General features: G+C 45.2%; 2 protein-coding genes across 2 annotated transcripts; both read left to right on the top strand.

Annotated features, from left to right (window-relative positions):
* Positions 1–12,625: 12,625 nt before the first annotated feature.
* On the top strand, positions 12,626–40,648 carry CD96 (CD96 molecule). Its single transcript, XM_059826793.1, has 14 exons — positions 12,626–12,683; positions 15,493–15,918; positions 19,611–19,720; positions 21,164–21,386; positions 25,579–25,634; positions 27,909–27,999; positions 28,367–28,543; positions 29,778–29,831; positions 31,704–31,748; positions 32,670–32,744; positions 37,412–37,492; positions 38,134–38,223; positions 39,357–39,480; positions 40,540–40,648. Exons 1-14 carry the CDS (start codon positions 12,626–12,628, stop codon positions 40,646–40,648), a joined length of 1,719 nt encoding a protein of 572 aa, XP_059682776.1.
* Positions 40,649–49,854: 9,206 nt separating this feature from the next.
* PLCXD2 (phosphatidylinositol specific phospholipase C X domain containing 2) lies at positions 49,855–68,520 on the top strand. The gene is made up of 4 exons (XM_059822859.1): positions 49,855–49,990; positions 62,845–63,305; positions 64,505–64,746; positions 67,487–68,520. The coding sequence occupies exons 1-4, from the start codon at positions 49,855–49,857 to the stop codon at positions 67,647–67,649; spliced, it is 1,002 nt and encodes a 333-aa protein (XP_059678842.1). The 3' UTR covers positions 67,650–68,520.
* The last annotated feature ends 2,363 nt before the right edge of the window (positions 68,521–70,883 follow it).

The following is a 70,883-nucleotide window of genomic DNA, read 5'->3' as shown; positions in this document are numbered from 1 at the left end:
AGGTGTCCCAGGAGCAGCCCTGTAAGTATAACTGAGTGCATGGGGAGCAGGGGGGAGGTATTTTGCTTTCAGCCTGAGCAGCTCAAGAGCTGTACTCTGTTTTTCTGTAGCACTAGAGCTCTTGTGATAAAAGGTATATACCTGGAAAAAAAAAAAATTTAAAAATTCCATTTTCCTAGATTACTTTTTATATTAGGAAAAAATTGGGTGACCCTGACTACATTTTTTTGAAAGCCACAATGGAAACATGGATAAAATCTCCATGACTGTGCTGCTTCTCTAATTATGAATGCTTCAAACCTTGTTTGTCAGAGAGCTGTGCTGGACTTTCCAAGCACTGATATGCACCCATGGCTGCTGCTTTCTCCCCAGGAGCCACCTCTCCCACCAGTCACCACCAGCACAGCGGCGGTTCGATGAGCTCTGCCAAGGCTGGCCGCTTTAAATCACCAGCTAGTGATAATGAGTGCTCAGCAGGCTGTCCTTGCCCCTTCTGCCTCCTCCTATTCCCCAGCCAGGAATCCTAATTTACTCAACTGTCTTTAAGCATAGATCTGATTCAGTATTGTATTTGTCATCCCCAACTTTCTTTATTTGACTAGAATGGCTGAAAAGTAGTAGACACAACACTGCACCTGGTGGGGTCCAGCACTGTAGAAATCCCCTTCTGAAGGCTGGAGTTGGGCTTTCCTTTTGTATAAATTAATTAAGTTCTTTACAGGGGGAAGTGTGCATTTCCTTGTCAATCACTGCCTTCTGCCAAGTTCTCAGCTTTCAATCTGGACTTGTTCACCATCAGCCCTGTCTTCAATTTATTCCATATAAATTGAGATACTGCAATTGGACTTCTCCAAGTCTGCATAGTCTTGTCTTAAAGTACCCCAAGTGTCTCATCCAGGCTTTGATTACTCCTCTGACGGACTACAGGCATTCTGCTTGTTTCTCTAGTAGGCAGCTTCTTATCTCGGTTGTAGTCTTAAGAAAGTCCACCATTTCAGTTGCACGGCTCCAGTAATTAGGCTTCCTGCTTTTCTGGTCTGGCTGGTGCTACCTTAGCCTTTATAAAGATAGCAGAAGAAAGAGGTGTACGAAAGAAAACGGTACCGCTGGTAGCAGTCAACAGTGTAAGGTAAGAACCCTGGTCATACATGTTGGATGCTGAATCCTGTAAAGCTGGGGTGTTGAGCAGACCACGCAGGTGCTAACACAGGGCCAGAGACTGAAAAGATGAATAAGATAAGATAGATTACCTTTTCACAAAAACTGCTTATTTCCTTCTTCCATTGTCAACCTGTACCAATTACATATTCACTGGAAGATGAGCTTGACTTGGGGTTGCAGATACACATTTGAATCTTCATCAAGTGGCAACATGTGCCTAGCAGGCTGCTAAAGTACAAATGTTCTGATTTTTCACCCGCAATAATACCTGAAGTTAGAAAAAGATTGAGTATTTATAAATGCCATTTATCCCCTGGGGAAGGGAGCCTGACTTGAATGCATTTGAAGGCGCTGCAAATTGGAAATGTTTTAATCATGTATTCCCACTGGTGAGCACACATAACAGCAACAAATATTTATCCAGATGGATGAACGCAGGAATCGGTTTCGGCCTTAAGCTGTCACCGCTCCTAGCCAGTCACATATTTCACCAGTGGGTCTTGCTGACACGCCGTCTTCCTTGCTGAGAGCATCGGGGTGTCTCCAGCGGCTTGCCATCCCCTCCCTCTCTTCACTGGGTTGCTCCCAGCCACTCGTCAGGCTGTGCCAAGTACATCAGCCACCGGAGCTGGTCCATCTGCTAGCCTTTCACAGGGGAACGACTTGGAGCTCTTTTTTCTGGAGGTCAGCAGTACTGCCAGGATCTTGTACGACGTGATGCACTACGGGCGCTACAGGAGCCTGACAAAAGGTTAAATCAGACGCTTGCCTGGCACTGCTTTAATTACTCAGTAGGACAGTGCAGGGTTCTGCCTGCCAGTGCTGCTGCTCATTTAGCCGCCCTTAAATGTCGTTCAGACAGGAAGGAGTTTTAACAAATTATTGCTGAGCAAGGAGCGTGGTTATAGTGCTGTGTCATAGAACAGGATGTTTTTAAACTAATTTCAGTCTTTCTGAGTCACAGTTCAGCTTCTTCACTTTGAACTCCTGTAGGGGAATTCTCTCTATGCTCCGTGTTAAGGTTTGGGGTTTTTCTTCCCCTTTGGCAGAGCCTTGAATGCCTTCATTTTTCAAATAGAGAGGCTGATCCCCTAACTCGCATGAGGAAGCTGCCTCATAGGCATAACATGGATCAGCAGGGGAAAGCGGCCTTTATGTGCAGGGTCTGAGATCCAAAAAGTGGGACTTGCACACATAGCTTCCGTCCTCTTGACAAGTAACTGGTTTCTGTAGTAAGATGAACTCTAGCCAATATCATTTTAAGGCTAAATCCTGAAAAAGTCTGGAAGAAGGCAGACGAAGTTCAGTTGTTAAAAATGCAATAGGGTACTATGGAAGGGCTTTTTCTGAGGGTGATGATCGTATTGGCAGCAAAACTGCATCAGGGCTGAGTTGTCAGAGCAATTTCAGCGCAAGTTTTTGGTTCCTGCTTTCCAGCTGCAAAAAATGCACGTGGGCTAGCAAGCTTTTTCAGGCCCAGAAAACTGGGCACTTAAAATTGACTGAGAGTTAAGGATTAAACTATACAGGCACAAAACGTTTCCTTCAACTGAGTCTTCATGCCAAGAGTAGGAACCGTGGGTGCCTGTTGAGCTTTCTCGCTTGAGAGCCGCGGGAGACTTTGTGAAAGGCGATGCTAGAGGTGCCCTACCCAGCCTTGCTCCCTGCTCCAAAGCGAGAGCGCTAGCTTTGGCGTGCAAACCACTAGCTTTAAAAAAAACCCAAAACCCAACGTCAGCTGCACAATTCAGAGCCCTCTCCATTACTGACGCCTCTATAGTGTATCTCAGGAAGGACTGGCAGGGTCTGAAACGCCTGAGAGCCAAGGGGACTGGGAAAAGCCCTGGCGCTGCTGGCCGGAGGGGACGGCTGTTTGCACGTGGCAGCAGGACCTGCGCCAAACGGCGCCTGCAGCAGCAGCAGCTCGTCCTCGGTGCCCCAGCGGGCAGGGCAGCAGCCCTGCTTCTCAGCCTTTCTCCGGGTTTACTGCTTCGCACATGAAATTAATGAGATTTGTCATAAAAAATATGCACATTGACCATCTGTGTTAATAATTGACTTAACAAGGATCTAACTGCCTCCAGCCCATCCCAGAGAAGTTAACTGAGGGGATTGTGTTTATAATCTGCCTTGAGAGTCCTAATCTTCCGTTCTGGCGCTGCCAAGCCACAGATTGATTGATTGATTTTGGTCTCTTGGAGCAAAATAACAACCTCCTGAGACAGACTTTGGCAGTTTCCCAAAGAGAAAGTACACGGCATGGGGAACCAGGAAAAAAATATAGGCTCTTTTGTGGTCCTTGAATGCAGGCTGCTAAATCCTGCTTCCTAGAAAATGCGAACCAGTAATTGTTGAGCACTTAGGTATGCTCCCGGTCCTTTGAAAAAGTTGTTGTTAGCAGAGGACTTGTGTCATTTTGTATAGATGACTTGTGTCTTTTTGTACAGACAATGGATGGCGAAGCTTTTTCTGAGAATTGGTGTGAGGCGTTCAAATGACAAAATAAAACGGGAGGTCATCCCTGCTTTTTGAGAGGTGGCTGGAGACGTCTTTCTTACAGAGGTAACTCTCTCCTATGTCTGGGGACCTCCTCGCTGGTAGAACTGCCCAACTACTTGAGCTACTGCGTGAGGAGCAGGTCAGGGGTTGGCAAAACACGATTCTGGGGGGAGAAGGAAAAGTCGCCCATAGAGAAAGACTGCTGGAAACTGCCACTGCAACTAAAAAATGGCAAATTGTAGGAAAACATGCTGGAGAGCCTGTTAGGTCATCTTACTTTTCATTTTGTACCAAAGCAAGATTAACTGCACCTAAGCTATTTTTTGGTTAATTTTTTAAATAAACAATAACTCTAAGCATAAGATAGCTAACACACTTGCTCTGTTCAATATTTTGTCCATTTTTAAAAAGCAGATTACTTCCCTGAAAAAATCCTAGTTATTTCCTGTAGGCAACTAGTGATGTAGGTGCCGATCTCATAAAACTGGGCATGGACTTTTTCTGTTCAGGAAAAGTGGGCAATCGTCCCTTGGATTCAAAGAAATACTTTATCGCACCCAGTGTTTGCAGACACAGGCAGCATCCACATTGGTGTAATGAAACATTTCTTCTGGGTGAACGGACCGCATCCATAGACTGCTTTTTGTTTCATATATAGGTTGTTAAATGTTTCTAGTGTTCAAATCACTGAACTAGATATGAATTTTCTTTGAACTTACATATCTTTCATTATCCACCTTGCCCTCTTCAGCTTCCTGGGAACCAGAGCCAGTGCAAAGCAGGAAGCCTGCCAGGGAAGTCCAATATCTGAGGGTGATATGAGATTACAGCCCAAATCTAATAAGGATAGATTAGTTTTATTTCCCATTTAACCATGAGCATTGCTGGTAGAACAAGGTATTAAATCAGACTTCTAAAACTGTACCTGTACTCTGAGCAGCTGGTCAGCTGTATTGATCCCCAGCCTCGACACTTTCTCTTGCATCCTGAAAGCCCACGGCCAAGACTTTACAGAAGCACTGCAAGCCAAATGCATCTCTGGCGTATTCAGGTAAATCACTGAAATGAGCCTGAAATTATTTTGATCCAGCCTCCTGCAAACAGATCTATGGCACTTCTAAACTTGTTTTTTCATGCAACTCTGCAGTGGGCTTTTTTTCCTTCTTGACAAGCTCTGTGCTGTATGGTAGCATCTGTTAGAGAACTACACCATGTGAGTCAGTGTAATTTTAAAGGGAGAAAGGATGACTGGTAATGGCTGCAGCTGCCTTAGTTTGCATGATGTTTGCTGCTTCGGCTGCTGTGCAGCTGAGCAGGGGGTTGGGGAGGGAAGTGTCCTCTGGAGAGTCTGATTCACAACAAGCCAGCTTGGCTCAGTCCTGTAATGAGAGATTTTTCCTTATTTGCAATTAAAATGTCAAATAACGTTACAAGTATTTGATTTGTGCTCAGACACAGTGCAATTCTCCAGCTTACTGACTTTAAGGAAAGTCTTGCAAGACGCTTCTTTTTTTTAATCCAATTACAGTAACAGACTGAAATTAATTTACTGACTCATTGATTTTCCAAGGGGCAGAAAGTGGCTTCAGCCTTTTGGGAAACAAGACTTGGGGAACACAAGTGGCTTTCCTTGTTTACACAGTGGTGTTCTTTTTGGGACACACAGTCTGGAAGCGCCCAGGTGCCACCCATCAACTTGGGCAGTGCTCTGGTAAGGCCCTTAAACCCACTGAGCCACTGCATATTCGTTTTGAAAATGGAGGCAGTCATGCAAAATAGAAGTTAACTGCTCTGGTAGAGGTCTCAAATGATTTCATTGCCATTGGGAGCATTGCTAAGCTTAATCAGCTGTGGAGAAGTTAAAGCATAACCTCATTTCAGGCAGGAGGGAGAGCAATGTTCAGCTGAGTGGTGCCAGTGGGTTGGTAGGTCAGGAGCAGGCTCCGGGGAGCGGGTAGGTCACACATCAGTGACTGGGATGGAAATACTATCTAGGACAAGGGGATCGACCTGGGAGGAGGTGACTACCAGCCTACTCTTCGTTCACAATCAAAACTCCAGGCCAGGTGACACTTGGGAATGATTTTGACAACATGACCGTCCCTCCCTATACTTTGGATAATAAATGTGTGATGAGTGACTCTCTTAAATTGCCACTAGCTAGGATACTGTGTTTCCCTGAAACAAGGAGAAGCAGTGCAGGCCCTTCCTGGTATTGCTTCAGGAGGTGACAGACTCAGCTAGAAACTGAACGTCTATTTTACATGGGCAGTGACCCTTACAAACCAGCCAAAAGCTAGAAATCTTTCCTTAATTTTGGTGGCGGTTGAAACTTTAGAAACTCACATTGAATGCTGAGAGAAGTGTTATCTGTTGAAAACTACCTTAATTCCCTATCCTTTTCTTCAGCTACTTGGCCAAGAGTGCCCTGGAAGGAGAAGGGTGTGCAGCGCACATTGCTGCGCTAACAAGTCCTCGCAGGCTCCTTAGGGCATGTTCACATTATGCCTTGAAGCACGGAGTGAACCAAAAGGATTCACATCTGAAGTAGCTAAATGGTACTCTGCTTGTGATCTGGAAAATATCATTATGCAGAAATATCCGAGAAGTTTCCTAATCTCCGTTTTACCTTCTAGCTACTCTTGTGCTCTATTCGTCCCATCTAACTGCAGGCTGTTAACTCTGCTGAGATACCCAGATTTAGGAACGCACTTGCCCTACACTGCCCTTGCATAAGGTGCACTCAGCTCTGAGTTGCCTTCTGGAGGTGACCCCCCTCTTTCCAGGACCTGGGTGAGGTGTCCTGCTCTGCAAGGCTCCAGGCTGAAGCACCTCAGGACCCCAAACGCGGGCTCCAGCCACACAGAGTTTCTTCTCTGCAGAGTCGGGCTCAACATGAAAAACAATTCTGCTCTGCTTTTCTCATTTGTACTTCACCACCTTTTCTAAAGAGACATGGAATTAGGATGTAGTGGACAGTTTAACAGATGATGGATGTGATGGGAGATATCTCACTTCCCTGCGGTTGCTTCTGACAGGCTGATAGCATGACAGGTATTTATAGGGCTACAAAGATACTGCGTGCAAACAAACTCATTAACATCTGATGCTTCCAAAGTATTCTGTCAAAAAAAAAATCCAAGTTATGGTTCTCAATGTCACTGTAGCTTGGCCTTTTATTGCTGTAAATTATTTGATTTTTTTAAAATGAAAAGGCAGCTGCTGCCCTCAAATTGTAACTGCTACTGTATCTGAAGTTAACTTTCACACCTTTAATCTTTTCTATTTGATGTATTTCTTTAGTGCTGAATTCTAACCAGTCTGCTGTGTTGAGCTCTGGCCGGGCGGCTGAGTGTCTGCGAGATGGTATTTGCATAGAATAGTATGGAGGAATTTAAATTAATCAGGGAACAAAATCCATTAGAGACGATCTGCACGGTAAAATGAGCTGTACAACCCACCTAGGTTTACAGCACTTTGGATGTGAACCTAAGCTTTTCATTTCTGATTGAGTGGTCTGTTGCTTGTCCTGATAACTCCCTCTTTCACGCAGACCCCAAGATAAAGCCCCACAAGCTGTGTTTATGGAAAGCCCTTTCTCAGGCTGAGTCCTGTTCTCTCTTGCTGGCATGATTCATGAAAGCTGCTCCAAGCATCATTTCTGAAGCTTCTGCCAAAGTGACCAGGGGATGGCATGGACCTTCTGGGAAGCTTCATTGGAAACCTCAACCTTGTAGACTAACGTGAGCAGATGTTTCCCAGCACTAGCAGTGGGTTACCCTTTCCTAACAAATGCCTTTTTAAAGCTATGGGTGCCCTTACATTTCATTACACAGTTACTAACCTAGTTAGAAACATTTTCTTACAAAATGTGGAGGATGAGATGTACAAGTGAAAAGCCTTAGCTGATGCTGTGCAAAACAGGGGGAAAGCATGGTTTGTGCTGTAGTTGGAAAAGAGAGCAACCAAAGAAAGCAGGGCTGGTCTCACATGTGCCTTCCATTTCATTTTGGAAATAGTGACTCTGTAAAGTCTTTAATTTTTTTGGAAATGGCTGGCTGGCTTTCACGCAGTGGTTTTTCAGTGGTGTATAGATGTTGGGCCAATGTGTTTTATATTTGTTTTGTTAGTGGGCTGCACTTTTTATACTCTGCTTTTTCAGTAATTTGCATTTTGCACAATGCAGTGTTCAACAGCTTACACTGACAGACCATCGTTGATTAGCAATGGCATTAAACGGGAGCAGAGGACCACCGGGACCTGTGGTTGGAATGGTAGAAAAAGTGAGGGATCTGATTCTCTTCAATTTGTCCCCAAACATATGCTCTCTTTCTCTGAAACATGACCTGTAAGTCAGGCCTTCTAATTAGAAAAAACACTGCCAGCTTTTGCAGTCCCTTTCTTATATCACAGAAGTGGAGAGTCAGAGATGTGCACACAGAGGAAGCCAGCACTAGATCATTCCCTGTGATCCTCCTGCTTTCCCAAAAGGCGCCCTGTTGCCTTATCTGAAAGGCTTTGTAAACACGGAGTGGTTGAGAAGAGATTTTTCCCACAGACAGCAAGAAGAGAGGATTTAAGGGCTGTCGTCCTTGCCTATCTGTTCATTTTGATTTGTAGTCTTGGGTGAGGCCACTCAAAAGCAAGTTCCCTCTTCACAAAGTGAAGAAAGCAATATTTACCCATGGGATGAGCAAAAGGCATAATTAAAGAGCTGTCATCCGGTTGGGTTTGGCCCCAAAATGTCTGCAGGGCTTAATGGCAAATGAAATGGTTGTAGAAAGGGCTGTCTTGGATTCTGCTGGTGTCGGCACCGGGAGCGGCAGCGGAGCTGGGGAAGGCGATGGAGCAGCCCTGCTGCCAGGGCAGGCCGGGCCGGAGCAGCGGGGTGGCCAGGGCTGGGCGTACTCCGAGCTGTCAGTGAGGGAGAAGGGATGAAAAGTCCGTTCAGATCTTTAAACATCTTTCAGCTGGAAAAATGGCTGTTGAGAGGAAAGCGTGTCCGCCTCGCCATGCTGCCTAAAAACCCCGGCTGAAATGGGGGCTGCGTTATGTCAAACACAGCACGCGAATGAACGCGTGTAGCCGTGAGAGGAGAGGAGGAGGAAGCAGAGTGAGAAACCGCCTCTCCTCCCCATGCAGAATGGGCAGTGCTGCAAGCAGGCGAGAGGCACAAGAGCTAAGGATTGGGAGACGGAGGAAGCAGGGGATCACTGAGAAAGCCCGGTGGGGATCCCACCGCCACCCCAGTGCCCTGTCCCCTGCCACACGGTCCCCGAGCCTGTGCCACCCACTCGTCCGCCCCTCCGTGAGGTGCCGTGGCCAAAGTTGCCTGCCAGCTACGGAGTCATTAGTACAGTTTTCAAAGAAGTTCAAAACCAAAACACGATGACAAAGTGGCAGGTTTTGTGCCAAGCGAACCTGAAAGGTTAGTTTACTCTTTAATGAAATTCCTGCTTCAAAGTCTCCGTCTCTTTTTCACTGGGGAGCAGTGCTTTCTTTAAGCAATGTTTAGAGGACACCAGTCTGCAAGGGTAATCACCCTCGCCTCTGGCAGGAAGAGCTCGCACACCAGCATTTCTGAAAAGGCTCTCTTTGTGCATAATTGAATTTGTCTCTGGAGTTCAAGATTTCTTTTTCTGTGGGGCTGACTGCAGCTCTGCTTCTTCCTTAGGTGCCGCTTACTGTAATTGAGGTAGAAGAATCGTATTGCAGTTGAGGGGTTTGTGAGCGTGACGCGTAATAGGGGCGATTGCCATGGAAAGAGTCATTTTTCATGCTCAAAATGCCTCCTCCAGTGGTGAACAGATCTGCAGAAAATAATTAGAGGACCCCCCACTCCCACCCAAGGGGAAAAAAAAGTTAATGTCAGGTGAGGCAGCAGAGACGTCCTTGAGCAGCGGGCAGAGCCCCGCGCTACGGCGCGCTGCCAGGGCCCCCTCCCCGAGGGACGCTCAGCACCCATCCGTCCCAGCTGCTGTCCAGCCCAAAAGAAAACATTGCGGTTCACATATCCCCTGACAACGTGTGTCTCTTGCCTGGGCAGAGCGTCTTTTCCTTTCAAACCTCCCAGCCTTGCAGCGGTTTCTAGGTCTCTCCGCAAAGGCACGTGTAGCGTGATGGAAACACCTGCGCATCCCGGCTCTGAGAAAAACATCCCTGCAGCTGCCCCACCAAGGAAAAGCCCGTTAGAGATCTGTCCTCCCTCCAGCTACCGATGAGGTCCGCTGCCCCTGGGCACGTGTCAGTACCTCCTCTCATCCCCGCCACGGGTAACCTGGTGTGTAACATCCCACCATGGCGCCTGCCAAGCTGCCAGCGAGTAACCCCGCAGGAAACTGGGGGGGGAGGAACCTCTCGTAAGAGCTTGCTTTGCTGTGAGTGGGACCTCGTGGCCTGCTCCAGGGACGAGGCAGCTCCCTGCCAGTATGCTGAGATAAGTGGCGCGTCTCAGAAGTATTTTTTGATGTCATATGCATAGGCAAGCCTTCGCTGTTGGCGCGCATCAACGTCAGCAGGAGGGTGAATGACTATTTCAGACTTTGGGCTTAAGATAGGAATTGGGGCAAAACACAGCTCTGAAGCGAACAAAAATCCATCGAGCTGGGAGGTTTTTTTCTTGTCTGTCTTTCATCACTAAGCTCAGCAACAATGCTGGGTGGCTGCATTCAGCCAACACAATGCAACATGGCAGCAATATATTTTTAGGATGTTATTTTAGGGGGGAAGCAAATTCTAAGGGCAAGACATAGCAATCTAGTAACTCAAACAAGCTGTTCAGGTATTTCTGTGGCTATTGAACATACCACACAGCTCTTGGGCTGTCTTGTTGAATTGTGATATACGTTTCAGATAATCAAAAAGGCTCATCTGAGATTTTTTCCCTCCGTTTTACACAGAATACATTCTCTCATGGTATAAAGCTTGCATGAACTGATCAGCAGGAGAAGCTAAGGTAACTGCACTCACGAATGAAAACCCAAATTCTAGATTGAAGTCTGATTTTATTGTACTTTAGTCTCTGCAGATAATCTCCAGGTTCTTTGTGGTCTCTGCTCTGAACGGGAAACTAGAACATACAGCTTTTTAATATTTTTTACTCCCTTCTGTGGCTGTCAATTACAATGGCTTGAATATTCTGTTCATCCTCAACTTCAGGACTTCTTGATCTTCCAAGAGAGGTCTTTCTCTGTCAGGCTTCCGAGTGACAAGCAGAGATTTCATCCCCAGAAAGTATTCCCCTAGCAGTAACCCGGGCACCCAGTGCAATTACTACAACTGCTTTTAGCGCGTTTGCTCAGGTAGGGGAGCAACGCAAACTAAAAAAGGAACCGTGCAACAGCACTTATCCTCCAAGACATGTCTGGAGGCTTGACCATAGCCTGGCCAGCAGTACCAGCTGTTCCAGCTAGAGACCTTAGCCTGCTTTAGATGTGCTACTGAAGGATTGCACGTGCACAAATTAGGGAAGTGGTATAGATGTTGTTTGCATCTGGTAGTGTATAAAATAGAGATATGACCAGGGAGCTCTTTCTTTTTTTACCTTGAACTCTGTGCCTTGCACACTGGAGCTATGGGGAGCTCCACTGTCAGCTAAAGCCAATGGATGGGAAGGAAATGGAAAACACCTGGGAAAAAAAATTGCAGGTGGTGGCTGGCAGTTTCCATAGGTCTTGTCTGAGCAGCAGAGTGTTGCCATAAAAGAAAGGGGCCAACAAAGGCACCCAGGCCACCTAGAAATACTTTGGGAGAGAAATGTCAGGACTCAGATCACCCAAGATGGACCAGCCACCCAAGGGAAGGGACTGCTGGTGGAGAGAGGTGCCTGTTTAAGGGACTGTGTCATCCAGGCCACTCGCTTTCTCTGCCCTCGTAGACGGGCTGTAATCGGCTCTCCCTGGAGGGTTGGTTGTCCTTGGGCCCCCGGGGAGGGAGCTGCCAGGGCGACCAGACTCTTGCCCAGCTGTACTTCCAAACACTCATCCCAACCTGGGAAGAGCCAGCAGGTTACGTACGTCCACGTTGTGTATGTGAGGTGTCCTGTCCTGCTTTTTTAGTTTTGGGGAGGGAAGTGTGATAAGCAAGAACTCAAATCTGTTTCTTTCTGAAAAGCTGCCAGCAGCAGGTCCAATTTGCGTAAGACCTGTCTGCAATGAGATGCTTTGCTGGCAGGTGTATGCCCAGTTTATGGAAAGGCAGTATGCTTCGAGGACAATTCGGAAGGATTTACAGGTGACCTGCAATAAAGACAGGTCACGGGACTGCCAGGAGCCACGTGCCAACACCAAAGCTACCAGTTGAACAGAGTGAGGTACGGGGGTTAACCACACCGAGTGATGTTGTCAAACGTGATGCTGTAATTCTTCATCCTGTAGAAAACAATTAATGGTCTCCTTCCGGGGGTGGGGAAAAGGTGAATCTGGAAAACTCTCAATTCACTCTATTTTAATTTAGGGGGATGGGTCCTGTTATTTTGCTGTTTTCTTAAAAGACAGTGAGTGTAGAAAGTCTGGAAATAGTATATTTGAGCTATTCTGGAATAACATGTGAAGGAAATGAAGCAGGGGAAAAAAGAGAGTCGGCTTTTTTGTGTGTTTTGTAGCAGATATTCAGCTTTAGAGACCTGACAAGTTTTCAAGAAGGTTTGACCCAGTCAACTGCTTACTCTGAGCTTATCTGAAAAGACAAAGGGGAAAAAAAGTAGTCTTGAACATGGGCTTAGAGTATAGGTAGTGTTTTCAACATAAAGGTTTCACAAGATGTACTAATTTTATCGCTCCGGCAGGAAATTGAGGCTTTTGCATTTAATGAAGCATTTCTTTGAAGTCACGCTGAAGTGGTGAGCGTGACTGTGTTGCACATCTGCCTGTCTGCACAGCACAGACCATTTTGACTTCCTTTTCCGAGACACTGCTAGGAGCAGGCCAAGAGAGCTACCTATTTACCAAAACTTCACCGAGCGAAGATGGAAAAAAGGTGGCTCTTCCCCCTCTTCTGTTTGTTCTCAGTGCCCAGCATTGCAGGTACGCGTGTCAGCGGGACGCCTTGACTCAGCTTATGACGGAGGGTGGCGAGGGGCAGGGTGGCATGTGCAGGCTGGGGGTAGTGTGTCTACTAGGGCGAGCTGTAGCTACTGCCATGATTTTCTGTTTCCTGACAACCTTCTAATAACCCTAGCTGTAATGTGCAGCTAGTAAGGAGTCAATGGTTTGTGCTGAGTAGCAGGTTAGTTTATTCAAAATGCCTAACCTGTTTTCACCAGAATAATCACTGAGATGAGCTCACTGGTATTTAGGGCAACGTGTGCTCATCTCCAAGGGGCAAAAAGGAAAACTGCTTTCAAAGAGCAAATAAAAAATATCTATCTCTCTCTCACACACACATACTTGGGTATGCAGAGGGAGGAAGAGTTGAAACACTTAAAGGCAAGGATAAATTGTATAGCTGCAACCCCTTAAATAGATTCCTCCCTTCCTCTTCCCCACCCAGCCCTATGTGCTGCGTTAAAGGCTCGAGAAAAAAGTTTGTCATTGGGAGTAAAACTTTCAGAAAAGTTGAGTAAGGAGAACTGCATCCCTGTCAGAGGGAGTCCAAACCAAAAACGAACAGAAAAACCAAGAAAAAGCTTGATGCTCACAACCACCTCCACCCAACCCCCCAACAGGCTGACCATGCTGAATGCAGGAGTACTTATTACCAGCGAGGAGGAAGAATTTTGTAGGATACACATTCTTCCAGTTAAGAAAGGAAAAAGTTCATGTATTTGACTGGCATGGTAAGATGAATTTCAAAATCTGGCATAGGCTGTTCCTATTTTCTACATCACTGAGGCAAACTGGATTTTAAAAGAAAGGAAAATATTTCATATGTGTATTCATAGAAAATAAAAGTTCTCAAATGCAAAGAACTAGAAGCCTCAAGACATGCACATGCACATGCAATAGTATTGCTATAGTATTTAGAGAAAAATAGGACTGTTGTGGTTTTTCCTCCTGAGGATGAAATCCTCACTGAAGTCGCTCAAAGGTGAAAGTGGCCACCACCATGCCCTTTGTGGAGATCAGACATCTAAACGTCTGGGAGTTACTCTATTAAATTTCAAATGGAGCACAAGTATGGGCTAATGGACAGCATTTGATTTAGAAACACAAAGTTGGCATAAAATGAAACTGATTATATTGAGATGCTAACAAAGAGTTAAGAGCACTTTTGCATGAAAGGGTTTCAGTTGAAATAACCTGAAGTGCTATGCTACTAACAAACAAATTAAAATGTTGTTTCTACATATGTAGCTTTTTCATCTTAATAGAAAATATTTGGGTAATTCTTGGTAGGTATTCTTTACATGGTCCTTTGAACTAATACAGCTTCAGTATGAATATGAGAGCTAATTTGCCAGGTGTCCCTTGCCTGCTAGTCTGATCGCAAGATTGCCAATCACTTTTTACTTAACTTATACTGATGCAAAACTTGCAGTCAAATCAGAGCGCATTTGCTATAATAAACTCCCTGGACTTACAGAAATAGTTTTCAGTATTTTTTTCTCACAGCATTTGTCACTCAGGCTTATTTTTATTCACCCTTTTACATCATCCCATCTCTTGGAAGTCAATTAAAAGACGAACAGAGCATGCACAGCAATAAAAAATGGAGATTAATGTTGGCCCTGGCCATTCAGTAAGCTTTGTTCTCCACGCACCTAGTCTCTACGTGTTCTTGTCACACTTCAGTGGTTAGGTACCAAACCTCAGCCAGCTCTACAGGGCTGTGGGACTCTGCCCTTGCTCTTCTTCCCTGTCAAACCGGAGCTGTGGGTGCACTCGCTGCCGTGGGGAGTCAGCAATATGGCTGGTGGCACTGCGGGGCAAGCTCCCAAAGCAAATTTACAGTGACGTTTTGATACCCAGGGAGGATAAAATCCAATGGAGATGGGGGGGCAACAAGCCCGTACCTAAGAACATCTGCACAAACTCGTTTTTTCCGGGGACCCGCATGCCCTTTTGAAAAAGGGCCTTTTTGTGTATGGCTGTGGATGTGATTGATTACTTGTCTCACTACGACTCCCCCATGCATAAATTCTTCATCTCCTTGAGTTTGTCAGTGCCCTGAATTCAGGGGTTTGGGGACTGCGAGCCTCTTGTTCATAGGAGGGAGAAAGGGAGAGAAATCAATTTTACTACGACAGCAGCAAAACCAAGTAGTACAGGCTCCTGTTGAAAGCCCCTTCATTTCACCGAGCCATTACTCCTTTATATGGCACACTGAGGACTGCCAGCACGCTTTAGGAAATTAATTGAGGAAGAAACCATACATACTGGGGCAGCTCGCTCCGCTGAAACAGACGCTTGTTTAGGCCATGCAGGAGCTGTTTAATAGCACGGAGGTAAAAGAAGAGCTTTCTCTGCCGAAGCAGCGAAGGCAATGGCAGTGGGCAGGGGCAACAGTGCAGGGCAGAATTAGCCAGCAGGGATAACTCTTTGTTCTTGCAAAAAGAGCTGGGGAATAAGTGGGCCCAGCTTCTGCTTTATTTCTATCACTTGAAAGATTTCCGTTTTCCCAGAGGCCCTCAGAGTTCCCGTTTCTCTCCCGCCAGCACCATGGGAGCTCCCCATCCCCTTCCAGACGAGTGTGCATTTGCTTTCCTGGTTTTCTCTCTGCAGTTTGTACTGGTGGAGATCTGCTGTAAAGCTCCTCGCTGGAAAGCCTCTTGTCACAGTTGTAGGGTCTTTGTGGTGTTCTGTGGCTAAGGCACCAAAGCATGCCAAAGACAGCTGAGGAGAAAGCTTTGTTTAAACATTACTTGTACTGAAAACAGTCCCGTTTGTTTTTAAGGCCAGCCTGAAGATGTCATTACACAAACAGAAGTTGTCCGTGCTTTGCCAGGTACTGACGTGACGCTGGTGTGCAGCTTCCGAAAACCACACACCACCTACATAATTCAGACACAGTGGTCCAAGACTGATGACACGCAGCTTACCAGAATAGCTGTTTATCACCCCGTTTATGGCACCCATTACTTCACGTTTCCTGAGGCTTCTTACAACTTTTCAGTGTCCTTCAGCATAAGGAAGTGCTGCAACTGGGATGGTACAGGGACTTTGTGTTCCCCTGATCCAAATGTCACATCTGAGTGCAGTCAGTGGGCTCTGCATCTGAAAAACGTTACCGTCTCCCTTAGCGGGCAGTACGAGTGCAGTTTTGCTACCTACCCGTATGGGGCAAAGGCTGCAAAAATTCAACTTATTGTCAAGGCAGAAGGTAAGTGATTACGAATGAGGTGTTGCTTTTTCGTAACGGGGCGGGGGGGGGGGGGGTATATCAGGATAGATGACCATTTTTTGGTCGGTGATGGTGTCTTGTTTGGGGTTTGCAATGGTGCCACTGAATGTGGCTGTCTACACCGTTTCCTATTCACTGGGTACTCTTTAGCTGTTCTTATCCAGCTCCTGATTAGGAAACCTAATTTGTTTGGAGGAATATGAAGTTACATAGCAAGGAAAAAAGGTGGTGAGATGGGCGGTTTCCACATTTTCATTTTGGAGAAACATGATCCAGGGAAAACTGGGCTGGCGGCTCAGGATACGGTGGGACCGAGGAAGCTGGATCTGCAAACCAGACTGTGCTGCTGCTATGGGTGTGCAGCACTGGGCACACAAAAGAGAAAATGCCCTTGTCCAGTCGAGGCTGAGGGCTGCAATCTGCAGGGCGTGCTGGGTGTTAGCTCAATGGAGGGTTGCGTGTCCCCACAGTCAAAAACGAGCTGGAGCAAAGCAGGGGATTGCTTAGGACAATCACAGGAACAGAGATGTGGCTGCTTCTGTCAGCCAAAAAGAAGCTGGAAAGCAGTATGACTGCTCTCGGTAAGTAAGTCTCAGGGGAGAGCGTGAACTCCAAGGATGTCCAATTTAAATTATCCTGGCAAAGGAACAAATGAGTTTGAATAGGATGTGAATGGATTTGACTACAAATTAAACAACGGTGGCAACCATTAGTGCAGCAACTTTGGGAACAGCTGTTTAACGCCAGCAGTGAGGGCAAAAGTCCAAACTGCCGTGAAGATGGAGCTGGGCGGGTATGTTGGGCAAGCTGGGCAGCGTTGTTGTTGTGCATGTGGGGGGCTGGATTTGATGACCCCAGAAACCTCTTCCTGACCCAGGTTTCTGTTAACAAGCCAAGAAGGATTACGGTAAACGCAGCCAACCTGGCAGAGTTTCAGTTCAGAGCTGTGAGGCCAGCATGCTCACCCTGCTTGTGCCCGGGGCTGTAGATGCAGCTCGTGCTCAAGGGCGAGAAGCAGGGTGGGTGCAGGTGACATAAGGGGTAGCAGAGGGCAGCAGGGCACTGGGGCAGCAGCATCTATGGGCACAGAGCTCCCACCGCCCCTTTGGCCGGCGTCGTGAGGCCAGACCAGTGGCAGGAGGGACATCGGTCATCATGCTGAATCACATTGGTCCTGCAGCAGAAGGAGCCTTGACTCCATGGGGTCAGGGGCAGGGCACGGCTCCTCAGCAGCTGCAGCAGTGGCCTCCCTCTGAAGCGGGCTGGCAACTCCGGATAAAGAAACTCCGGGTCCTGTGCAAGCCTCATACGCAGGGACGTTGAACACAAGCTGCCGCCTCACTCCCTGATGGCCCCTGCATGGCAGTGGCTCCAAGCGTTTCCGTGCTGTTATCCCAGAGTCACACCTCAGGGGTGACCCAGTGGTACCTTCCTGCCCTGATGAACTTGTAAAGGCAAAATTAGAGCCAGCATCTCTGCACATCCCATAGAGGATGGGTATGTTTAAACCCTACAGGCTGGATAATTGTGTGAAGGACACAGCTGCCACTTTACCTGCTCTTCAGGGCTGTGCTGCACTAGTCTCTCCTTTGAGAATTTTCCTGCACTTCACGGGGCAGAGGGGCTGGATCAAGCGGAGAGCAGTGAGGTACAAACAGTGCTGGTAACCGCATGAAGCCCTCCCATGCTTCTGTTCTTCATGTGATTTTTCTCTGTCTCTTCCTTAATGTAGTAACAGTGCTAATCAGGCATTGCTCCTTTTCTCTTGCTGGTGCCCTTGGTTGATACTAGCGTGTTCAATGCCGTTATTGCTGTCTACACGTTAAATGTGGGCAGCTTTTGTTCGTATCAGCATCATTCTGACTTTTTTGAGCAACTGCATGATGTAGCAAGCTGTGCTACTGATAACTGCTTGCTAGAGAGAACTAAAAAAATCAGTTTGCAACATACCTCTTGCAGATTTGTATTTTAAGGTAACCAGATCTTTTGCAATGAGCCACTTGCACTCAAAAGAAGGCAAAAGACCTTAATCTAGCCTATGAGTGGGATGGAGAAGGGTGCTAGTCATTAATGAAGTACAGCTCCCACCTACATCAAAGTGAGGTGAATCCAGATGGATTCAACTTGCAGATACTGCAAAAAGCCCGCAGAGCAGCAGACCTGCATAGGACTGACAAACAGGGAGGACCTTAGGCTGTTAGTGGAGGTGGGAGTCAAAGACGGGGGGAAACTAAGCAGCTGGGACATGTTACTGTGAGAACAGGCAGAGGCTGTTTGCAGGCTGAGCTCCTGGGGCGACCACTCATCTTCGTACTTCTCGTACGCTGCACGGCACCTTTGCGTAGTAGCTTGTCCCAGCCAAGTCCCCTGTGCAGTTTTCTTCCTGGGGATGCTATAGATTTGCTTCCTTTGCCCTTTTTTTATCCTTTCCGCACTATCCAGCCCCTTTAGGGCTTGTGCACTGTGTCCCGCTGTGATAGCTGGCTCCTCAGCTGCTTTGCTCTGATGAAGAGCGGAGACAAGCTGCTTCTGCCGCTGGGTCTCCTGGGCACCGCTCTGGGTGCTGCCTTTCTTCGCGTCCCCGTGGCACAGGATACGTGCTGGCATCGTCACCCCGTGCTTGGGTGCCAGACATAAAGGAAGTTATAGTCACCAGAAAGTCCCCACTGCCAAATAATGTAGCAGTCTGGGATGGCTGGATATTATCCCTCCCCTCAAGATAAAAAATAAATAAAATATATATCTATTCTATCTCAACACGCAAGCCAGAGCTACCAGGGGAGCAAAGTTCAAGAGTTTGCCCAGGGTGTGGGCTTCCACAGGGAAGAGGGAAGGCAGGTTTGGGCAGCACGGGGGGGCAGGCAGGCTGTGGCAGGGAGGCTGGTGGGCACGGCAGGCTGCACGGGCTGAGGGTCGGAGAGATCAGCGCTCACCAAGGCACTCGTAGCATCTCCTGGCCATCACCACTGCTCCTGCTGTTTAAATGCACACACGCACACAGACACGATGTTTGGACCACAGCTGTGCTCTGTTGGGTGCATCGCTCTGCCCTTCCACAAGTGGACTGGAGCCCTGGACTGGGAATGGCAAGGGCAGGAGATGCTGAAATGCTTTCTTGAATTGATGACAAAGGAAAGAGTGACAAGTTCTCTGCTTCTGGTAGTGGACAGATTGGAGAATAACAAAAGGAGCACTTACGCTGAAAAACGGGGTTAATCTTAACCTGCCTGACATGCTGACACCTTGCTTAGTGAAAAGAAGGTCTGTGGATATCTTCAGTGAGAAGGAAATACAGGTGCACTAAATTGATGTGAAGGTTTATTGCCGCAGAAAAAATTCTAGGAGAAAAATTGAAGCTTCAAATTATTCTCAGCTCCAAACGGAGACATCTTGATCCTGCAGCTAAGCAAAGTTTTTTATGAATTGCCCAAAAATTCAAGTAAAGCCATGAATTAGAGTCATGAAACTGCATCTACGATCAGATGCAGGGCTTTCTCTTAACAAATGTGTCTATCAGTAATGGTTGGAAATTACAGTTCCCTTCTAATCAAAAAAGTGCCTATTCTTTGAACAGAAGACTAGTCAGCATTGGATTTTAAAGCACAATGAACATCATGTTTCTGATTTTCCTTCTTGGGCTTTTTTTGTTGTTGTTGTTGCAATGATAAAAGAGGAGCAGCACTACGTGAAGAAGGTGCAGTTAAACCAGACTTTAGAAATTCCGTGCCTTGAGGACACAACCTCAGAAAATTTGTCCAATTATCCTTTGAAATGGCTAGTGGTAAGTATTTTCCACCTCAGGTATAAATTTCAGAAGGAACTACAGGGTATTTTTGCAGAGTGAAATAGAAATATTAGACTTTACTGTGTCCTGCAGAATCTGCTAAACAAAAGGTATCGGTCATGTTGGACTGTGATAATAAAGGGAAAAAGTACAAACATGGTTTTGCAACACAGACACCACAAACAATAACCGTTAAAGAAACAAAGAGGGAAAATTCCATCTTAATTGCTTTTAGAGCAGGTCTGTGGAAAGTGGCAAAGAACTTAGCAAACGTGACAGAACTAAAATACTCCTTGCGTTGGATTTCTCAGGGATTTTTGCTCTAGTGAAGCTTTAGTATCTCTCAAAAACATACGGTTACTGCGTAGGGTAGTGAGATATCGGGCCGCTTTGAAATAGAAAAAAAAAGAAGCTGACTGAAATGTTTTTGTTGACCTCCGTGTCACAGATACACACCAAAGACACGCAAACCCAGTTATCTAGCTAACCACATAAAAACTATTTTTAAGCAATTTGCTGTGAGATATAAAGCTCATTATATTTTTGTACTGCATCTCACTTTCTGGATAAACATTTGTATGCATGCTTTAATGTAACCTTTTAACATTAATTTCAGTATATAGAGAGAAGTATCAGCCAGCAGCGTCCTTGAGCTTTGCCTGTTAATTTCTATCTATTGTCACTGAGGACCTGTAACTGTTGAGGGTTTTCTTAAAGGTTTTTTAGTCTTTTCTCCCAGCTCATTATCGATTTAGATCTCTCCTTTGCAGTGCATTCTTAATATTAAAATTCTTAAAATTTCTCTAGGGAACATCCTTGTCCATACTACATTTTTGTGTTGGTAGTTCACTCTACAAAGCAGCAGAGTAAGGGGAGAAAAACCCCAAAGGTCAGCACAATGACATACGTGGGTCGCCATGCGTCATTCAGAGCATAGCTTGCAAATGTATGTACCGAGGCACAGATGTCCAGGATGCGCCAGCTGCACCTATATCTAAGGGTGGCTGGCACACAGGCATTAACAGGAGATGACTTTTAGCTATTGTTACCAGGTTCTTGCTATTTAAAATATAAAAGAGCAAGGATTTTCCTGGAATTTCAGTTGTATTTAATATATATGGGATGTTCAGCATAATTTCAAGATTGCTGCAGTGAGAAAGCAGCTCTGTTGCCCTCTCTGCAGGCTACAGAGACCAAGACTCACAAGACACAGCTATTTACTCTCTAGTTTACTGGTAAGATGACTGCTATTGGTTTTAAAGTTCTGGGAGAGAATGTATTTGGAAAAAAATAGATGTTGCAAAAGTCCATTTATTACTACGTAATGCTAGGGGTGTGAGAGAAGATTTTCACAGTGGAAACAGAGCTGGTCTACAAAAATAGTTGGGGGGGGTGATGGTGTCTGGTCTTCACACACTGTGTGGGTTGCTCTTTTCACAGGGGGAAAATGGCAGGAAAGAGGAACTTGTGACCAAGGAGCCCTCCTGCCCTGCAGTGTACAGGAACGGCAGCACGCTGTACGGGCAAAGAGTCCGCCTGGGTTTGAATAATGCTCTAAAGATTTTCCCCACCAAAATCACGGACGATGGCAGGGTGTTTTCCTGCCACGTGATGTACCATCCAGAGAGAGTCCAGAAGAGCAGCACCACTGTGAGAGTATTCGGTAAGGGGCTTATCCCAACTGCCCACTTACTTGCACTTGGAAAGGTAACACTCCTGTCTGGTTCTGAAGGCAACAGCTTTTGAAATACACTGGGTTTTTTTATATATACATATTTACTTTTTCTTTTTTGAGCTGCAGTGAGTTAAAATGTTAGTAAATAACCCCATAGTTCTTAGAAAGAATTTGAGGCCATTCCTTCAATTTGTGGCAACAAAAACAGTAGATCCATTGTGCATATATCGATACCATTGGCGTGCTCATTGCCACTATCTCACCCCGATGTTTAAGCTTATGTCGGCACTTTGTGGGTTACAGGTAAGCACCTTGGTTCTCAAGATCCCCGTGCCCCAGCGACAAAATGACCATGCTGCCTGTGGTTAGGAATTCACGGCCAAAATTTAGTAAGCAGCTAAAACGGTTTGGAACCACCATTGTTGCAAAGTCGCATCCTCGAAGGCATGTGATGTTCACCTGCTGCCAAAGGCTCTGGTTCTGAAAATGAGGTCCTGCCTGGGGGGGGTCTTAAACCGGTCCGGAGAGGCAGAGCCCGTGTACCGCAAATGTGTGGGCTGACATTTCATGCTGGAAGCCTTCCCCATCTTTAGTTACTTGCTCTGTTCCCTTTCTAGTGGCTTAGGAGCTACTCTACAATTGTTCATGTACAACCGAATCAGAAAAATGCCGCCCACTGAAAACCAGGCTGTATTTTCTGCTTATAGAACAGTGGGTCTGGAAAACATATTTCCAATTCTCCTAAAATGAACGGGTGTTAAACAATCGGTCTGTCAACAGTCCCTTGACTGTAGCTGCTTGCCCAAGGAAGCCTGTGGCTCAAGGACAGCACAGCCATGGGAGCCTGATGCTCTGAATGAAAAGAAAGATTCAATAAGGAGCAGAAAAAAGAAAAAAAAAGGCAAAACCTGTGTCTGGGGGCTGTTGGTCACTGACGCAAGAGAAATAAAAATAGAAGTTAACGATCTGAAATTTCCTCTTGTGTTTGCATGATTCAGACATGGGTCTTACTTTTAAAAATCAACATTTGTAGCTATTTGACAGTTTTACCTGGGTAATCATTCAAGTATACTAACATATTTGAACTCTCCCTCCCCGCTGATGCTCTCGCCTTGGTTTGTGTATCTGTTAGCCTAAGAGGTTGCTTTATTTGGCTTATCCCCTGATTTACTGTGTCACGTGTGGTTGTCTGTGCATGCACCCACATCAGCCTGTTAGTACAACGGGGGAGAGAGGCAAACAAGAGAAAGCAGCCGTGGCCCTTGGTGGTGAACAGCCTGTGATGCTCCCAGTGAGCGCTGGCCGGCTTTGGACCGGGGTGCTGTGCCGTCAGCCTCTCTCGCAGGTGTCCTGAGGGCAGGGTTGGGTGGAGGGGCTCCCTGAGAGCTGGTTTGCGGTGGGTGCTGAGGAAGGTCTCTCAGACTTCAGGCCAATAGAGTCCAGATCTTGGAGCAAGTGCATTTTTGTGCTCTTAGCCCTTTCGCGTCTGACATTTTGCAGGTAAAATAACTATTTTGCATGCTGTCTCACTCTTTTCTGTTACCATGCGCTGAAGTCACGCTGCTTATGATTGCACCATACCCGCTTTTCTCCATTTACCTCTTTCGTGCTGCAGTGGGAGGGGAGATGGAGAGCTGATGGTCCAGGGCCAGCCCGCACGCCCATGCACTGGCAGGAGCTGGCAGAGCACAGGCAGAGACAGTGGCCAGAATAATCCAGCAATCTCCAGCTGACATTCGGGGACAGACAAACAGCCACTTCAGATGACACTACCTCTCTTCTTCCTTGTGCCAAAGCTGACCAGGGAATGAAGAAATGAACACTTCTGTCCTAGCAGGTAGACCCAGCCTCAAATGGCCAGGGCGGGATCTAAAGCACGATAGTAAGCGTATGCAATGTCAACAGCACATTGTATTGGTTATATCTGTCCTCCTGGCCATTAGAAAGGACGCAGCTAGAGAGCCAAGGGCAACTGAAACCTGGGGAGATTTTCCCACCTCAGCAAGCCACCATCCCCCCTGTCACCCAAACACTTGTGCAATTGAACACCACGGGCTGGGCGGCATAAAGGAAGGGCAGGGAGGGCAGGCAGCGAGCGCACCGCGGTGCTGCAGCGGGCAGGAGGAGGAGAGGACGGTACTGTCGCCTGGGGAAAGCTCCTTGTGCAGGATCCCTCCGACAAACGCTTCAGGGCTAAACACAGCGGAGACAGCCCAGGTCTGAGGGACGGCAGTGGTGCTTCCCCACAGATGCTTGAGGTGACCTGAGCATCACTGAGAGCTGGGCAGGAGAGGATGGGGAAGGCATGAACAAGTCTCTCAATGAAGTTGAGTAAAAACAGACATTCAATGGAGAGAGCTTTTTTTAAGAGGGTACTTTTGGACTGAAATGCTTTAAAATATCTCTTTTCTAGAGCAGAGTTCTTTTAGATACAAGTTTCTGAGAAAATGTATGTCCTTTTCACATCTAACTCTGCCAAATATTGATTTCTCCTTTTTGTAAGAGTGAAAGCTCAGTAGCAGAAACTACTATACTAAATATTGAATTTTTGCTAGACCCAAAACATTGGTAAATACCCTAGCAAGATAAATGAATGTCAAACTGTTAACAGGGGCTGAGATGTTAAATGGAGAAGATCTATTAGATCATTCAGAGCCGTGCCTGGGAGCTGCCTGCCAGAATAGTTACCCAGCAAACACGTCTTCTGAGAAAGCAGAGAACAGCATGCAATACAGATGTGGCACAGCATATCCGTTCTCATCAAAAAACAAAAGGAAGAGCAGGCACTAGACTAGATGTTATTTAGTCTCCCAGCCAACTTTTAGCTGAGATCAAAAGATCTGGTTTACCAGACTTTTTCTTACATTTGAAAAAGTATGGTTGTCTTCTGCCAGCCCCACTACCATCCGTACAGTTTTGGCAAGGCAGAAACAAGGATGAAATCTTAAGACATTCGTTTTCTGATAGGAAGAATCCACAAAAAAAGCCAAACAAAAAAAAAAAAAGGAAATTCCACTCAAAAATTATCTTAAGTCCAGAAAATCATAAGGCTATGATAATTAAATATAGGTCACTCCCAGGCATAATCCATCAGTAACACCAGGCAGAAAATGGAAATTAAAACAAAGAAGGCAGGAGAGTCCTTGGTGGATTTGCTATATAAAACAACAGGAAAACTTGAGCAGTTCACCTCAGAGGGGAATGTAATGAACTGAGGTGACCCTATATCAATTAACAGGGTTAAAAAAAAAAAAGAAAAGAAAAAGAAAAGAAAACTCTCTTAATGGTAGAGATTACAGTGAGGTTTAGGTTGGAAAGAGAAAGAATTACGGATCTCCTAAGTAATCTAGGGGCTGTACTTGTTTCCAGTCCAGTTTTAAGGCTCAGAAAAGTCCAGAAGCACAATTTATGCAAGGCTTTTGAGATTTGCTATGTATTAGCACAGTTTCAACAGTCCTTACTTAATAAGTCGGTTAATATTACTGCAAACCAGTGATCCAAATGGCTAATTTAGAAACGCCAACTTAGAGAGGCCTACGGTACTTGATAGCTTTTATCTATATAGTCAGCCGCGCCTAGAACCAAAATGCTGCGAGAACAAAAGAAAATACTTTTTCTATTTCTTGTGAAGGTGGTGACCCACTGCTCTGATGTGAAGGTGAGCTCTGGGCTTCCCCGCAAGGCAGGAAGCATCTGTGGTGTGACACTGTCACACATCTGCCCAGGCGACAGATGTGGATAGCTGGTACCCAAAATCAATGAATGTTTTTGGGGATGGCTGAAGCCTTTGCAGATGACTTTGACTGGCAAACACCCGGAGGAACCAACAGCTGGGGAGTGTTTTATTTCGGCAGGCCTGGGAAGGGTGGCTCTGCTGCCGGAGCCATGACTGCAGGGTGGTTTGAGCTCGCTTCTCCAGCAAAGCCACCCAAGAGTAGTTTAGATGACAGGCAGCGAAATACATCACGGATCTTGCGGTAGTAGCTGCTGATATATGCTTGTAAACCACTTCCTTGACCTCAAATTGGAGCTGTGCAAGCTTTTATCTTGCTAGTTGTGTGGGTGGACGTAGGATTTAATTTGCACTCTTTTTACGAAACAAGGCTGTTAAGTCTCGTTAGAAGCTGTTACTGTGACCTTCGGTATCCATTTCCCTAATACGTTTCTGCTTGCTTTCCAGCCTACCCTGAGATCTCCGTCAGCCTGCAGGAGGGCTCCGTGGGCACCCCGCAGAAGGTGAGCGATTTTGGAGCGAAGAGTAACATCCGTCACCATGCCACCCCAGCAGGGCCAGGCAGGGACAGAGGAGGGACCTCCAAACTGACCGAGCTCACAAGGCGACGAGCGAGTCAATGAGTTAATGTCAGCGGTTCATGCCTTTTCTTCTGAGTGATTCTCATCCCTGCAGCAGCGAGCTGCTTCAGTGAGCAGAAACTGGAGCTAGCTAAGGGCTTCTCCGTGGTGTGGGCAAAATCTGATTTGGCGTTAGCCCTTGGGAAGGCTCCAGGACAGGGTCGAGAGGCCGTGAGGAGCCGGTGGTGTTGCAGCGGGCTGCGATGCTCCCTTTCCCTCCCCATCTGCTGGCCACCACCCAGCAGCCTCGAGCTGCCCTCTCCGCACTGCATAAAATCCCTCTCCGAAGAAGGCCACCCGCTACCCAGGGTGCTGGTCCAAGGGGCCAAGCAGCAGCAGACCCTGCCTGCCACACAGCCCGCCCGGGGACAGGGAGGAGCAGGTGCCGTGGGAGCGGTGCTCGGGGCACCGATGTGGTCTAGTGTGTCGCTGGAAAGGTGATGATCGTGGCAGGCATAATGTGTCATGCTGCAAGCAGAACTCAGCTGGAGCAATCAGATGCCAATGGAGCGACGGGATCCAAGTCTGAGGGCCCCTATCTAGAGCTGAGCAGTTACACGTGTGTTTTGGGGCCTTTGTTTTATTGCCTGCTTGGTAACAGCAAAACCTAAAGGGAAAGCCTGCTGTACTGCACTGGCCATAGTTGGCATAACACATATTTGTAGCCCATACGACTGACTAGCAAGCCACTCTGCTAGCTATGACGCTTGGCTTCCTGTTGCATCCATCCAGGTTGAAACTTTTGGTCCGTGAGCATCCCAAATGAAGAAAGCTTTCCTTGGAAACAACACTTGTGGGCAGACAGAACCTTGTATTAACCGTATCCACCTGTTATCAGACAAGCCATGAGTCAGTTGGTTCTGCAAAACCGGTATAATTTTCCTGGTGACCTATTTCCAGGTGTGGCGTTGGACATGGCAGCCTTTTGTCTGCACTGTCCTGCTGAGCAGAGAAGGGGTGCTGCTATCAGGAAATAGAAACTCTTCCAAGAACCTCTGTCTATTCTTCACCTCCAAACAAACACCAACTCCTTTCCTTCTCCTTTCCACCCTTTCTTGCAGGGCTTAAATCTACTCTGGATGTCAGATTTGTATTTCTTCATAGGAAGCATTTACAAAAATATTATGAACTAAAAGTGGCTGAAAAATAAGGGAATAATGAAGAGAAAAGAGGGGAAAGCAATTACAGAGGTTATTTACCATGGCAAGGAGGGTTTCAGCTGGGTAGTTTGGGTCTTCATACTGAATGATTGACTTCTGCTGGCTGCAATGCATCAAGCTTGCTTTCAACCAAATGTGTGAATCACTTTCTTCAAAAGCGGGAGCAAGAGGGCTTTATACTGCATGAGTAGCACATGCTTTTTTCTTTTTTTTTCTTTGTTTAAACGGAGAAGGCAATTTCTCTCAGTGTCATAAGCTGCTAAGTAAATGTAATCAGGAACATCCAGGCAGCATGAGGATGAGGCCTCCCACCCTGCTAGTGCCCATCCCTTCATCCATCCTTGATTTTGAGGTCCCTCCAGTCCTTCCCATCTATTGCTTGATGAGAAAGTAAATTGAGCACAAACACAGATTTTTTGGAGCAACTGGCATACAGCCAGGATTACTGCATCTGAAGCATGTAATTGTGACTTCTGGAAACATCTTACATATCATGCCCTCTACAAAGGTATCTAATTTTGTATATTCAACATATCATTGTGCTAAGCAGTCTTTTTCGTGGGATTTGCCTCCTTATCTGCCTAAGGAAGGAAGGATTTACGTGGCAGTCAGGAGGTGTCTCTTTCTCCCCACACACACCATGCCCGTTACCGATTCCCGTGTTTCTCCATGTGGGTGTTTGCCCCCCAGGTGCTGGGCTGGGGGTGGGAGGGTGCGGGGTCACCCTACATCTCTCCAGCCATGGCACAGGACTGGAGGGTGTTGGAGCCCTGTTACCCCCTGCCTGGCCCAGGACGATGGGAGTGTCCCTGGGCTCTCATTCAACGGTGTCTGCAACCAGAAAAATAGGGGGGAAAGCAACACAATAAAGAGGAAGCGAGTGCTTCCTTCCCGAGTGGGATGGTGAGTAAATAAGCTCTGTCCGTAAGGGATTTTGGAAGCTGGTAGCCGGGTGAGACATGCCAGAGGCTAACAACAGGTTTTTACTGCCCCATAGCCTAACGTGAGCTGCGTCGTGAGGAAGGCATTTCCCAAGCCGACCCTCCTGTGGTGCGTGGACGGAGCGAGCCTGACGGAGCAGCCTGGAGGTAACGTAACCTGTCGATAGGACAATGGTGCAGCTGTAGAGGTGGTTACCAAGAAAAGCGATGGTTGCTCATCCGCTCCGGCCACGGGGAGCCTGGAGGAGTCAGTCGGGGTGAAAGGGAGGATCAGACCTCCTCAAAGGGAAGAGCTGGCGAGCAGCTGTGACCATCGCCCTCTGCAATTGCCAGTGATGGGAATGATGGCTTGGCATAACTGCGCTGTTCTTGCCAAATCTTTGATAGCGTCTCGGCAAAGAAACCTGCAGCCTTATAAGCTTGCTTTTCAGTATTAGTATTTTGCACAGCTCTGATTTATAGTGTGGATTGTAATGAGAGGGACTTGCAGCTTTTCTTTCTTTTTCCCCCCAAGAAATTTCTGTTGAACAAGAAGACTCGCAAGACAGTGAAGGTTTCTATCAGCTGAGATCAACGCTGACATTGCAAGGGACCCACCAGACACATAAGACGTTCTCATGTGCATGTCTGTTTTCCTTTTTCGGGAATAAAACATGGAATATTTCATCAGAAGTAATATTTGTTTCCCTCGGTAGGTTTTTCATAGATAGGATGCATCTGAAACATGAAAAGTTAAGAACATTGAACACACGTATTCTCTGTTATTTAAAATCATGAAGAAAGGCCAAGTGTACGGAAGTATTTTTATACAAGTTCATCACACAGCTTGAACTTTCTGGCAGGTTTTTTAGCTCAAGTCTTTGCTCAAGACTCTAAGTGAGATAATAAACTCCTGCACAAACATAAGATGCTTAGTGTTTGTTCAGGCAGTATCTTGCTGCAATTCCCATACCCAAAAATACACTAGCTTAGCCACATGGCACCAGTGAGCTATTATAATCATGTGTTTCTCACTGAGCACTCCTGGCAGAAAGTCTGCATGTGTGCAACGAAGTTCTCTGGAAAATCAAACCCACAGAGTCAGGGATAAGTTATACCTCTTCAGTGAAACCTGCAAAAGGCCCCTAAAACAGTTGAATCGTTTTGGGCAATGGAGAGCCTCCCCTAAAACCTGTACTATAAGAATTAGCTATGTGACTAGGGAAGTGTGGGGAAATAACTATCTCAAATAGTCAGTGAACGCAGATGCGGCGGTCCAGAGGTTTATGGCATTTCTGAGGATGCAGGGTGGCCAGCGAAAAGGGCAGGCTGATTTCCTTTAGCACCCTCTTGTGCACGCCTCGTCTTCAGGTGCGAAGGCACAGTTACACCTTTTTTTCCTGCTCCTTTCCACACAGATAGCACAACTGAACTGCTGCCCCTTAAGCAACCTCCACGGCACGTCATGTCACGTACCGTGGTGACTACTTGCAGCTCAGCTGTGTTCACTTGTGGCCCTGGATACACTTGTTGGTATGTTTTTCCACAAAGAAAGACTGCAATAAAAGCCAGAGCTTACTCCCCTGGAAAAACAGCTTCAGAGAGAAGGGAGATAAGTGATCATTTTTCTCCAAAATGACTCATTTCACCTAATTTGCAGTTTTGTAGAAATGTATTCAAATCGGAGAGCCGTCAATTAAAGAAGTCTACATTCTTGCCTGCAGGGTATACTAACGCTAAGATAGATCCACTCTGTATAAAAATGTTAATGTATTTAGATGTGACAGAAAGGAAAGAATTAAATTCATTCTCAGCTATGTTCTGTGAAGGTGCCGTACTAATGCACAGTATGACACAAACACCAAACTAAATTTTCAGCCTTTATAACAAAAGCCTAACTACTTTTAGGAACTGCTTTAATCTTTTTTTTTTTTTTTTCTTCATAGACAATAGGCGTAATGAAGCCTCATCCGAAGATTTTACCACCATGGCTTCAGAAGGTAGGATAAACTAGAGAACGAAATAACTTGGGTTATGTTTGAGTTGCATCTATAAACTCCTAACGCTGTTGGAGAAATGGTTCTGCAAGCTTGTTTCTGGATGGGTAGTAAGGTACCCCTTTCTGCAGCTATGACTTCAGAGGAAATACAATAAACAGATATTTTGGTGATGTAATCTATCATAATTAAGCCCAAGCATAATTAAACTCCAGCCTTGAGGGGCACTTAATGTTATTTCTAATGCTTCAGCTGGCATTTGAATATAGCTCTTTCAGCACTGAACTGATAATTAAAAATAACAGCCCTACTAATGGTTCTACCTTCTGCTTAAGTACACAGCCAAGATCCTCAACACTTTTGCCTAATTAAGGAACTGATGGGATGTTTCTTAATTTGTGTAAATTTGGTAAATCTGTGCTCTGTCCCTGCAAGTTTGTCTTTTTATCAACTTATTGCAGACAGATAAATCGTTCCCTCCACACCTCAGCTGAAGCCCTTTGGAGACGCCTCTCCTGGGGCGGCTTGCTCTGCTCCTCGCAGGAGGCAGCTGCATTTCAGCGGCAGGTTATGTGAGCGTGTCAGAGAAATGCTGTAGATAAACGGCATGGAAAGAAGAGTGGTTTTCTGTGTAAGCTTGCTTCTGCGAATGCAGGTTGTGGAAGGCCCTGGGGGTTCAGCCAAGACCCTGTTGGAGACCAGAGAGCCATCCCAGGAACCGGGGGTCCCTGGGAGAGAGACATTGTCCTCCGCTGGCCCCTGCAAGGTGATGTCTCAAAGCAGCGCCTGCAGCTCGTGTCAGGTCGCCACCCTGCTTTGCCTTGCACGCTCTGCAGTAGCGTCCTGGGAGCTGGGCACACCTCGAGGTGCCCCACTACCTTGGTTTTAGATCCGCTGCATCTTTGGTAAGGGATCCTCTTATGGCAGCCAGCTACTACGAAATCCCTGTTAGCACAGGCGAGGCTAAAATGAAGTGCAAATGGAAGAGCACCACTCACAGAATCACAGAATCGCTAAGGTTGGAAAAGACCTGTAAGATCATCAAGTCCAACCATCAACCCAACACCACCATGCCCATTAAACCATGTCCCACAATGCCACGTCCACATGTTCCTTGAATACCTCCAGTGATGGTGACTCCACCACCTCCCTGGGCAGTCTATTCCAGTGTGTCACCACTCTCTCAGGAAAGAAATTTTTCCTAATATCCAGCCTGAACCTCCCCTGGCACAACTTGAGGCCATTTCCTCTTGTCCTGTCACTCATCACTTGGGAGAAGAGGCCAACACCTCAAAACAGTCGAAGGAGGTTCAAATGCTTGCAAAAGAAAGCAGCTGGAGAGGTGATGATTATCTACCTATGCTAAGATCCTGTCCCCAGAGGGTCACTCCTTGTCCAACACCCTCCCAACATGCTTTGAGGACTCAGCGAGCACTCTTCAGTGCAAAGGGTCCCTGAAATTCCCTGTCAGTGTTGTAGTCACTGAAATGCCTCACGGATGGAGCTATGCAGGTGCCACCAATGGGTCATATATGTTATTTCAACCTGCATGCCAACAAGGTGCCTCTGTTGTATGGGATAAAACCATGTAACTCACTTCTGCTTTTTGAGTTGAGGTGCAGACTGGAGGTGCCCAGGGCTCCAAACCTTTTTCCCCCAAACCTTTCGTTCCCTAGGGATTTTGCGGCACAATTACCTCAGGTGCTTCTTGTTTCTCGCTGGACCACTTGGTTGGGTTGTGCTTTGAAAGACTCTCTGGAAATTAAGTGTGATGCACTCTCTCTCACTCCTGAACCCTTGAATGACCCACTTTTCTAAAGCAGAATAAACACCTTTCTCACCCTGAGTAAAAGTGTTTGCTTTGATTTCTTATAGACCTTGGAAATTCAGCACTTCCATCAGCTGTCATGACTACCTCAGGTAAGGGGGGGTGGGAAAAAGCCTTCTTTATTACTCAGTCAATAGATGTATGATCTCTGCTTGACCTGTGCTTAAATGTCGTGTACACAGAGCCAGAGGCATGGCAGGGAAAAGTCAGTGAGCTCTGGTATCGATGGTACCTGTGTGCTGCTGGATGGAAATTTGTGAGCTATGAAGTTACCCGGGAAGAGATCTGACACAAATCCTGCTAAAACTGTCATGTCGGGACAGCATGAAAAATGCCATGCTGAATATCACGTATTATTCTTATGCCTTTTTATAAAATGAAATACCCCCCCATACAACTATGAATAAATTTGTGCTAATATGACAGAGAGGTGCATGTGATGATAGAAAAGTTAAACCCACCACCTTTCCTTGTCCCAGCAGTAGCGCATCATTCCCATTCATTAATGATATGAGATAAATACCACTGCTTTACCAGAGCATGCGTATGGATAACTATATAAAACTATCTTCAGCAACTGAGAGGAAAACCCACAGAGCAGACGATCTCCTGGGCTTGTACGGCTGCTGCCGTGCGTTGTCAGAACCATTTCTGGCAAGTCCTTGGCTAGGCGGGGGAGCACCACCATCAACTGCGTTATCCACCCCACGGCAGTACAAAACCGTAAATAAATAACGCACACAGCTAGCCCGTGTGAAAGGGTCCGCATTAATAGAGTCAACCATCTCTGATTGCCCCCTGAATTTCTGGGAGGTGTTTTGAGCTTTTAACCTTAACCCTGACAGTGGGATTTCTGCCGTAGAGTCTGTGTTAACCCAACAGCTACTGCAAGCTTGGCTGCAGTACCAAGGTTGTTTTATGATCGAACTCCAGGTTGTTTTATGATTCATTAATATTATTTTTAAAAGATCCTATCAACTAAATGTGATACTTTGTAATTTGTTTGTCTTTAGAGTATCAGTCGACATCTTTGGCCTCTCTGGATTTCAAAAGTCAAGTAAGCTTGGCTCCCGCTTCCACGACACAAGGTAATCAATTCAGCCAAAATGTTTTCTCTATCGCTTCAAGACCGTAGGAGAAAGGTAAAAAAACACAATGATCATCTTGAATTTTTTGTAGCAAACAATTTAATGCCCACCGAAGCCCTTTCCCTAGTGCTTTATACACTAGGAAGTCTACAGTTAAAAAATAAATATATGAGAAAATGCTGTCTTGATTTAATCTTTGTTAATGCTCCATTCAGGATATATGCAATAGGACTTCAGCAATAGGATTTCAGCAAGTGAATAGACATCAAGTATATATTTTTACAACACTTATTTATGTATCTCTTTAATTAAATATCATAAAAAAATAGAATGACGTTAGAGCTAGAAAAAGTGCAGCCCAAACATTGGAGCACAGGAGTACAAATACAAAGCACCGATAAACAAAATATTTACAGCAGATGACTCAACTCAGTGATTTCTTCCCCGGGCTGGTGACGCTGAGGCCAGCGGAGGGCAGGGTGACTCACTTGGCAGGGTTTAACCTCGCTTCCCTGGGGAGAGGTACGTGCTCCAGCGGCTGGCACGCGCTCGACAGCGCGGCAGCAGCCTGAATCGAGGGCAGGTGAAGCTGTGAACCTCCTGCCTTCTGATCCCAAAATCAAGGGTTGGTGCCCACCAGTCCCAGCGGAGTGTATTTTCTCGCAGCACAGCTTGTCTGTAAACGCTCTTTTCTTTAAAATCTCTTTCCATTTTGAAGCCCAGCTGTTGATCCCTGTAGGAGTGGTAGGTTTAAGCAGCAGTTAGAAGGGCGTTGGGGCCGCCCTCACCGGCAGCACGGTAGGCACTTGCTGAATAAACGCAGGCATGGCACACACTCTTATCGCGCAGACAAAAGAGCCCGTGCGAAATGGCAGCGCCGGCAGCATGAGGAAGAGGCAATGTGGCAAGTCATTGCCAAACGCCGTCTTCCCCTCCATAGCAGCACCAAAGCTGTGGCGCAGAAATGATCCAGCATTGAGGCAGCAGCCAGTAAGAGTGAATTTGGCCCTTGGTATTTGCGGCAGCCTTGTTCTCCCAAACAAAAAAAATCAATTGCAACAGACTAACGTTCACGAGCCTGTGGAGCATTGAACAACCTCCTTAAGCTGTGTAATTCAATCCTGCAAACTTCACTTAAAGTAACCTGTATTACGCTATGGCAGTGTTTGCTCAGAGATGCACGAGTGATGCGATGGGCAGCACGTGGGGTAACACTGGAGGAAGATGCTGAACACAAGGCTTCGTCTTGCCCCGGCAGAGTGCTGTCGGGGAGCTGAACCACTTAATATAAAGCCCTGAGGCTAGACCGAGATAGGCCAGGGTAGGAACACAGATTGCAGCGGCACTGAAATTAAAGTTTGCTGCTTCTCACGCTGCCTTCCCCATCCCCAAAGCAGAGACGCTTGCCCAGCCTGGCCGACAGCAGGGCAGCAAAGCGCTTGTCCAAGTGGACTGAAAGCCATTCTGTCTCAACAAAAAATTTCACGGCAAAGGCTGTAAATACACAACGTAAACAGAGAGGATTCTCCTTGCTGGATTATATATCTTCACTGGTTGAGGAGGTATGAGGTCAAAGTCATAGTGTAAGCCAGGGCTGAGCCATTTCTTTTCTGTAAATAGCCCAGGAAACATCTGCCTTTTAACCGATGCCCCTGACACGTGGCAGTTGTGGTGTGCCGACCATGGGTTAGTGCTTCTCTTCTCTGGGTCACTGCTGGTTCCCACACCGGTGCCACCGTCGGCTTCTTGAGCAGACCCTTTGGGCTGCAGCGAGTCAGGACACCAAGTCCAAGTTCTGCCATTGTAAAAAGGGGTTTGATTCAGTTCCTGTTATTTTGCAAGTTTTTACTGAAAATGCAAGAGACAGCTGGGAATTGGTAAGAGGGAAGAGTGCACAGATACAGAGAGGAGAAGGAGGAGGGGGCACAAAACCAAGGCTGTTAAAACTGCAGCCTGGTCTTTGCTTAGCTTCCACGATAGCTCCATCTCTGAGCTCAGAGATGCTCAGGCTTTGAGAGCCCGGTTACAGCTGCATTTCACCTTCTCAGGTTTGTTCAGATGGCTTAATGGTACTTTTCCAAAAATGAGACAGGTGTTAGGAAAGATGGACCCTTTTTAGTAAATGTGAAATAGTCCTCTTGGGAAAATAGAGGTCTGCTTGCTAACAACCATCTGTCTGTGTTTGAATATCAGATAAACAGCTAGTTCAGCTCTAGAATACTTAGCACTTCAGAAAAAGATTAAAGGATAATGTTAAATAAGTTGGTATTTGGCACCAGGCATCACAGATGTGACTCCTGTACACCAACTTCTTCAAAATTTCTCTTTGCTAGTTGGGAAAACAGTTTGTCTCATTGGGGCTGGTGAAACCCTGTCTAAATTCTGATTTATGTACGTTTGTTCATTACGCTCTATTGGCTTCAGGTCGAAACAAGCCACCGCACTCAGAACTACTGAGTTTCAGCTGAAACTCAGCTGAAATCCAAAAATGCATGCTTAAATGCCCCATATGTTTTCTCAAAGTTTATTCATCCATCTCACCAAACTCCTCTTGAGTTTCTAGCTTGTGACAGACTAGACACAGAATTTTGTGGTGCTTGTCTGAGGGAAGACAGCATCTCAGGTAGTAGGTTACAACTCTTTGACCTCTTTAGTCAGGAAACAAGGAAGAAAGAGTGAAAAATGAAGAACAAGTGATAGGGTCCTCTACAGCAATATTTACAAGCTTGTGTGTTTTTCAGCAGGAGCGCTGATTTCTACCACAGAGAAAAAAAGCAATACCAGCACCACGAGTTTGACAACAGCATGTGAGTAGATGATGCATCTCCTTTGCTTCATAGGACTGTTAACGGGGGAGTTATGTAGCTAAATACAGCTGCTGCAAATGTGGCACCAACTTAGCGAGCGTTGAGTTGCAAACCTACAGTGATCTGGAGTATCTTGCAAAAAGTACAGCAGCAGGTACTTGGCTCTACCTGGTCCTCCATTTGTGATGCCTTTGCCAAGAACATTAGCTCTGTGGTGCTTATTTTCAGCTGCTAGTTGACAGTCATCACCTCTCCATGCAAAAATTATTACTAAACACGGAAAAGTGTCCGTGCAGAGGCCAAAAGTCGAGTGGTGTAATCTGTACTAGCTTTTCAGCCCTTCACAGAAGCAATTCCCCGGCTGAGTTGCACTGAGTTAGAAGATAAAGACTTGAGTCTTCCAAGCCGTCAAGGATTTGCAGCAGTGAAAGAGGAACGAAAAGAATTGGAGAATCCTGGGTTTATTAGACGTATTTAATCTAATAATATTAAAATTGAGAGTTGCTAGGCTAATGTAGTGAGTACTGAGGGTAGTTTATAGATGAAATAAATTAGGGGAGAAGCTTAACAAAGTCACAGAGCAGCAATGAAATCATGAGATAATGTGGGGCAATAAAGGCTGGCTAATAGAACATCGAAAAGTGGCCTCATTAAAGATCAGTAAATCAATAAAAAAAAACGACGGGTGGGCATTTTTTCACAAATCTTTCCCTTTAGAAAATCTCTGCTCAGCAGCAGAAAGCCAGAAGCGACTTTCTTTTTTAACATCTTGGTTTGTCTTTGTGCTTTCGGAAGAGGCAGGACCTGTCAATGCATTTTTTTGCATTTGTATGGCAGTCGTCTTTTGGCTGAAGCGCAAATGTAGCAGCCGCTTTACATTTTCTGAATATATTTTTGGCAGCACTCTGGCGCTTATTTACCAGGGTATAACCTACAACCACGCGTTTAGACTGAAACCTTGTGACAACTTCTAATGCTTCACGATCCTACTCTTGCACAGCTTGCTGGTTGCAATTTTTGCTAAAAGCATGCTGAATTACACTACGATTTGCAGGAGGTACCGTGCGTTGCACCACTCATCGGCTTCCCTACAGCCATGCCCGCCTGACCACCAGCGGAGGCATGGCATTCAAGGGTCCTCAGTCCGGCGGCTGTCATTGAGGGCAATTTCAGGGCGCACGGGCACTGGTGCGCCCGCTGAGGCATACCGATGCGTTTCCCTGTGCCCTCCCAGGGCCACCGGCTCGTACAACAGGGACTACAATTATCAGTTCAATCCTCTGAGGCTCTAGCACAAGCCATTATGTAAATAATATTAAGTTGTGCTCGTCGGCGTGCTGTATGGAGCAGTGTTATGGGATCTCTAAGTGTATGTCCATTTTTTAATAGAACTTTGTAAAAAGCCAGATCTACCAGGCTTATCCCCATAAAATTAAACACCTACTAAACAAGGAGAAAAGAAGAACTGGATTGAATTAATGTCCAAAACTCTCAGTGAATTTTTAAAGTGCCCTAAAATTGGACTGATTTTGGTAGGGCTTTTTAATACATACATATATATATATACACACACACACACACACACGCTTGAGTGCTCAATTTCAATCAGAAACAGCATCTCATGAGAAAGAGATTTTCCTGGCTCTGCCCAGTTCCTCATTTACATCATTTAAACAATGGGGTTTTTTCTTGGATTTATAAAGCAGCAATTATACTAGAGACTTGCAGGTATCTCTGTTCTTTCACTTGTTGTTTGCATCAGAGAAAAACGAAGGTATAAAATAGCCACATTTAAACCTAACAAAGCAGTCACGTACAGGCTTGTAAGATAATTGAAGGATATTATTTCTTTTTGTACAGATTTGAATGATTCCACCACTAAATCCCCGCAAAGCTTCAGGAATGCCACGCGCTCCTCCGAGAATACAACCCTAGCGCATCGTAAGTGCCGTGGCAGCTCTGGAAAAGCTACACCCTTGTCTAGTCACATATTTTAGCTATTATTTCGGAAGATGCGAACATGGAGATGGCTAGAAAAAACAGGAATGTATCCTTAGGCAGCACTGATCTCAAACGTAGGTAGCTTAGCCGTATTAGGAAAGGGAAAATGTCTGTCTACAAACAGACGGAAGATTATTTTTGTGGTTCAGACATAGTGCTTGACAGAGGAGACTGAGGTTCCACTCAGTCATGGCAGAGGCAGACTCTTTGTGTTGCTGCTAAGCCACTTAATATCTTTAGCTTTTTCATTACCATCAAAGAGGCAAAAAGCTTATCATTCTCCCAGACCGCTGTGCAGCTCAATGCTGGCTCGCTGGAATGTCTGAATAGATGTTTTCCAATAGTCTTTCTTTCTTTCTTTCTTCTAATATTATTTAATTTGATAAAAGCACATTTTCTGTCTAACAGCGGGTTGTAGGCCAAAAATGTAGGCATCCCCCCAGGTGAAGTTTGACACCATGATTCTGGTATTTGATTTCCAGTCCTCAGCAGGGTGAATAACGGTGGTTTCTAAACACAACCTTCATTAAAAAAAAATCCAAATAAGTTACTAAAAATATTCTGTGCCCATATCCTTTTAGGTAACCTGTCCTTCAGCATCACAGACCAGCCAATTTCAGTTACCAAGGGGAAAGATTTCTTTACTACCAGCAGTCTGCTCAATAGTACTGGTGAGACATCATCCTACAAATCCCCTTCTTTCAGCATGCTGTTGCAGAAAGCAAGTAGAGAAGCATGAAACCTGCAGCACCATGTAAATTTGGCCAAGGAATTTCAAAAAAGGGAAAAGGGACAGAGTCACGGCAGCTGCATCCCTACACTGCGGGTTGTCGCAGGCTTTTGGCATCCCTGCCTCTGCAAGCAACACCCCAGCGCGTGTTTTCTTCCAGCAGCAAAACTTGGCCAGGCACACTCCCGCGCCCCAGGGGCCACTCACGGCTCATGCAGCACGGTGGACTTGGCAGCCGGCTGCGGCGCTGGCTGCCACTGTGGCTAAGACCCAGGCTGGGTGACATGCCGGTAGGACCAACCTTGCAAAGGGTCATGACGCCGGCACGATGGGAGGTGACACTGGGGTGGTATAGCCCAGTGACTCTCGTGCTCCAGCCCTCTCGGGCACCCAGCCCACTGCTGCGTCCTCCGCGGCGGCTGAAGGAGGACCGTGCTCTTCCTCTCCTTCCGCCCCGTAGCCGGGACCCCGAGGGCACCTCTTTCAGCCACCAGCACCCTGAGGGTGGCTGCGCAGGAGGGGGCAGTGGGGGGATCCCAGCACTGCGGTGGGGAGAGGCAGCTGTGGCGAGGCGGGGATGCCGCACCACCAGCCAGAGCCCACCCCAAAAGGTGGCTGCACCCTTGGCCATGCATTTCGGCAGGGTTTGCTGTCAGCAGGGTGAAAAATAAGCCGGTGGGAAGGAGGGCTGGGGCAGGCAGCTGTGCCCGGGCCACGCCACAACACGCTTCCTCTTCTCGGAGAAGCTCACGGGGGAACAGAGAAAACCAAGGGTTTTCAGATTAAATGCTTGCCAGGCTGTGCCTGAATGATCTCGTCGTGCAAACCGATGGGTGGCTGACATCAGCCTGCAAACCCAGTCAGAACAAAAGTGGTCTAAGGCCACAAACTAGAGCTGCAACGCTCAGAGCTTGGGATCCTCAGCCTGGGAACCTGCCAGTTCGGTATTGATTTTGGGCCTGGGTTGTCACCAGTACCGTGCCTGGGGGGAGCAGCGAGCCACGGGCAGCAAGCACGGATTTCCCTCCTCCCCGAGGACGTCGGGCTGAGCTCTGTCTCTTGTGTCCCTTCCAGGCAGTACGAGGAACACGAAAGCCAGTCGCTTCTCCTGGCCAACAGTGGTAGCCGTCCTGCTCCTCTTCTGCAGTTTTCTAATAGCTTTAGGCATCAGGAAATGGTGTCAGTACCAGAAAGAGATGTGAGTACGAGGGAGGGGAACCGCAGGGGCCGGGGGGTGGCACAGGGGACAGCACGAACTCTAGCCCAGCTGTTTGGATTTACACATTTTTCGTTGGAGACTCCCCACAGCACACGAGACCTTTAAGTACGTGGATCGCTAATGCTGTTTTTTCATACAGAGGTATGAAATGTGGAGCCTTCTCTTTCATCTGTTCTGTGGGTTGTCTATAAAATAAACTTTAAAAAAAGAGCTGCAGTGCAGCTTCGGGGTGTGAGGGAAGAATACAAGTCAATTTTTTTCCCCAGAGCCCCCAATTCTATTATTCTCCCTGCCACCTGCTTTTGCTCTCTCATTTTGCATGGTTACTTGAGGACATGTTTTAATGAAATGGTACTTCTAGGGCAATACAGACTATTTGAGTTGTGAATAACATATATGAAAGTAGGCTACCTGAAACTTAATCCCAGTCAAAGAAGCACTGAGTTTGTAATTATCACCAAAGTTTAATTCCCTACTAAAGCACGCGGAGATCTACTGATGAAAGCGATATCTAAGAGCCAATTATTTTTAATCTTACTAACATTACTAAAATGTTTGAAAAATCATAGTGATCATGAATCATTTGCGGTTCTAGAAAATCCTTTCGAAGCATGACTGCAAATCCTCTATATCAAAAGTAAAAATGGGATTGATTTTTTTCACCGATTTGGGACAGGACCTTTCTTTATTTTGGCCTATAAAGTGACAAAAAAAAGTTATGAGTCTTTAAATATACCTTCAGAGAGCCATGTGAGCAAAAGATCTCTGCGAGGGTTTTGAGCTGTTCACCAGGACCACGATCCGTTTTTCTGAAGCATGAATAAAGTAAATTTGTGAGATGGGAGATGAGAAAGCCAAATGAATACCGGGAGGTGCATTGGGGCTGTAGAACAGAATCAGGGAAGTTGCAGTATGTAAAAGCAAATGTCAGGTGCTCTTATAATGATTTAGTGTCCATCTACCGCCTCCTGTGAACATTTTACAACAGTCTTTATTACGGCTTTTGTGTGATAGTGTGTTTTTTCTCTCCTGTTTCAGTAGGAACAGACCTCCTTCTTTCAAGCCACCCCCACCTCCGATAAAGTACACCTCCATGGTGGAGTCCGATGGGACTTCCCCATCCTACCACGAACTGGAAAACCTGTAACATCGCCTACACCCCCTGTGTAGTGCGCAGAGACTGACACGGTTAAAAGGCTCTGTCTTTAAAACAGTGCTTACAGGAGTTTGGTGTTAGTGACCCGTATTAAAATTCAGAGCGCCTAAATGACATCAATGTTGGAAGCTGAGCACTCCTGAGGACACTTACTTCATCCCGCCTATCTCTATGTATGCATTACGTTAACACGGCTGTGAGTCTCACCGTGAGATTACATGCACTTAATTTGAATTGGGCGGTCAACTGGGAATTTGCTGTCGTGTTAATGGGAGCAGATTAACACATCACGCCACCAGCCTGCCTGAAGAGTGTTGAAGCTTTTTGTTTCACTAAGTGTATAGAGACGACAGCTCTGCCGTATGGACACCATGATTACACGGGAGATGTCGGCTTAACAGAAGCTTTTTGATACCTGCATGAGCCATTCTTACAATTATTATTTTTTAGTGTACAAATATTGACTAATATGACCCAATATATCATTTCCTAACACTGTGAAACTAAACCAAAAATAATCAGCACCTTACACGGAAAGAAAACAGTCTGCATCTGTTGTCACCGGGGTTGCAGCACAGGATCGCGGGGAGGGGTTGGTGAGATGAAAGGGCACTGTGCCGACCCGGTGGAAGTGTTCATGAAGAAGACTCAGTCACTGTTGGTGGAGCCAGAAGAAAGGGGCAGCTTTGGGCTCATTTACAAGCCACCTGCGGACCACAGACTGAAGGACTGAAGTGAATAAGGACCCCAAAGATAACAGAAAGTGACGGTCCTTTTGGAAGTGCTGCACCTTTGAAAAAATAATTACTCTTGAGTCTGCTTCTCTGAAATTATATTTACAGTACATGTGAAGAAAAAAAGGAATACAATCGTTTTATTCCCCTATGTCCTTAATGAGCTTCTGTCATTTGCTGTCTTCACATTTCTCGAGACCTCGGGGGTAGTTTCCCAGGTGGCTTAAGCCTGTGAAAGGGACAGTTTAGACTTACCCCTATCCTGCCCGGGCTGCGTATTTCTTTGCATTGACACTAGTGATCAAAAGACCGTGCCGAGGGTGGGATGAGCTCAGCCTGCTGCACAGTTCTCAGCCGGGTCAGCAGCTGCGTGGTCACTAATGCGAGGCATAAGAGCCGCAGCAGCAGCCCTGCTTTTGGCAGCAGCGTGGTCTTACATTACCTTCAGCCAGCCAAGAAACTGTCCCCCCAAGCTTGTTTGAAAATGTATTGTTGCCACAATGGTACTTCTGTAATTAATGCAAATCGACTAAAATTCAATCGTGTCAAGCTTAAATGCGGTATTCTGATTTAGGAATGGGATTTGCTTTATTTACTGCTAAACACTGGTCAGATGAGTATCAGGGTTCAGAGCACTGTATTTCCCAGGACTTTAGATGAATGAATGACTTACTGGAAAGAATGATCTAACAGACCTTTTTAAAGTATTTTGTTGTATTATTTACCTTATAGCACCAGCAGTTCTAAATCCATCACTAAGGGAATATCTGTGCTGAACAGAAAACACTTTCCTTCCTACAAAACTATACAGTCTTTGCATGCACAGAAGGCTCAAAGTTCATTCGGGTGTTTCTTGTCTGTATGGGTTTGTAGAAGCAAAGTGGTTTAACTTTTGTCATACTACCAGTCACTGCAAAAGAAGGCAGCTTTTTGTTCTTAAAAAGAGAAATCAGAAAAAATAAAAAGCTGGATAGCCATATTCCAAGGGATGTGGAGAGCCAGGACTTTCTTCCTCGTCATTAGATGAGGATGACTCTCCGTAGCATACCTGTCAAAGAGGAGTTATTTTATCATCTCCTATATTCTAATCCCCACGTCGCGTCAGGTCCGAGATGTTCCCTCTGAGGCTGAGGTTTTGCGGGGCGCCTTGAGAAGCGCTCAGGCGCGGCACGATTTCCACCGCCACCTGCTAACGGAGCCAGACTGCAAGGAGAGCCACCGGGAGCTTTGTCCCGCTCCCTGGCCCAGCCATCCCCGAAGGCCGCTGCTGCTGCTTCCACAGATCGGGATCAGCAAGGCAGAGATCTCCAGGCGCCTGGCTGAGAGCACTTCCAGCCGCTCCAGGGGGGTCCTCCTCAGCCCCCCCCCCCCTCCCCGGGGAAGCACGGGCGGGCACGGCAGCCGCGCTCCCGCCGCTGACCAGCAGGTGGCGCCGCAGCACCGCAGCCGGCGGCGAGCGGGGCCCGTTCCCCGCCCCGCCCGGGACCCGACCGGAGGCGGCGCGGGGGGGTGCTGGGGGCTGGCGGGGCCGAGGGACGGGGCCGAGGACGATGCCGACCCGCCCCTGCCAGCCCCGGAGAGGGAAGAGGGGAAGGGGCAGCCATCAAGGTGGGACCTGGGCGGAGAAAGAGGGAGAGAAACCCCCCACCTGCCAGCCCCATCTTTCCATTTTTCTGCAGCTAAATTGAGCGCGGGATAGTTTGTATTTCTGTTCGACTTCATCTGCTCCTTGCCAGAATAAGCATGTAACATATAGTTACCTATAAATCGTGATTAGGTTCAAAATTGACCCCTGCTTTAATTTAAAGGGGAAAAAAAACCCTCTCAAACCATTCTTTTTGGCACCAACCGCCCCAGTACGTGGGCTTAAATCATTCAGCTTGGACTTGGGTTCTACTAACCTGGAAGAATTTGGCCCAGAGTCAAGCTTAAATTATCAGATGCTCTGGAAGATGGCTATGTCATGTCACTGTCAGATATAAGCTTTTCTACGAGAGTAGAGTATTCAAAGCTTGCTGCAGAGGTGCAGAAAAGATGTTTTAAAAGCGGCTTGAGCACGACGTTGCTAAATGCAAATCGATGACACAATGAAACCTGTAAAGCAGGCCATAGTCAGAACCTGAGGTCACATATAACATAAATGTAATACTGTGAGTTTATCTGGGTCTGCTGTATACGGTCTATAATGTGCGTCACGCAGCTGTAAGAGCAACCCACCGGAAAGCTAAGCAGCAAGGTGGTTTTATCTACAAGTGGTTTTCACCTCCTTCTGGGGAGAGGGCAAATGTTCCCGCGGGGAAAAAAAGGATAAAACCAATTAATTTGTTTTCAGTTACTAGCATGGCCGGTGGAGTCCGTGGCAGGGCCCACGGACTTCAGTGGAGTGAGTGACTTTTCCCAGCGCTCCGCAGTTCGTATTCCTCCTGCCTGTTGCCTCCCGGTGACGCGGGGCCCTGCTAACCAGGGGCAGGGGAAAGGCTGCCAGCCCCGAGCCCTGGGGTGCATGGGGCAGGCGGGTGAACTCAGCCTTCGCCTGGTTTCCACCTCTCTGAAAGCGGAGGGGACGGCTGTGAGCTTAGAGGATGCCCCGGTACTGACACGCCTGTACCTGCATCCTCAATCACCTTTTGCCTCCCTCTGAATCACACGTCTTTTTTAAACAGCATTGCAGCGGCTTTTATTACAAGGCGCCTTTGGGTCCTGTAAATTCATTAATCTCGGCTTGTTTATTTAAGAAGCAGCCCTACACTTTGCACAGTGTGCTCGAGTCATTGCGAAGCTGGCGGTAGCGTGGCGGTGGCTGGGAGCAGGCTGTGGGAGAGCACAAGCTGCCCGGCGATCCCGGAGCTGGGCTCATTAGTTAAGAGTTGCTGATAATAGGCTTTGCTGCCTGGGATTTCCTGGGGAAAAAGCCCATCTTAATACAGATCCACAGAGTTTTCTCTTTTAGGGACCTGTTTCCCTCATTGGAGCTGTGTAGATAGCCTTGTGAACTGCTCCGGCTTCATTTTAATGTGTGTGTTTGTTTTAAAAAGCTGTGTACAGACATTATACCTGCTAACCAGACCAGGGTATCAGTTACCTCACGCAGTCTTTGTTGGATTTAAAGCCACCACTTATCAGAGCAGGCAAACATTAGAAAGACCTGTGTACACTAAAACTCCAGAAGAAGCCGCAGACAAAGGAGAAATTTTATTTATGGTTTATGTTAGTAGGTAATTCTTCCTGACTCTGCAATTAACTTTGAGCAATAAGCCAAGGAAAGCTTCTACAAAGCTCTGCAGGGGGATAATGGTTACTTAATTCTGTCTAAGGAGATTTTAATGGAAATAATATAAAATCATATTATATTTAAAATGATTCTTTAAGGACAAGAGAAAGCTCAGGGAAGTCCCCGGCAAAGATTATTTGATTTCAGGGAACATTGGATTATGTCTTTAAAACTCCTCTTCCATCTGTTTTCTAGCGTATGATGTTTCATCTCTTCCCTTTCAAAGTCTCCTGTACCAGGTTGCCCCGGTAAGATTTTTAATCAGTGGAAAAAAAAATGTACCTGCTCCCCCCTTGGCTCCTTTCCAAACAGGAGGACTTCCAAATTAACTCTGGCATCCTACACAGCTTGAAACACCCTCATGTGGTGTAAATGAAGTATTGAATAGCTCGCTACTGTCAGACAGGAGACTCGCAGATGCCAGGGCTTGGCTTAAAGAAACGAGCAAGCAAAGGCAAGAGAGAGAAGCAGGTAATTATTGGTATGAACTGACATCCAGGCGATGAGCGGTGGGCAGAGAAAGGGGGGGAAGTCAATATTACAAAGGGTATATTATATGGTAGACGTCAAAGTATTTGCAGTGGAGTTCAGAAATGCAAAAAGTGCTGTGATAGTCACGGTGTTTTTCTGACTCGATGTAAAACGGGAAATGAACACCGCGATTTGGTTTGCTGCACTTGAAGAAGTGGTGTTTTAAATGCAGTGATGGCTGCAGAGCTCTGTGATTGAGTGTGTCTGATGGTTTTAAATGTTAAATAATTCCATTACAGTCAGGGTAAAAATGGTAATGAACAGCTTGGAAGAGTCTGAGTATACTTACATGAAATGTTGAGCAATTAGCTTCTCTCCGTGAGAACGAATCCTGCCGTTTTCTTCTCATCAGTAGCAAAGTGACCTTTAAAATATGCGGATGACACAGAAGCAGTTTCAATAACTTATTTGATCTATTGTCTGCTGATAAATTGCGTGTAAGGATTTGGAAATTATATGGCACAGTACATTTTGGACTGAAATGGAAGATTTTGAAAACATTAACTGAAAGCTTTTTAACAGCAGCAATGTGCCCTGTTGAATAACAGGACTTGTGTTATTAGGGTATTCAACGTGGTGAGGAGAAGGAGGCTACACTCCCAGTAGCACTGGATGTTATCAACTTGTTTTCAGTTGCTTTAAAGCACTTTCAAAAGTTCATTGTTCTGGCTTTATACTCTGTATATGGCAGCCCCGGAGCCACGTGTTAAAATGGAAATAGAACACATTTGTGTGTTTAGAATTTGCTAACAGCGAAACCCATATGCCTGTTAGTGCTTAAGTAGCATCAGCCTGATCTGCACAGCTAGTCTTTTTACTACGTATTTGAAAATAGAAGGGTTAGGGGTATGGGAATGGGATTTGAGCTGCTAGATTGTCTGGGCTGCCCATGACATTGGCTTGTACTCTGCACCGAGGCACAAGGGAATAGCTGAGCTTTTTCAGTAAATCCACGTAAGGCGTAAATATGACTATATAATCCATGGGGAAAAATGGATAGTAAAGTTTTAGTCAGGCCATCCTCACTGCTGAATGTGATTCATATGTGAATACTCCAGAAACATGGAAAAATACAACCACCTACTGACCTTGATAGAGAATTAAAAAAAATGTCAATAGTAGGATGTTTTTCCTGCCTGCTTAGGCATTCATTTTTGCAGCCACTTAAACACATGTTTGAAGGGAGGCATTTGAACAGTCTCAAGTGACAAGACCCTGGATAATTTGTGGGTTTAGTCTGTGGAAAATAAAATTGTATTATTAATGCACATTTGTTCCCTTTGGCCATTGCAATTAATGTGCATCATTGGAGGGTTTGGTACTGATTACAGAACAAAATGACAGAGTTTTGCGGAGATGGAAAGAGGATGAGGTTTTGAGGAACAAGCAATTTAATGCTGCTCTTTTCCAGAAAAGCACGAGAAGGATTTTTGGACCATAAGAAAATTCTTCTAGTAGTTACTGGCAGCAAGTATCTGTGCATCACATCTGATGCTCACAGCTGAAGTCTCACCCTGCAGTGCTGAAAGGATGCATCTCCTCATTCTCTCCTCATTCTTGTTTCGAGCTGTTGGCGTCCCGCATGGTCTAAGTGTCCTTTGCTGCTTGCAGGTCTAGAAACCATCTTAACCACAAGAGCCAGGGTGTACTCATGCTGCACACCATAGCATGGGGAGGGATGCTGAAACTAGCTGCAAGCAAGCGAGAAAGTCACTGTTCTGTGGGAGCACTGGAGTACCCTGATGCTGTCACACGCTCCAGTACCGTTAAAAAGTGATGGCAAAGGCTCAGAGACTTTTGGGAGGCTGTGAAGGGAGCAGGTTTGAGACTCTCCCCACTCCAGCTTTATCCCCCCTCTTTTCCAGCTGATCTGATGGCAGAGGACTGCTATGACCTACTCTCCTGGTAGAGGCTACTGCCCAAGGTAGTGGCAATTAGACTCCTTTTCCCACACCAGAGCACACCCTACCTGCTCCCCTTCAGACTCTGCTGTCTGTCGTACACACTCCATCTTCTTTATGTCATTTGAAAGATGGGAAATGCAGGACGGGGCCTGGCCAGAACACCAAGAGTACCGTGTCAGCACTCAGCCCTAACAGTTTTGGCTCTAGACTACAGCTTCAGTGTTCAGTTTCAATGACCACAGCGAAGTACTGCCCTAAAGAACATACCAGCCTCGGTGAAATGGCTACCCCTGTGCTGCAAGGCTTTCCCATCCTGGAAAGCGAAGCTGTAAACCAGCCGTGGTTGCCGATGGTATTTAAGGAGTTCACATGCGCTGGTTTGCTGGGCGGTCCCAAGCTGCGATGGTGGGAACGTGAGAAAGAGGGTGAAGTAACGTAAAGTAGCGATTTAAAAAAGACAGACTTGCAGGGATACAGACCAGTAGTGTCACCAGTGAAAAATGCTGGAGCTCCCACGTAAGAATCCCTCTTTCCATTCAAGATACAAATTTAATTACAAGAGAAAATGTTTAAGAACCCGTACCTATGGCTTTGAATAGCGTGGGCTGGTCTCTCCTACATCAGAGGCCAGTGCACTAGACGGTCTTAACAGGAGGAGGGAGCAGAGCTGCAGGACAAGTTGAAAGCATGCCAAACCTGTCCTCCGTCTTCCGCCTTGAGCCTGAGGAGTCCTAGGTCAGCAGTGCTTTGTGAAAACCTGTTATTGAAATTGCGCTAGTTTTAAGGTTGTTCAGTATCAAAGCTCTAAAAGCAAAATGCCTTTGTTCCCTTCCTTGAGAAGGAAAATGCAGATTTATGGAAGGAGATAGATTCTGGCTGCATTAAGTGAAAATACATACTTAACATGTACGTATTTACAGGTAAATTAAGTTGATACATACTTTAAATATATAGTTCAATTAGCACTTTTACTGTGTATTAATGAAAACATTCTATGACTAATGTGCAAAATTTAATACACCAAATTAAAAATACCCATTTAAAAAATACAGACAAAACAGAGGACTTTTGAAATATATACCCTTGGTATTTAGTATTCAGCCTTTAGTAATTTGACAGTAAAAAAATTATCTTTCAGAGCAATGTTTGGGGTTTTTCTTTCACTAGCGTATGACGGAATAGACTTCAGTGTTGTATACCTGGTTGTCTCTATGTCCTGTGCGAAGAGTATGGAAATAATATGTTTGTACGTATTTGTAAGAAGCAGTTCAGAGAATTTTCTCACAAAGCATTATCCTTCAAAGATATGTAGTATTGCAAGGGAGAAAAAATGTATCTTACAGGATCCATTTTGTGCATTACAGCAAATCCAGAAATTGTTTTGGACAAAATGCTTTACCCGACAGCTAAATGCAGTGTAAGGCAGAGCGTGAGACTGGCAGGGAAAGGGAATTGCTGAAAGAGCAGGTGGAAGCGGTTGAGATGTGGTTTAATGGGCATGGTGGTGTTGGGTTGATGGTTGGACTTGATGATCTTAAAGGTCTTTTCCAACCTTAGTGATTCTGTGATCTTGACCCTTAAGTCTTCCGCTGTAGTGTTGACTCGTCAGGTGCAGTACGCAAACCACTCCAGCTACCACATTTACTAACCAGTTGACACCGTAAAGCCACGGCGTTGGCCCTCTGTATTGGGGGTAGCTTCTCTGGTGCTCCCGTAGAGCGACTATCGGAACCCAAGCTCACAGCCGTTTCCCGGTATACGTGGGGTAGCTGTGCGTGCGTGCATGCCCGCATAGGCACGGGCACCCAACGGGCGAGCGCATCCCCAACGGCGTATCCCCACACGGCACGGCAGCAGAGAGTCACGGGCGTGCCCAAAGCTTCACAGCTGGTGCCATCAACAGCAAAGGGAGAGCCAGCGGCCCAGAGGGGTTTGAATTTCAGGTGACTAGGACTGTAGAGGCCCTGTGTGGTGCCACCTGCGGCGTTTAGGCCCTCGGCTGATGTGAAACTGGATGTTTAGGCCCCCTCCTCCGGCCTGATCGGACACCACGCCGGTTTCATCGCTCAGGTGGTGCAGAAAAATGATGGCGATGTTACTTCGGTCGTTGCAGGTGTACTGTGACGAGCACGTGCCACGACAGGCTGCCGGAGAGGTGGTTTCACCTTTTCCCTCCCAGGCAGACGCGTGCGATGACACCGGGACGCGCACCTGCGGCTGTCAAAACCTCTGTGCCTGACGGGGTAGCGCAGAGGAAGCCTGCAACGCGAACTTCGTTGTGCTTCACTCATAATTCCGTATGATAGCTCAAAATACCGCAACGCGCATGCAAAGCAGGTTACTGATGGGCAAAGCGAGGGGGGGTTTCTCTCCCCCTGGGCGGCTGTCTGGCTCTGCCGGCCCCGCGCCTGCCAACCCTTCTCCCGAGAGGGGAGAGCCGGATGTTGCCAACCCGCGGCCGCAGGAGCGTTTGCAGGCCCTCCTTCCCGAACAGCGGTACGCCGCGCTAGTTCCCAGGCCCCGCAGCCGGAGGAACCGCCGCCGCCGCCGCGGGAGAAAGGGCCGCGCCGCTCCGCCACCGCGCAGCTGCCCTCGCGCCCCGCTGCCGCCGGGGCGGGGCCGAGGGCGGGGCGGACAGCGGGCAGCCAATGGCCGGGCCGTTGTGACGGCGCCGCGCCCGGCCGGGCCGCACCTGTTACATAAGGGAGGCGGGCGGCTGCTGCCGCGGCCGGCCCGGCCCGGCTCCTCAGGCCGGGGATGAGGCCGCCGGCCGGGAGGGAGCGTGGCCGTCGGCGGCGGGCCGCGGGGGCCATGGCGGAGAGCAACGCGGACTGGATGGGCTCGCTGCCGGCGGCGCTGCGCTCCTACCCCCTCTCCAACCTGGCCATCCCGGGTAGGGCGGCGGGGCGGGGAGGGGTGCTTTGGGGGCCGGGGCCTGTCCCCACTTTAGGGCCTGCGCCCGCCGGGACGGCCCCTGGGGTGGCGGGGCCTGGCGCTGAGGGGAGTCGCCTTTCGGCAGCGTCCTGCCCCCGCTGAGTAGAGTGCTTTCAGGTGCTTGGGCCGGGCCCTGTTGTGTCCGGTGCTGTTGCCGTAGGCTTGGCCCTGAGGTGCTCGCCCCTGCTTGGGATCCGGAGGTTGGGTGTTCGCTTGCTCTGTAGCAACTGTGCGGGAAGTGTGTCTTCAGGCGTCGGAGCCTGGTTGGGTCAGAGCACCTGGCTGTGGGTAAGGGCTAACGTGAGCCCAGCCCGCTGCAGGAGAGGAAGGAGGGCTTGATCTTCTGTAAATACAGCTGTGAGTCTCTAAGCCGTTGACCTCCTTGTTTTCATTGGCTTTAAAAGAGGTAGCTGTGACCTCTGGAGGTCCTTTTTAAGGTTCCTCGCCTTGTTTAAGCAGGGCTAAAACCAGATAGGGAGAAGAGTTTGCTTATGTTGACCCTAACAACTGGAGGTTCATCACATGGAAACGTCTTTTATAGCAGAACCTACGTATGGCTTGTCAGAGGGAAAAAGAGTACAGCGCAGTTATGAAATATCCCAATGTATGATGTTACACTGAAGATACTAAAATCCTAAAAATATTATAAAATTTTCTCCCTTTCCAGCTGAACTTAGAATAACTAACTCCTAGCTCCTGTGCAGAGCTTTTAGGTTAATAAATTGGCATGGGTAAGTGTCATCACTTCTGCTTTACAGATAGATAAACTGACAAATGAGGAAGACAATGAATGACTCTGAAGTTACTTAGGAATGAGTCTGAATTTCCATCTGTAAATGGCAAAAAATAATCTAGTATTGCTTGTAGATGTCAATAGAGAAGATTTTAGGGGCAGCTACTGTAGCAGCTCATTCTGATACTGGATGCTAGACTCCGGTAATCACTGGTACAGGCTTGGATGTTCATGGTAGTGCCTTATCTTGTCAAAACCCTTTGGGTATGTGTTATATAGAGAACATGCAGAGACACTTCCCTAGAAACAGAGTAACTTCCTTTTTTGTGCCAGCAGAGATAACCAAAGGACTTTTAAAGTATGTAGAGGAGGGCTTATGCACCTCCTTTGGGGTACCGCAGCACTCACTGCTGTATTACCTGCAGTAGAACAGTTCAAATGCCTTGTTTTAATCAAAAGTAACACTCTTTTCCCCCCTGACAGTAGCAAAACCATTTTATGTAATCCTGTTCATTTGAACAGGGAAGGAGGATGGAAAGGCAGTTCAGTGTTCATATAAAATTCAAGCAGCTGCAGATGTTGAAACTTCTGGCAAAGAAAACATTCTCGGTTTTAGTGATCAGTAATAAATCAACTTCTTGTTGCTGCAGCGACTTAAAAGGGCTGTGAAACTTTGCAGAATGTTATGATGTAGATTGCATTAGGTGCATTGCTTACAGTCCATTACAATGCTGGTTGCAGAGGAACCGAGGAAATGAGTTGTTTCAGTGATGCCATGGTGGTTTTGAAATGAGTAGTGTTTTTTTGAAAATGCTTGCAGTGTATGTTTGTTTGTGGTCAAAGTTGATGTATTTTCCCACCCCTTTCCTGCATGTACCTCATGCAACCTGTGAGCATGGGAAAGATGTTTTGGGAATTTTATTTTGTTTTTAGTTTAGTCCAATGATTCTTTTGCTTAAGTGAATTGTTGGTCTGGTGCTTGACAAAGCAACTTTTTTGGGAGCCAGGGCAATGTTACTAGCAGTGTGCAAGGAAAGGATCGTACAAAACAGGTTGCTGTTGAGGCATGTGTTTACAGGTGCTGAATAGCAACGAAGGCCAATGCTGTCTTCAAAAGAGAGATAAAAGGTAGGCTTCAGCTCAAATGAGAAGCATTTTTGTCTGCGCTTAATACCTGCGTGTGCATATGACAGGTGTGGCCTGCTTTTGTCCATCTCTGGATGCATTCGTTTTCACTGCTGGAATGATGACTTGATTTTTTTTTGATGTATTCTTTTTTGTTTTCCCCTCCCTCACAGTCACTCTTTGTAGGTAGGAACAGAGATATAACTCTAGTGAAGGTGCTGGAGCAGTTGAAACCTTAAAAGTTGTTTTACCTTTAAATCAATACTCAAAAACCTGAAACTGTTGTTTGTTGGTTGGTTTTGATTTTTTTTTTACCTAGCTGCACTTTGGAGAAATGCAGCATTTACAGAATAAAAGACTCTTCTCTTTTTAAAGGAACAAAATGTTGGCATGATGGGGCTATTTAAAGTGAAAGAATTGGTAGTATACACAGGAAAGAAACTGCGTAGATTTAGTTCTTTGTATGGTATTGTAAGTGGGGAAGTTTTAGTAACCCTCTTGTATGAAGCTAAAGATGCCTGTATAGAGTTCTGCTTCTTTATCTGTTGCAAACAGCTGTGCTTTGAGAGCTGCTTGTTTTCACTGGCTTTCAAAAAGGTAGCTGTGACCACTGGGGGCCCTTTTTAAGGTACACTATCCTATGATTCCCTGAGCTATTAAATGGGGTGTGAAACGTGCTACCTGAGGACAGAGAGAGTCACTATTTGCTCAATCTTTAGAACTGACTGGTAACAAATAATGCTTAAGATGGGTGTTTTGTGAGGTATGGCAGTTCGGTGTTTACATGCTGATTTAACTTTGTGCTCAAAACAGAGGACAGACTTTGAAAAATTCAGGGTCATCCTCCAAGGCTTGGGTGCGATCAGTTCCAGAGTTCAGGCTTTTCTGCTGTTTCTATTGGAAAAACTCTAGACTAAATTCTAAACCAGCATAGTCTCGTCCAAGGAAGAGATGAGGTTTCCTGTGCGATGTCATGAGAGAAGGAATGTTTTGCAATGAGAAATTGGCAAATATTAAGTAACTAAAATGTCATCAACTTACATGCATACAATACAGTCAACAAAATTAACCACCTTCAACAAGTGGTGACCTCCTGTGAAACTCTAGAGGGTTTTCTCCTAATTATACTCCAGACTAATCCTCTTTGAATGTGGATTTAAAAATGAACTCTTGAACATCTTGATTGTGAGCATGACCCTTGACAGGGTGATGTATTGTGTGTTATAGTATGTGTTTAATCTCAGGCTGGTTTACTTTAAACAATTTTATGAAATTATGTACAACTGTGACACTTACTACTTTCCTTGGTCATCTCTTAATCTGCATCTGTTGGTTTTCTTTTTTCACCCCCTGAGAAATGGAACACGAGAAAAAGCTGCAGTGCTGTCACTGCTTTTGAAGTAAACCAGCTATTTAATGAATTTGCTGGAGAAGCCTAACCTGTTTCTTGCTTGTACGCTGATAATTCATAGCACCTTGGCGTTATCCTATTTGTACTGTTTCATTTTTACTACTTGCCTAAGTAATTTTTGCAGTATTGCAATTAACTAGGTGCTGGAGTCTAAGTGTCTCTGCTTCTGAAGATGCAGTAGCACTGTCCAGTTTGATCAAGCTTTCACATGAATACTTGTATTAGGACAGCTGGTTCAATTAGATGCAGTTTCTGAGATCGTGATAAGCTTGTGCCAGTTGTCTTGAGACAGCAAAGCAATCTAGCGGATGTTAACTGCCAACTATCAGTGTTTGCTTATAGAGTGTTTTATTATTCCAGCCTCCAAGGTGTTGGATGAATGACATAAGCGGAAGAGTAGGTGGTTCTGTTTTCCTTTGGGTCTTGGTAATAATGCGTTTACTTAGTCCTGTCTGGGTTATTCCATCTTGGAATAATTAAGAGGCATAACATAACTGGTAGGCATACTTGCTATTTTTGGTCAAACTGTATTCCTTTATTGGTCGCCCATTTTGGTCAGGGTAGTTAGCTGTGAGTTTTTCCACAGTGCTTGTTTTCTTTCCTTATCTTCTAGAGGAAATTTATGATTACTTAGGTGAGGATCCACTGGTATATGGGAGGGTAAGCAAGCTCCTTCTTGCGGGAGCACCCAGAATAGTTATGGGTGCCATTTCATAGTACGAGTAAGCTAGTCAAATGCCTCTTCTGTCCCCTGCCTTCCCTCCTCCATTCCTTCCATCTCCCATCACCTTAAAAAAAAAAAAAAGACCAGGGCTCTTATTTTCCTCCACTAGTGCTTGTTTGGTCCTACAAGCACAAATGAGTGCATTTGGCAAGCTAACCTGATGGAAAGCTTTTCTGTGTTGATGATAATGGTTTGCAGGGATTTTCTTGAAGTGGTTCCTGCCAGAAAAGCTTCCCAAAACAGCCTGTTCATGTGCTTGGAGAAACCCCAGCGTGGGTGCTGGAGCATGTGGCTGTCCTGAGGGAGCGTGGTGGTTAACTGGCTGTGTCAGTGCTGCAGATGTAGGCAGGAAGTAAGAAGAGGTAGGATGGCTGTATTTAGAAAACATGGGGGATTATGTTTTCTTTCACATGACTTCAGTGAACCTGCTATTGAGGAAAGAATTAAGCTTAGCTGGGAACAAATTAATTTGAATCTGAACTAAGTTAAATTTGAATTGAATCTCTAGATAAGAGAGCTGAAAAATAAAAAATTTGGAGAAAGTAAAATGTTTTCATTCAGCATCTTGAAATGTGATATTAAAACAAGTTATATAACACCGATGTTCATGTCCTAGATTGTAATGTTTTTTTATCTTGAAATGTAAATGTTTCTGTGTTGTAGGTAAAATTTTATACATTTGAGTCTGGTTTGAAACACTAAAGAATTTTTTGCCACCAAAAGTTAATTTTTCAGGTACTGGTATGCCTAGAGCTGTACGTAATGCTCGCAGGGTGTCCCGCTGGTGTGGAGGGTGCGGGCAGGGCAGCCTGCATCTCTGAGGAGAGGTAGGGCAGCTCTTCCGTCGTGGCTTCTGGTGGTGCACAGAGCCTTTTCTGTTATCTTCTAATGTATTAGCTTGTCCTCTGAAGGTATGTGGAAGGATGGCCAGGATCTCAGTTCTAAGCAATGCAGAGCAGTTGCGACATGGTGCTGCTCCTGCCTGCATCAGGCTGGACGATTGGTGGAGGGTTGCCCGTGGGATACTGGGTTGTAGGTGGCTAGAGCTGATGGAAGAGCTGAGTTTTACAGTTCCAGAAGCATTTTTTTAACAGAGAAAATAATCTTGGCTCAAATATGGCTAAAATAAGACTATATTGGAGAGCTGAAATAGTTGTTGAAATATCCTTGTTTTTCACTGATCTCTGAGGAGAGAAGTGTCCCTAGCCTTCTAGAATAGTAAATGTCAGTCTGCTGCTCCAAACTATAGCACTTGTCAAGCTGCTTGATCCCCCTACAACACACGCACTTTTTTAATTTAACTTTCTAACCAACTTTTAATAGAATAACTTTCCATAGTTTGTTCATGGTAGTGTCAGTATGACTGTAGCTGAAACTTTTGGTACTACCACATGCCACTGTTTCTGCCATTCACCAAGAAGATCACCCCAACAGCCTGAGGCAGAAACCTCATGGTCTTGATCTAAATGATCAGAGTCCTACAAAAAGATCAGTCCTGGAAAAGAGAGTTTTACAAACACAGCTAGCAGGCAGTCTTAATGAGGAGCAGCCCTACCAGCCAAGCCTGTAGTTAAGCCTAAAGGGGGGATGCAGAGTGTGGAGGGGTGTGTTACCTGCGATGACAAGCTGCTGTGGGTGACTGCTGGGTGCTTGCTGTGCTCACATGTCAGGCACATGGGGAAGGCCTGGAGCTGGTGGGGCCCTGGACATCTCCTGCACATCTCCCCACCCACTGGCCCTGGCCAGCTCTGCTGTCCTGAGTGTGACTGTTCACCAGGAGCCCTGTGGGCTGCCTGCCTTTTAGTTGGCCAAGCAGAACTGAAATGGTTCTTAAAAGAAGCAGCAGACCTGCCCAGTTAAGAACCGGCCACTATATCTTATTAGAGTTGATTTTTTTTTCGCTTTGCCTGCATGACCCTAAGGCGAGCTGCTGAGGTTGCTGTGGTTTTCTTGTTTCTTTGTTCATGGGCTGGTGTGTGCTGTGGCCATGGCTCCTGAGGGGAGAAGCAGTGGTGAGCTGGAGAATGTATCCTCCTTCCAAACAGCACTCCTTTAGAGTCCTAATTAAAAGGATCACTGAATCAGCTAAACTGGCCATCTGTTGGGTTAAAGCTCAAAGGGAGGAAATATATAAGGTTAATGTTCTGATTCACCAAGCTTTATTTGCCATCACAATTTAATTGGCATCTAGCAATCAATGAGGTAATAATCATTAGAAGAAAACATCTGCGTATGTGTGGTGATGTTGGATAGGATTTGTAAATGCAGAATTTTCAGGATGAACTTTTCCTGAAAGGACAAGTTATTTTATTACCTTGACTGTCTACTTCATTGTAGCAGCAAATCTCAACTCTTGTTAGAGAGGGGCTATTAAACTCTTTGCACTGCTATACTGATGAGAATATATCATAGAAGTTGTTCTGCTATTCCTAAGTAACAAAGTATTCCCTTCATACATCCCTATGTTAGGAACTGGTGTGGCAGATAGTGAAATAACTGTACTGGGTCTATGCAGGAGTTCTACTGAAAAGCCAGCCTCAAATCTTAGGGTTTCTCCTCTTTGAAGGACCACTGTCATCCATTTAGCCAAAACTGACTTGTTCTGGAAATGCCACTAAGTTTTCTTAAGACAGCGTATGAAGATCTTAATTTTTCATCAGGAAAAACTTTTTTCCTTTTTTTAAAATCTGTGTGCCCTAGAGAATGACTTTACTGCCTGGTAAATGAGTGCAGAACATACTAAAGTTTTACTTCAGAGAAAACCAATCATAATGTTGATATAAGTGGTTGTTGCTCTCCTTCTGTGTTGTGTGAAAGTTCCAGTTTGCCTGCCCTTCCAGAAAAGATGTAAAAAGAGGGAAAAGTACTGTGTAATGAAGAAAAGAAAAAAAAAATTTCCTAGAAGAGAATGAGCCCTTGGTTCACACACTGCTGGGTGGCCACAAAAGAGGACTATAGGGCTCCAAACTGAAGTTGTTTTTCTTTTCAGAGCAGGTGGATCCATACAGGCTTTGAAATGATAGAGAAGTACTGCCACTTTCTGCTTGCCCAGTGCAGACAGCTGATAAATGGGAAGTCATTGCTAAATTGCAAAAAAAAAAAACTTAATGGCAATAACTCCAGCCAGTGCCAAATGGATTTCTCCTGACTGGAAAGAAAAGCAAAATTCCATGTGATAATTGTGTCTAAGATAGTGGGTTTTTTTAAGCAGTCCTTTTCTCTTTGTACCCCTTTTATTCCCCCCCACTCCACCTCCCACCCTGAAAGGGTGCAGTGGGGGGAAATCGGAGTAATTCCTCAGGGAGAGGAAGTTTCCCTAAGAGGATTTGATCTGTATTAGGCTTTGTCCTCCCTAGTGAGACTGCATTCAGAATACCTAAAGGATTCTTTTAAGGTTCTATTAAAATATAAATACTCATCTCAATAGTTTTGGATAATTATCAATAGGATGTTAGTCATTCCTGCCTCTCCTCCTTTTGCTGGGTAAGTTAATATGAACTATTCGATTCACTTTTCATTAGTGAAGAGCTCTTAAGATGTTAATCTTTTGATTAGAAAATCTGGATTGTTAATGACCTGAATCCTGAGGACTTCTGGGCTTTGAGAGTCACTTTTGTTTATCCCATTTTCCCCTCAGTTCTGGCACACACAGGACATCTGGTTTAGAAGAACATTTGTGGGACAGCCTTAACTTGCTAGCACTCGCATCCTGTGTTTTTGGAACTTGATTACTGTGCTTCTAGATGTCTTGACTGTGCGATGCTTGCGATGCTATGTCATGTGCGGTGTTTTGTAATATATGTGGAATGCACTTTGTGTAGTGAGCAAAGCTTGCTCTAAGAAGTTTGGCATCACTACAGCTAGGGTGATTCTTTGTCCATAAATGACCCTTTAATGCTTTCAGTGGCTTGGTACAGTATGTTGACCTTGCTTTTTACAAATGTTTAACATAACAGAAGAGGCTTTCTTGCATTTTTTCATCCTATTAATATTCCATTAATGTGAAGATCAAAACAAATTAGTCTGATCTAATTAAACTTACTGACAGTGCACTCTCCTGCCTTTCTGTTTTCATTCTTGTTTCTTGGTTAGACTTTTGCTGAAGGTGTCTTTAACTACTGCTTCGGACTTATCCACAGCCTTGCAACCCAGGAGACTAGTGATATAACTGTAGGCATGCTTGTGGTCTGAAAAACCAGGAGTTCTTGTGTTGTTTTCAAGTAATTGGCAATGCACAACTGTGTTATATGTTGGAAGATCTTGGCACTTTGCATGCCATGTAGTCATATATTTAACATCCCTTGGAGGTAAATTTACAAGCTTGTAAAAGGACGCTGGGGTTGGTGAGATAATGCTGATTACTATCCCTGCGCTGCAACTGTATGTGGAGAAAGTACTGATGTGGAAACAAAAGCGATATAGCTAGTAATTGTTGAAATTCAAGGCTTAATAACATTCTCTTGATTAGTGTCATTTATTTGAGCTACAACATGGGTTAATTTGACTATCTGTGACTAAGTAGCATGACAAATAGACATGCTAGAAAGTTAGTCTTTGCTGCAAATGTGGTGATAAAAGGCTGCTTTCTAACAATTAGCACAAAGGCTTCAACAAAAAAGTCATCCTGAACAGTGAAATACAATCTATTTAATGTACAAATTTAATTGAGAAGTGATCTGTGTAACATACAATTAACTTGAGAAATTAGTGTAAGGAGAACAAAAAGGGGTTTCAAGATATGAATAAAAATTAATCCACAGTTGCACTTGCTAGAATAAAATTAAGAGGGCTATCCATCATTTTAACAATCTGATGTCTGGAAGATACCTCTTTAACACTATTCTAACCATATCGTGGCCTTTGGTTAAGTATCTTGGTTAAGTATCATCTGAAATGTTTTGCTGACAAGACTTCTTGAGGTTTTTAACTTCCCTGAGAAAGTGGTCAGTATAATTTGGAGAGACCCACACCGGGCGGGGGGGCGGTGGGAGTGGAACACAGACTGTGAAGGATTTATTATACATAGAAAGGACTCTTTCTGTGTATGTCACTATGAGAGTTTTGTGATTTTTTTTTTCTTGCTCTGTTCAGCAACTGCCAGCCCTGTTGCTGTTACTGTACAATGCTACAGCATCTGAGTATCTTCACACATCCTTGTGTTAGGCCTTAATTGACAATGTGATTAGCAGCTCTAACACTGAGCTGATAACAAGATACGGGGTGATCTGCTCCATGCTTCTGGTGTAGGCTTTTGTCTTTGAAACTGTACAAGTTTAGATTGGTTTAGATTACAGTTATTCAAAAGAAATAACATTGCATCACAAACCAGCCTGGCTCATGCCATGGCTACAGAATGGCTAGGCCTTTCGTGGAGTTTAGGGGTAGAGCGAAGGAGAGCAGGGATTATTTTGACATCATGATGCGATCAGCTTAGCATGTAGCTTAACATCACAGCTAAGCTATATTAAAAGCTAGTGGCTGAGCTGGTAACATAACACAGTGATCTTTAATTTAAGAAGAGCCTGGTGGATGACGTGGATCCTCACTTAGGTCTTACCTCTCAGCCTAACAAATATCCAGTGCTGTTGCTTCAGGTTTTCAGTTTGCTTTTCTCTTACTGGAGTAAATGTTCTGGGTCCAGGTTTGGCCTAGACATTTCTCACAGTTGGTGGCTGGCCTTCCATGAATAACCGCTGCAAATCTGATTGAACTTCTGCTGTGTCTCTCCAGCCTTGGTATTGATGATGCTCCCCTATCCTTCTAAGGAGGTAGTCTTCTACCAACTGTGAAAAGGAGAACTTGTTTTTTAGATGCTCCAGCTCATGTTCTACTTGGTTATATCTAGGTATACATGTTGACTTCATTGTAAATGGGAAGCCCAATTTCCTGGGCTTTTAAGCAGAGCCATAGGGCAGGAGTTTTAAGGATCTTCTCTAACTGTAGAAGCATGTAACATATAGTTCAGTTTCTCAAATAGCTGCCCTGTTAAGGAGTGTAGTTAAAGTATGTGTTGAAAAAGTTGCAACGTGCTTGTGGCTTGTTCTCTTTCTTGTCGCTTCTAGAGCTATAAATAGAATTTGCTTTGTGATAATGCAAGGAGAAATTTGCTCTTTGTATCCTTAAAAGTGCCTTGTATGTGGCAATCTGCAAAGGAAAAGCTTTTGTAGCTATAAAGTATGTGACTGGACTTAGGAAAACAAGCTGTTCCTTGGCTCTGATTTGCTTAGACAGCTCTGAGTTGACAACAATATATTTGATGCCAGATAAAATTGTCATTCCTTCGTAAGTCGGATTTATCAGTGACACTGTCTGAGGGAGCATAATGGTGTGAGTGACTTCTCTAGACAGCTCTCTAGAGGCGGCTGCTGCACCGTCTTAGTTAAAATGAAAAGAAAATGTTTCTTATGGCCTTATTCTAGCATGTTAAACAATTTTCTACAGTGACGGACATAGAGAAAGAAATTAAAATGGATAGAATTGAGAACTTAAAAACACCACCAAACAAACCAACACCCAAACAAACAAAAACCAAAACCCCCATGACTTCTTTGTGCAAAACAACTCATTCAGAGGCAGAAGACAAGCCCCTTGCGATTGAAGTATCTTTTCCAAATATTGTAGAAGCTTGAAAGACTCATTCTGCTTTATGGGAAGGTGTATGAAATTCAAACATCTGTGAGTTGCAGCTTGCAGTATGAGCCAGGCCTTATACGGCTTCTCCTGAAATGTCTTCATTAGATGTTTGATCCTATATTTTGTTTGGGGTTACACATCTGGAGCTGGGAAAAAAATCTAGGTGTCACTCCAAAACTGACAGATACTCTTTTGACGTAGTTTACTGTGACAGGTACTAAATAGCTTCTTAAGCTGATGTCTTTATAAAACAGCTTTTTTGTTACTTGTCACTTCTTCTAGAAAACTGAATGGAAAGCCACATAAGAGGCATGTTTTTACAAAGACTGCGAAGAATTCGTGAAGAGTTGATCAGAATTAGTTTTTAGTGTTCATTTGTAAAGCCTGAAGACTAACCTTGACGGTTCCTTTTCAGTACTTCTGAACTAGTTGCAATTCGTAGAGAAAGAGTGCTTTTAAGGTTGTTGTGAACTGATGTTTGGTTTGTCCACAGTCTGTACCTCCATCAGGACTAAAAAATCCTGACAAGATAATCCAATTGAGATCATAATCTTGTTTATAGCTCTGACCTTGCATCACAGGAAATGCATCAGTCTTCAAATGGGCACTGATACACAAATACAAGGTTTGGGTAAAGGAGGCTGTGGATGCTTCAAATAGCGTCTTAAAATTGGAAACTGCAAATCAAGATTTTTTTTAAGAGTTGCAGACTGAGGTAGAGGAGGAAATTCTATAAAAGTATAGTCCCAGAAGCAGGGACAAGAACCCTGGGGCATGCAGGAAGGGAAAATGCAGATGCTGGCAGCATGGTGCAGGGTCACTGTACCCCCCAGGCAGCTGGAAAAGGAGCTGCTCGTGGTGACTGGAGGTGAAGATGCTTTCCTTATACTTCAGCAAAGTGGGTGTGCAGGAAGCAAGGGGGTGTTAGCTCAATGGGGAACCTCTCATCTGCTGTCCTGAATTAAAAAAGGGAAGCAGAGCTGTTAGAGCTCCTGTAGTGTTTTTCCTGGCTGGAGTTTCACAGGGAAGTCATGCCTGGAGTGGTTGCAGCTTCTTGGCCAGAATGCTGGTGCCTGGTGTAAATGGTTAGACATCCCTGGTAAAGCTCAGTCTGTGGTAGATCAGCTTCTGCCTGTCTTTGCTTTATGCTGCTCTGGAACAGCATAAACTGAGATACATTGCCCTATTACTCTTTGTTCTGTTACTGATTTGGCTAAGCTAGGGATATATCACTGACTCTGAAGCTGTTATGTTGAAGGAGTTTTGTTATTTCTCAGTTCTGTTTCCATTTACTACTGAATTTTCAATTGGAGGTTTTTTCTAGTAAGCACAAATTTTATACTGGAGGTGCAGTTTCTCTGCCAAGGTACAGGTTGTGTTGCAGGAGCTTTGTCAGACACGCATTATTTTGGCAGGGACTGGCAATTTTGATTGTTGGTAATCTTTTTGGGTGAATTTTATATTCACCATACCTGTGGTCACTCAAAGGCACTGCTGGGTAAAAGATGTGTTCATGAACTCTTTTAACATGAGCTTGGTATCTAACCACAGAGTAACTGGTGGTGTACTCAATTGTTCCAGCTCTAAGTTCAGCCAGTCGTTGCCCACAGTTCAGACTAATAATCATTTATTTACCGTCTTGGGGCTAAAGTGAGCTGTGCTGGTAAGGCACTGTGCGGCTGTACAGATCCCTCTGTCCATAACATGAATAAAGATAACTGTTCCTAGAACTTCAGTGTATTAGGTCACGATTGGATTTCCCAGGTAGAATTAAAATAAAGCCTCATATTCTTGCAGTGAAGCTGGAGTACCATCTCAGATCAGTGATATACCAGGCTCTGGGAAAGCTTTGGCGGTAGATTGATAGTTTGTAAATGAAGGAAGGTTAGAAGGAAGTTTCCTTTTACCACTGATGTTTGTCTTATGGTCGTGCTTTTCAGAGTGCATTGAAACTGGAAGCTCACACAAGAAAACACTTCAAACGGAGACCCTTAAGCCATAGCTCTTGGTGTACAGTTAGGGAAAATTAAGGTATAAAGGATAGTCTGAAAGACTCACGCTTGAATATAACTCTTCTGCGACCCTGCCATGCATGTAGGACTTTTTTCAGTTTATAGGGCACATGGGTATATGTGTTTTGGGGGAGTCAGTTTTCTAAAATGAAATATTCTTGGCTTTTGTTTCTAGGGTCACATGATTCTTTCAGCTACTGGGTTGATGAGAAATCTCCCGTGGGACCAGACCAAGCCACAGCCATCAAACGTTTGGCCAGAATTTCTTTGGTTAAAAAGATCATGAAGAAATGGTCAATCACTCAAAATCTGACTTTCAAAGAGCAGTTGGAAGGTGGGATCCGCTACTTTGATCTTCGTGTATCTTCCAAACCTGGGGAAATAGGACAAGAGATTTACTTCATACACGGCTTGTTTGGCATCAAAGTATGGGATGGGCTGAAGGAGATTAACACCTTCCTTGAGCAGCATCCCAAGGAAGTAATCTTCTTGGATTTCAATCATTTTTATGCCATGGACGACAGCCATCACTTCTTCTTGATCAACAGGATCCGCTCAGCATTTGGATCCAAACTCTGTTCCGTTGAATGTGTAGAATATGTGACTTTACAGTACATGTGGGAGAGGAAACATCAGGTAGGGAAAGGACATGTAATGTTTTTCAAACCCAAAAGGTTAAGATTTAGAGAAGCTGGTTGTAGTTCCCACTCAGAGGTATTGGACCAAGGATGCTGGTGACAGCCAATTTAAAGCCCACTAGGGCATCCTTTATGTAGTGTGTTTGTTTTCCTCCATTTATGTGCAGCTGTGTAGCCCCTCCATCCCTGGTGTGGCCGGACTGTGTCCTGCTCCCAAGCATGTTTGCTAAATAAATAAATGATAGTATCCTCAGGGCCTTGTGCTCCTTACAAATGGCTTTCTCTTCTGGAAGAGCGTGTTGTGCTGACTTGTGTTGGTGAGGATTTGATAAACTGTCATCTTTTTGGCTAGTGTGAAGCATATAAGCTTTGATGTGACTAAGGTATGATACAGAATTTCTTAGCTCCTTTGCAGCCATCCAAATGTATAGCAGCGAGATTAAATGCCTCTTCTCTGTGGTGACTGCTCCCATGCGTAGACACAAACTGACAACAGGGTTTCAGCAATGGCACGTAATTCTTAAACTGTAAAATATATGAGGCTTTGAGGAATTCTTCTGAACTGATGCTATCTGTGCTAGGGTCCAAAATGAATCATTTGTAAGTTTGGATGTTATTAAATGTTGCGTCTTTGTGCTATCCTCTTACAGGGAACCACCTTACAAGGCATAAAATACTGACTTATGATTTAGAGAAGATTTTGCTGACAGCAAGACTGACTTTGGCATCTCACGCAGTAAGTGTGAGTGGAATGCCGTTATGCCAGTCAGCCCGGTATGCTTTAGCCACTTAACAGGAGTTACGCAGAAGATGGCAGGACTGCTAAAATCCTTAACTTCAAGTATAGGCGTAATATTCTCTGACAGTGCTTTGAAACGCTTTTAAGCTGAATTCCTTGAACGACATTTCAGTATACTCCTGGCAACTTTTTCATTTGAAACTGATGACCCTTAAAGCCTGAAGCAATCCTGTCCTCATAGCTAACCAAAATGATCTCATCTCTTTTGATGGCAATAGTGCAACAAACTTACTGACACTCATGACTCAGGAGCAGCTTCTTTTTTGCTTGGTCTTCTTTTCAGTGCTATGCTAGCTGCAGCAGTACTGTATAAACATAAATAAATTCAACATCCTGTTTAAATAACATAGTTGTGAATTTTTTTGTTTGTGTTTTCTCCTTTTTCTTTGTTCTGTTAGGTTCTCATATTCTACCACTACCCTTTGTATCAGGAATACCCCTTCCTGTGGCCAGGGAATAAAATGCCGGCACCATGGGCTAATACAACCAATGTGCACAAACTGTTACAGTTCCTGGAGACCACTCTTGAGGAACGAAGTCGTTATGGGACTTTTCATGTTTCTCAAGCAATTCTCACCCCTCGAGTGAAAACTATTGCACGGCATCTAATTCGTGGTCTGAAGAACACACTTGTTCACAGGTAAGGATTTGTCTTGATTTCTCAGTTCTTTCTTTACTTACCATGTTTCATGTTGAAAGAGGCACTGAGTAAGCAGAAAATATGAAATCTTTGCTTAGAAGTAAGACTTGATGAAGGCATGCAGTTTTGCTTCATTTTGCTTGTGAGAGATATTTGCAGTCATTAAAAATAACGAATTACTGAAAATAATAAAGCAACAGGGTATATATGTAGCCAAGTGTGTTTCCTGGTAATTAGAACTCTTTCTGAACGTGATGTGATTTCATAAAACATGAGCTGGACCTGTTGTTTCAAACCAACAATGCATTCCAAATTGGCTGAACTTAAATTTAGGAGGAAAAAAACTTGTGCCAGAGGAAAATTGCCTATTTGTAGGCTCAGTTTTGCATTTGTCTGTACAAATCCATCTCAGTAATTTCAGTAATGGCCAAAGATGTATGACCTGGGGCAGTATTTTATCTTGGGTGTTTTTACCAAAAATTAGATTAACGATTTGACTTTTCTATACCACTGACTGTTGTACAATTAATTTGCCCATGAGTAAGATCATTAGAAGAGGGTTTTGCTTTGAGTAGTGCAGAGTGCCAGCGATCTTTAATAGCGTTAACAGCATGACCAGGATAAGTTTCATGTGACTTTATTTTATGGTTTTATCACCTTGTAGCCTGTTTGCTAAAAATTGCCAGCACTGTAACAGTCCTGGTAGGATCTGGTCTCCTGGCTCACTGTTTCATATCGTCTGTTTTGATGTCACTAACACTTAGTCTTCCCATAATGATACTAAGTTCTAAACTAACTTGTATAGGCAGTCACAACTGGTTTAATTTGATCATCAACAGAGCTTAATATTAAGCAGTGAGATAAACACACATCTTCAGCAGCCAGTTCATGTTCCCTTTGGGAGAATCATTGGTCACTTCAGAAGTAATCACAGTAGTATTATTTCTAAGCTAAAGTCAATGTAACTTACTTTCTTAAAAAACCTTTCTAAAAAGAGCAAGCATTGTGCTTTTGCAGTCACAAAAGTTGTTGATGGAAGTAAGGAAATTCCAGGTGAAGTAGAAATCCTGCAGTTCTCGGTCTCCTTCCTGTTTACAGGCATTATTCTAGCAAAAGGTAATTAAATCCGCGTGATGTTTGCCACAATATATTCGGGTCTCTGCTCTGGCTTGGGCCCTGCTCACGTCTGTGCAGTCGGCATTAGACACCAGATGGTGCTCAGGCGCTTTCAGACTGGCGTTTGCTGTCACAAGTTGCACAAATGTAAATATGTATGCTTGGTGGGGATGCTTAACAGAAAGCACGGATGTAACTTATGTCTGCATACTGCATTGTAAAGGTACTGTTGTCTTGTGATTAAAGGAAAGCTCGTACTGAATTTCTATGTTTTAAACTAGGAAAGAGTCATCTAATTTCATGGAATGGGCAAACAGGCTCCTGGCACAGGTCTGGGCTGTAAGCTACTGATAGGCTGGAAGCCTGCCTTCACTCCATCCCTTTCCCTGGGCCTCATCATTACCACTTACTTGTTTGAAAGTAAACTGTGAAAATTTAAAATAGATGCCACTGTTTGCTAAAGCATGATTGCTCATATACATTTACACAAGCTAGCTGATTTGTATGTGCAAATCTGTCTTTGCAGTTCCCTATAGATGTCTGCCTTCTCATATGGAAATTTTGCCCTGAATATGAATATTTACGTGTTCTTGAGCTCTTGCTAAAGGAGAAATGTGCAACATTCACACTTACCTGGCTAAAGTCTGGTGTGTCCCTTCTACAGGGACAGTAATTACACCTTCATTCAAGTTCTCTTGGTTTTTGACAAGATACCTTTTTCTGGACCAAGAGCTGTGGGCTGTTTTTAGATTATTTTTTGTTGTTTTTTCTTCCCCATCCTGTTAGCTAATTCACTTGCCTACTATCTTCTTACATAACTCTGTGAATATTTTGGCACTAATTTAAATAATTCTAATATATTTAGTCATTTATCTCTAACTGTGCTGAAAACTCTGGGGTTTGCATGTTAGAGTGCAAAAAAGGTTGTGCAGACTCCTGACTTGCACTGTGTCAAAGAAATGGCTTGAAATTTCTCCCCAGGGTAGAATATCTAATTCCATTTAACTCAATTTCTGACACACCTCACCTTTTTCTAGTTACAGTGATGTATGGTGGCATGTTCAACCCCTGTAGAGCTGAAGGCTCGATTCTGGGTTTGGTTTCCCTGATCCCGTTGCTCTGGGTGGGTCTGGAGGCTAAAAGGAGTTTGGTAGAAATGCAGTGTGCTACCCCCAACAACTTCTTTCCTGCCTACCCAAAGGCAGAGGTGGGCAGGGGAACATCTTGTGCCAGATATAGCCTTGCTTTGTGCTACACTGAAGTCTGCTGTGAAATTAAGCTTTTGGTTCAACATTAGTTGGGTAAAAACAAACCAGGATGGAAGAAATTAAATACTGAAGCACAGTCTGCTCAGCTAATATAGGGTTCACAAATGTTATTCTGTATGCATGGTAGTTTGGATTAATGACTGACCAATATTTCTATTTGATAGCTAATGACCGCATTCTGTGTTAAGCACTCTTCTCACCAGTTGGTTGCATTTTGGGTGGCAGTCAGGACCTGATCACAAATGTGAGATAGTAATGTAATTTGTAAACAGCATGTTGTATTGGAAATCAATAGAGTATGTATAGAGAAGAGTCTCTTCTAAAATGTTTTATTTTCTTTATTTCAATTTCTTTAGGAACTTGCCCATGATTTTGAATTGGGTGAAAGCACAGAAGCCAGGTGTTATGGGTGTTAACATAATTACATCAGACTTTGTGGACCTGGTTGACTTCGCTGCTACAGTTATTGCATTAAATGACCTCCTTCTAGAAGACGATGAATCTGCAACTAAATCCTGATTGCTATGTCCCACCTGTGCTCCTCAGTGGACATCTTTGAACTATGCTAAATGTTTTATTTATTAAGTGAAACTTATTGTAATGTCTATTTAAAAAATTTTCTAGAGGAGTCATGGTTAAGCATCACATACAGGTGGGTCCATTCTCCCAGTGATGTGGGGATCTGAGTGGAACACCAAGTGCTGTCTGAGTGCTGCTGCGTGTCTGTGGCTACGTGTTTGACTAAGTTATGCACACATCTGCTGCAGTCCAGCGCGGTGTCTGCCTGCCAACAAGAGGCTGGTCTCTGGAGCAGATGTACCCGATTATGGTGCGCGTCTCCCTGGTGACTGGACTCACCGTCCCCTTGTGTGTGCATCCTGCTTATTTCTCAGCACCAGGGCTCAAAGCAAGGATTGCTGCTGATCCCTTAGCAGCAGTGTGACCAGGCTGGCTGAGACAGTATTGTTCTTGGGCCGCCTCTGGCATAGCTGGACTCAGCTGGAGGCTGCTGCTGTATTCATTACGCTGTTTTAAACGCTACCTCTGACTTGCTCAGAAACAATATTGCCCGTTGTTCAGGGGGAAGCGTTACACTGTGGTGAATATCCAAACTGTCCTTTGGGCCTGAGAGGCGAAGGCTTGACCTGCTCTGCCTCTTTGGACTCCAAACTCTTCTTCTGGACCTCTCTGTTTTATACTTCAATGCATTTGTTGCAACCATGTTTAAGTGTGTTTCTTCTGGCATTAATTGGGAGACTATTTCAGTCTTCAAATTATGAGGATTATAACTCAGAAGTCTGAATTCCTGTTGAGACATCTGAGAAACCACAGCATAACCTTTCTCTTTTGCTTGTTTTTTCCATTTATCGAGTTTTCTTTGGGGAAAGTTTCTCACCCAGACAGCCTGTCTCTGGAAGGAGGTGGGCTAAGTGGGAGTTTGCTTGGTATTCAGAGAACCTGGAGCTGACAGGGACTGTTCAAAACCCAGATATTGAATCTGTGATTTGCAGATTCACTGTGACAGTGAATTCCAAAATCGGACCCAAAAGTGGTGCTTGTAGTCAGAGAGCCACAGCTATGGGGGGGGTAAATTTCCCCAGCCTGCACTCACTTGTGACAAAGTAAGGAATAGTCACACAAGCACAGGCAGGTGTCAGTGCTGCTTCTTTCTGTAGTCGTACTAATTTTTGTGTTGATTCACAACAAAATGTGACCATATGTGCTTGAGCCAATGCAGTCACGTATTGGTACTTATCAGCACTTCATTGACTAGCTGATACCAGTCCTGTGGTCTGATTTATCTTTGGTTAAAAAAAAAAAAAAACCCGAAGTGACTGATTAGTAGATACTTCTCTGTTCGATCATCTTCCTAAAGCAACTGTTAGTACACTAATTATTCAGTGATTATGAATTTGTATTCATCTCTAAGCTATTTATAATAGAATGAATTGTCTTTAGATACTTTTTTCAATAGAAAAGTGAATTTCCAGATTTAATATTTACTTTATTATATCCGGTGTCTGCCATCATGATCTGACAGCCCAGAGAAATCCAAAACCTCTTTGCTTGCTTGTCACAAACTCTGAACTCAGGACAAGTTTATCTAAAGGTTTGCAAAACGTCCATGTGAACCTTGGCCACATTCTGAGCAGACTGTAATCTGGTTTATCTGTTTGTTGCATGGTTTTCATTAGAGTTCCTTGATTTTTTTTTTAACTGAATCCTTTTTTAAGGGAGTTGGGGGTAGGGGGGTGTTTCTGTCACTCAAGCTATCTTTCTCCTTTCCTCTTGTGTTTCAGTGACTGGGGGTAAGTCATGAAAATCAGTTTTTTGGGAAGTAAAGCTCAAATTTCTAACTTAAAACTTCCTTTGAACACCCCAGCAGAAGGTTTTTATTATTTTTGATATTTTTTCTTGTTGATTAAACTGTTGGAACCTGTTTTGAACAGCACTATTTTGTTTGCAAAGTTATTTAAAATATCTGGATTTTCCTTAGCTGAATTTTGTGTTAACCTACTTTGCTCATGGCCCCAACTGAAACTCCATGATAGTGTTAAATGTATGGGTTTGGTTTCGTTGGTCTTTTAGCTGTAAACTGTCTTAAAGCTCAGAACTTGGGAAAACTTGGTTTGAATACTGATGAGGCAGAGGTAATATGTTTACAAGGTTTCCTGCAGAACTGGAGGACAAGGTGAGAGGGTATGATGTTTGCATTTGACCCTTAATAGATTTTTTTACTGTGTATATCTACCTCAAGAGATTTATCAGGCTTAACCAATATTTATATTGTGTGTGCACAGTAATGGCTGTGTTGTTAGTCCTTGTGTTTTTATTTGAATAGAGATGTGATGGTTGTAACTCAGGGCTCTGGTTAGATATTTTTGAGTACAAGCTCAGAAGTTTTTCTACCATATTTGCTGTTAGCTCTTGCCTCTTGAAATAGGGCAAAGGCATGCTAGGTGTTGAGTGTTAGCAGAGGGAGACGAAATGGAAAATAGCTTTAGGATTAATGATGAAGTGAGGGGGAAAGAAAACCTTTTTTGTAAGTTTGGCCTGTCTGAAGATACTTGTGTGTCACTTAAGAGCAACGTTTGGTGTTACACCTCTATGGGAGGAACCTGACAGTCTCAATAGTGAGTTGGGCAGTTGGCAGATACAATTGCCTGCAGCAGGGTATTGCCTGTAGATGCTCTGGGCAACATTAATGTTGATGTTTAGAATTGGTTTTAGGGTAGTCCTAAACCATCCTAAGCAATATGAACTGTCTGTCTTCTGTTACACGCTACAGCCCGTAACAAAGCTACCTGTATAATAGGCTTATCTCTCGGGCACAACACCACAGCATATCCCGATTCCCTCGCACCTCGCAAAACGGAGCTCATCTAGACTTGGACTTTGGGCTGCAGACTGTATTTTCCGGCACTATAAAAAAAGGTGAGCTGGGCGGGAAGGGAGGATCAAAGAAGTAGGGCAGTAGTTTGCATCCAGTGCCCACACGGAAGGTGTGGCAGTGTTTAGCCAGGTGTCAGGCAGCAGAGTGGAGCAGGTCTGGCAGGCGAGTGGCACTGGCTGCAGCTTGTGCTGAGAAGCTTGGCTGAGAGTCTAGCCTCTGAGCGGGCTGCAGCTGGGCAGAGCATGGAGCAACTGACAGCCTGCAAGGTCATGTACGTATAAGCTTGAGGAAAGTAGAGATTGGTGCGAATGCAGGAGGAGGCTGGGGGTTCTTTGTTGTTGATGTGGGCCTGCATCTGT

This window comes from Gavia stellata, chromosome 1 (assembly GCF_030936135.1).
Source record: "Gavia stellata isolate bGavSte3 chromosome 1, bGavSte3.hap2, whole genome shotgun sequence".
NCBI lineage: Eukaryota > Metazoa > Chordata > Aves > Gaviiformes > Gaviidae > Gavia > Gavia stellata.
The sequence above is the reverse complement of the archived record's forward strand: the minus strand, read 5'-3'. Positions and strand labels throughout refer to the sequence as shown.

Excerpts from the sequence above, each read along its gene's own strand:
- PLCXD2 (XM_059822859.1), top strand. The coding sequence starts at position 49,855 with ATGAGGCCGCCGGCCGGGAGGGAGCGTGGCCGTCGGCGGCGGGCCGCG. Across the intron at positions 49,991-62,844 it reads CTCCAACCTGGCCATCCCGG|GGTCACATGATTCTTTCAGC; the intron begins GTAGGGCGGCGG and ends TTTTGTTTCTAG. Across the intron at positions 63,306-64,504 it reads TGTGGGAGAGGAAACATCAG|GTTCTCATATTCTACCACTA; the intron begins GTAGGGAAAGGA and ends TTGTTCTGTTAG.
- CD96 (XM_059826793.1), top strand. The coding sequence starts at position 12,626 with ATGGAAAAAAGGTGGCTCTTCCCCCTCTTCTGTTTGTTCTCAGTGCCC. Across the intron at positions 31,749-32,669 it reads AGCTGTCATGACTACCTCAG|AGTATCAGTCGACATCTTTG; the intron begins GTAAGGGGGGGT and ends GTTTGTCTTTAG. Across the intron at positions 39,481-40,539 it reads TGTCAGTACCAGAAAGAGAT|TAGGAACAGACCTCCTTCTT; the intron begins GTGAGTACGAGG and ends CTCCTGTTTCAG.